Below are 72,089 nucleotides of genomic sequence, written 5' to 3'. Positions count from 1 at the left end.
CAAAATACAATAACATCCACAAACACATAACACAAATATTTGTACGTGGAAACCCTATAAGGCGAAAAACCACAGTGGGAAACCTTACCCACAATCAGATGATACTACTATAGATAGTATGTGTGTACAATATGGAGTCTGCACATGCAGAAAGGCCAGCTACCTAGAGCTCACTGCTCAAACACAAAATGGGAGTCACACTGACTACAATTGGATGGTTAAATCCAATGATAGTGTACTGCTCAAAATAGCATCTTCATATGTTGGATTCAGTACCCGTTTAGCTCTTATTATCTTCCTCAAAACATTCCTTCAATCTTCAAATGATGTCTACGTGTATAGCTCTAATTATTTTTACATATTCTCACTTCCTTACATTACCATCTCAATCCTATATCAATCTCACAAATGAGATCTTATATTTATACCATAACCTAAAACCAATTGAGTAGGTCGGCTCACTAAAGATATTACAATAAAATCAATTACAAATAAATCAATATGCGATGCATCACATCGGCTCAATGCATTTACAATAATAATAAATCATCTCCATAACGTGTCATGCTGATCTGGAATAGATATGTTTGTCGATGCATAACTTGGACCTATTTGCCAATAACAACAAATATACAAACCCGAATAGATCAATAACCAAATCGCCAAAACCAAGTGATCAAATAATGTCTTTGACATAACCAAGTAGTCTCCAAGTCATTCCAAGTGCCGATGAACAATATAACCTGCCAGTTAACCAAATATCGGTGACTGTGCATAAATCACTGAACATGTCGGTGGACAAAACCAAAGATCTCCAAGTGCTGATAAGGTTGACAAGTGTTGACAAGTGTTGATAGGTGTTGACATCAATGACAAAACCATATCAACATATCCAAAATACCAACATTGCCTTGGGCTTCTTTCCCATAGACTTTGATCTCCCCTATGACTTGGGTTTGGACCTCTTGTCCTTTTGCTTACCTTTTTCCTTTGATCTACCCCTCACAGCTAGAGCTTCTTTGACCATCTTAGAAGATTTCCTTCGTGGTTCCTCTGACAACAATGAATAAACCACATCCTCCATTTCAAAATTGGTTGTTGTACTTCCAATGGCCATCACAAGTTGATCCCATGTGTCAAGCAAGGAATACAATAGAACCATACACCAGTCCTCATCCTCAATCTTATCTCCCATAGAAGTAAACTATGCAACAATTGTGTTGAAAGAATTTAAATTATCCTCCATAGATGTTCGTTCGCTCATCTTCAAGGAGTATAAATTCTTCCTCAGGGACAACTTATTTCTAGATACTTTCCTTGATAAATATCACCAAGTTTATTCCACAAAGAAGTTGTTGTCTTCTACTCCTGAACATTCAAGAGAACAAAATCCACAAGGCATAATCTAATTAGCCCTTTGGACTTCCTATTTGTGATATCCCAATCTTCCTATCTCATGCCTGATGGTTTTGATCCAGATAGTGCAACCCAGAGGTCTCTATCAACCAGCAGGCCTTCCATCTTGAGTTTCCACAACTCGTAGTTTCTACCATTGAAATTTTCAATAGCTACTCTTCCCAATGTGCTTGCCATCTCATCTACAATCAATAGTTTTCTACAAAACTCCCACAATAGAATCAACACAAACAACCCATTCTACCCACAAGGATAACACACAAGCCAAGCTCTGATACCAATTGTAAGGAAATCACAACGCGGAAATGCCTTCCGCCATGTTTAATTCAATGGGGAAAGTGGCAAAAGTGATTTTTTATTTCAAATTACTATCAGTAAGGTGCACATTAACAAGATAATAGAGCAAACAAAAGATTCACACAAGCACAAAGAGAACACACAATTTACGTGAGGAAACCCTTACGGGTAAAAAACCCACCACCAAATCCAATCTCTTGTATTATAGTAAAATGTATATTACATACAAGGTACAAATTTAGCTCTCAAGTATATATTACACAGTCTCTGTTCTGATAGAATTCAACCTACAAATAGAATTCAACCCACATACCATATAGGCAGCAAGCACAATGTTTTACAATTCGACATCCAACACAGACCAACCACTCATCAACCTCCAATTATTACCCTCAGTATCCAACTATCAAAATCAATCATTATTGACTTCTGGTCTGCAAGGTAAGTGTCTCTCTGACCTCAGTTATAGATGTTTCTACAACAAGTCTCCCAAACCTCTCACTTCAGGTCTCACTAACATGCAACTGTTTCTTTAGATAATTATATCTCTGCTCCAAGAAACCAGTTTGTTTCAGTTACATGGCTCCAACGGTCAAACTTCCTCAGACTGTCAATAACATGTCGTGTTATCTCCATCGCTCCTATGAGTCATTCCAGTTTCCACCAATCACCAATAAACAACTCAGCAAGTCAACATGAGTCCATCACGGTCCCACCATATTTCATGGTTTATTAGCAACTACTCCAACATGGATCAATCACCATCTTCCAACTTAGCATGTTAGCATGAATTAGTTGTGGTCCCCATCAATACCTTCTTACCATCTTATCGACATATTGACACCCAATGGAAGTGTAACTTCACTTGTTCTCATTTCTTCATTATGCTCGATCTTTGATCCCCGATAGTGGGTCACTCACAAGTCTTATTGTTTGATCGCCACCTGATGGAAGTGCAACTCATTGGTTCTTCATTCCTTGTTTTGTCTGATCTCTGATCCCAAGATAGTGGACCCCATAAGCCTCTTTATTGCCAAGACTTCACCAAAGCTATATCAAACTTAGGCTTTTCGGTGAAGCACATAACTTCAATTAAATTTTGTGAGAGACATAGAGAAACTACAAGTTACACCGAAACTGCTCCATGTCGGCAAGACTCTAGCAAGGTCTCAATGACAAATACTTATCACTCAGACAATGTGACTTCTAAAAAATGTTGGAGTATCTTACCGAAATCGGATGTTACATTGAAACTCCTCGACATCGCCGAGAGCCACCAATTGTCTCGTCGATATCGATAAGAGGAGCAAATCTACTAAACTGCTTGGAGAGTTATACTGAATCAAGATGTTGCATTAAAATCACTGCTCCTCCAGGCGAGTGCATAACATGGAGGTTATCAACTACTCTGTCAAAAACATGAACTTTATCTGATCTGAACTACTCACTATAGGAACAAAATGCCACCTGCCCAAGATTTAAACTAGTGAGTTTGAGGCACCTTTTTCTCAATAGTCCTAAGGGGTCATATGGTGTCCTAAGGGGTCATATGGTCTTCTAACACATGTGTGGCCCCTTAGAACCCCATATGACCCCTAAGGACACCATATGACCCCTCACAACACTATATGATGCCTTCTGACCATATGATGTTCATATGGTGTTCTAACACATGTGTGGCTCCTTAGGACCCCATATGACCCCTAATGACACCATATGACCCCTTAGGACGCCATATGACCCCTTAGGACACCATATGACCCCTTAGGACACCATAGACACCATATGACCCCTATTAAAATCCTAGTACACCACATGACCCCTTATGATACCATATGATCCCTTAGGACAATTTGATGATCTAATGGGTCATATGATGTTCTAACACATGTGTGGCCCCTTATGACCCCATATGACCCCTAAAGACACCATATGAACTCTTAGGACACCATATGACCCCTCATGACATCATATGAACGATTAGGACAATATGATGTCCATATGGTGTCCTAAGGGATCATATGGTGTTCTAACACGTGTGGCCCCTTAGGACCCCATATGACCCCTAATGACACCATATGACCCCTTAGGACACTATTTGACCCCTTGGGACACCATATGATCCCTTAGGACAATATGTTGCCCTAATGAGTCATATGGTGTTCTAACACATGTGTGGCCCCTTAGGACCCCATATGACCCCTAACAACACCATATGACCCCTTTTAACATCCCAGTACATGACATGACTCCTTATGACACCATATGACCCCTTAGGATAATGTGATGTCCTAATGGGTCATATGGTGTCGTAAGGGGTCATATGGTGTTCTAAAAGGTCATATGGTGTTCTAAAAGGTCATATGGTCTTTTAACACATGTGTGGCACCTTAAGACCCCATATGACCCCTAATGACACCATATGGCCCCTTAGGCAACATATGACCCCTCACAACACCATATGACCCCTTAGGACCATATGATGTCCATATGGTCCTAAGGGGTCATATGGTGTTCTAACACATACATGGCCTCTTAGGACCCCATATGACCCATTAGGACACCATATGACCCCTTAGGACAATATGATGTCCCAATGGACCATATGGTGTCCTAACACATGTGTGGTTTGTTAGTGTCCGTTACAACCCCATATGATCCTAAATGACACCATATGGCCGTCCCACAGACACTGAGAGGGGGGGGGGGTGAATCAATGTCTAACCAGTTAGTTGAATATTTGAACTTATTTATAACTTTGAAACCCAAAACAGTGTACCGGTGAACAAGAATTAATGCAGTAAACAAAAATAATAGAGACAACATAGAAACACACCATAACACAAGATATTTTATGAGGAAACCCAGTGTGGGAAAAACCTCGGTGGGATTTGTGACCCACAATATTTACTCACTGGCCAATGAATAAATACTACTTACAATAGGGGCCTGCACATGCAGGGAGGCCAACAGCCTAGAGCTCACTTCTCAAAGAAGAGTCTCGTTGACTACAAAAATGGATAATTAAATCCAATACAATGTACTGCTTATAACAACATCTCTAATGCTAGGTTCAGTACCAATTTAAACTTAGTTAGATACCTTAACCAAAAACCTTTGTTGTCCACTATATCACCTCATACAATAATTATATTCTTTCATTCTACATTACCTCTTCAAAATGACCTATGAGATCTCATACATATATGAGTCTATACAATATACCAAGTCAGCTTACAAAAGATAATTATATTACAATAAACAAAAGTTTATCCCGTGTCGGCTTGAGTGTCGGTATGCTTTGTTGTCGATGTAATTTGAATGTTGGTGTAGCACCTACTGGTGTTGGTGTTTGTCGGTGCATGAAGAAACCTATCGCCAGTTGGTGCCAGTTAGTTGCCATCAATGACAACATCAACTATTCTCATATAAGTGTAGAATGCCAACAATCTCCCCCTTTGGCATTGATGGCAACACTCATGAGAAAAATTCAAAACTGTTATCCCAAAACTGAAATCCAAAAAGATGTGCTCCCCCTGAGCAAGTGATCTCCTCTGTACATGCATTTTTCTCTCCACTACTCCCCCTTTGACATCAATGACAAAGGATGTCATAAATAATCAAAAGAGTACAAAAATGCTACCTCAAGATCTGTAACCGGTAGGTTACTATCTGAAAAATGTCTGCCAAAACTAGATTCAAGCTCTGCATAAACTTGTTGTTGTTAGTTAGAGTTGTCTCAGTCTATTGGATCATACCAGTGAGATAGTGCATTTGTTGCTCCGGTGACCATTCTCTAGGAATTGTTGCCTTAGTCAGTTCATCTCTCTGAGTAATTAGACTATCCAACCTCGGACCAAGTTTATTCTTTAGTTCCCGAGCCTTTATCCTTATTCTTGCCTTCTCTTTCTCAAGTTTCTCCAACTTCTCCTCAAAAACTGCCATTTCTTGCTCAAAAACTAATATAAGTCCAGATGAACCTATTATATTATCCACAATGTCATCAATTTCTTTTTGTGTCTTCTTGATCTCCTCATCAATGTCCTCTATCAAATGGTGAGGTTTGCAAGCTTCTCTATATAACTCCTTATACTCCAAAATTGTAGAATTAAGTACTGGTAAAAGTGTGTCCAAGTGATCGATACATTTCTTTATAGTGTTCTCAAATAATCTATTTTTCTCTTTGTCAACTCTCTCCTTAATAGTATCTTCATAAACCTTATCTATGGTTATTACATTATCAACAATGAATTTGGACAATGTGTCCAATTTACCTAAAGAATCATTAATGTGCTCTATCTTACAATTAGGTGCAATCATTTTCAAGATAGATAAGGTGTTATCAATTGCCTTAAATGTTAAGGCATTGCAATTAGTTATCCTCTTGATAGAATCCAAAAGAACCTCGGTTATGTTCATAGGTCTGAATTCTCTTACTGATGTGCTAGATTCTGCTATGGGTTTCTTCTCAACAAATGTTTGTCCAATTACCTTTACTATGTCTTCTTTATTTCCATCAGATGCTTCCACTTTACTTACATTTTCTTCCGGTGGATATGTTTGTGTATGTGCCTCTACCTTTGATGGTTTCTCAGTTTGATTAAGCACTTCTGCAACTGTCGGTTTCCCAGACTCAACATGAACCTCTATCTCAAATTGTTTCTCAATTTGTACAACTATCAGTTCCTCTAATTCTGGTTGCCTTGTGTTAGTTGTCTTAACCTCTGTTGTTTTCTCAGTCTCTGGTTGCTCTGCTTGAGCCGGTATCCCAGTTTCCTGAGAGTCAACAGTTTGTGCTGATATCTCAGAGATCTTGTTTTCCTTAACATTATCTGCCTTAACCTCAACAGTCTCTTTGTCCACCACAATGTTTATATTTTGTGTATCCACATTCAAGGTAAAAAGTATCTTAGACTCTGGGTTAGTATCATCATGAGTTATACCTTCAGTAGCCATAACCAGTGGATTAGCTGTATGTACCAGTGATGTTGAAGTTAATGGAGGGTTGTCCTGAGCCAATGGAGGGATTTTATCTATTACTTTTATAGCAGGTAAACCACTTACTTTACCTTTTCCCTTATCTTTCTGATATACCTTGAATGTCTTTTTAACTTTAGGTATGTTTCTTTCCTCTTGCTTTTCCTTCTCAATAAAAAATATGTCCCATTTATCTGTAGTCTCATCTGCAATTTCCTTAACCCTTCCAGCCATTAGGCTTACTTGTCAGTGTTCACTAACAAATACTAACTGGTTTGCTTCAGATATAAGCTCATCTATGTCTTCCTTAGATTTTACCGGATGTACAGCCAAAAGTGCTTCAACTTTCAACTTCTTATCCAGTTCCATCACAAATAGCCTTTTGGCTTCCAATCTCATGTATAAATCATTGGGTAAATCATCAATTACTTCCATCAAAACTTTCTTGTAGATATCCAAATATAGAATAATGCTTTCTTCAATAGTTTGTTTGTCATAATCTTTAAAAGAATTATACCATTTATTTACATTTACCAAATTACCTTCATGTGTAATCTCATTTAGTAGATCATCCAATGTAGGGGTAACCGGTGTCTGTTTCTTCTTTGGTGTAAGTTTCTTCTATGGTTCCCTAACTGCCTGTTACATTTTCCTTAGTGTCCTAGTTTTATTAGGTGAAGGAGAGGGTATCGGTGAGGGTTTTCTCTTCCTTTCCAGTCTCTTAAACTCAGCAGCCTTGCCACTGTCAGTATCAGAAGATGTTACAACCAGTGAAACATGTGCTTCTGGTTGTAGTCCTTCAAGCTCACTAGCTAATATACCATTGATATTCATGACATTTTTCTTAATTTCCTTGACCTTCTTAGAGGCATCTCTAATAAAATTTTCTCTTCTTTTTCTCCTCTTCTGCATAGATACATTACTCTCAATGGTTTCTGCACTACCAAAGAATTTCTCAAATGGCTCCCTTGGTGCATCAAGTAGAGCTTTTGCATATGTCTCCAGAACAGATAGGTCTACCTCATAACCCATCTTAGTAACCCAAATAGTTTTAGGGCTTACTGCTTCCATCCAAGTTTCATCTCTTTTAATAACAAAATAGATTTGCTTATCATATTTATCAACTATGATCTTTGGTAACCTTTCCCTTTCTCTCATCTTAGTTTGAAATGTTTTGAAGTAATCTACAATGTTGTTATCACAATCAGTGCCCATACCGATGAAAGCTTCCTGAATCTCTTCGCCTACTGGGATGTCATAACCAAAATCCTTGTGACCTATGTCGGGTATCTCTTTGGTAAAGTATAGCATCAAGCATACTAGTAGGTTCCCAAAATGGAAAGTACCTTTCTTATCTCCCTTAATCTTCTTCAAATTGTCAATCAGTTCCTTTTTAAGCCATTCACAAATATCTATATTAGAATTATTGTTCACCATCTCATATGCAATGTGAATACAAAGGCTAGAAACAGAATTTAGTCTATTTTCATGTGTTGCTTTATATCCAAGTATCATACTAACATATCTCACATTTATATCCTTAACATCATTCACTCTAAGTGATCTACTATCAGATGTGGCTCCGGTTAACTCCATAACTCCCTTATTAGGTATTTTCTTATTTTTATCAGGTCTACTATTAGTTGAAGGTTAACCAGTAACTGCCTTAATTTCTTCCTTGGTTATCTTGCAAACTGACTCTAACCATATGAACTCTCCATGGACTCTGCTTAATACGAGTCTTACAACTTCCTTTGGAAATTCGGGAATGTTCAGTATTTCTACAAAACCTAAGTCTTCCACAATCTTATGTTCAAGTTTAATCACACCTTGTTCATCGGTAATAACCTCATTAAACATTTTCTTTAAATCTTCAGTCCCTAGGTTTTCTATGTTGCAATGTATGTAGATTCTAGGGTCTTCAACAAATGCTACACCCTTCAGAATTTTTCAAAAAGCTTCGACAAAATCATCTTGTTTTGCAATCTCAGGGATAATCTTAAACACAAGTCTAGGTCGTTTCACATTTTCAACAATGGTAGGGTTTGCAATAAACTTAGGAATAGAAGATGAAGTTTCCATTTTGATAAATACCTCTTAACCAAAATTCTCTAAATGCCTAAAAGTCACTTTGCAGCTTCGCCTTAGAATACCATTGCTCAATTTTGCACTCTCTGATTATTTGAATTCTCGGTGAGTAGATATGAGGGTTTTTTCAGTGCTTTATAGCCAAAAAGGTTCTTTAGAACCACATTAAATGCTCATAGGTTAAGTGAAAACTTAACATATCTGTCGGTGAAGAAGAAATGTATATTCTCACCATCAACTGAGGGTAGAATGCATGATTTTCAACTTGTTGCAATACGCCCTAAGGATTATTCCTCAGTTGGATGAAGAATCTCCTACCAGTGGAGGATTACTCTGTTCTACCGATGCAGAGATAGATTCATCAACTTTCTGATCTGTCTTCTTAATCCATTGTTTTGAAAAATCTTGCTTTATTTCATTTACCTTTTCTTTTCCCTTCACACTAGATCCTTTATTGTTCGTCGGTATAGTCTTGCTTCTACAAAATTTTGCAATATGCCCAATCTTTTTACATGCATAAAAAGTTACATTATTCCTCTGAATAGCCTTTCCATATCCTTGACCGGTTTGTGATCTGCATTGATTAGATAAATGCCCAAATCTACCACAAACATAGCATTTTACATTCATTCTGCAATTTTTTGAATTATGACCAACTTTGTTGCATTTGAAACATTGACCAGTGGGTGAGTTTGTATTATGATTATTTCTAAATCTACACTGATTTGATCTATGACCATATTTATTGCAATTGAAACATTTCCCATTAAATTTATAAGCATTAGGTTGTCTTACTAGTTTGTTCTGATCTTGATTATTTGCAGTACCAAAACTTTCTCCAAGTTCAAATCCAAGTCCAATTGTATCTCCATCAATTTTCTATCTTTTCAGCATGTCATCAAGCCTTTCTGAACTTTTCTTGAATTTGTCTTTGTATTCATTTGCAGTGATCAACTTACTTTCTAGAATTACAACTTGTCTTGTAATCTCCTCCTTATCATGTTGCATGTGAATCGGATCTGTCTTTAGCATATCATTTTCATGACAAAGTCTCAAATTTTCATTTCTTGTATCATTAAGTGTCCTAGTCAAGTCTTCTTCATTCTTCTTCCTATCTTCAATATCCTTACATAACCTCATAGTCATATCTTACATTTGATTCTTCATATTGGTGTTCTCTTGTCTCAACTTATTTGCAATGTCTCTAAGAGTTTTCTTTTCATCATCATCATTTTGCATTTTCTCATGAAGTTCCTTTCTCTTATTTTGTGCTATAACCAGGTTCTCCTGAAGTCCTTTAATGAATTCCTTAGCAGTCCTTAGATCATCTTCAAGTTTGATATTCTTCAATTTTTCTACATCAAAATCTTCAAGAGCTCCTTCCAACCGTTTTCTTAATTTCTCCATCTATACCGGTTTCAAAATCTTCCCCAAGCTGTTAGGCTTTTACAAATAGAGGACCAAGCTCTGATACCAATTTTTAGATTCAATGACACTCCCACCTACACTGAGAAGGGGGGGTGAATCAGTGTCTAACCGATTAGTTGAATATTTGAACTTATTTATAACTTTACGACCCAAAACAATGTACCGATAAACAAGAATTAATGCAATAAACAAAAATAATAGAGACAACATAGAAATGCACCATAACACAAGATATTAACAAGGAAACCCGGTGTGGGAAAAACCTCAGTGGGATTTGTGACCCACAATATTTACTCACTGGCCAATGAATAAATACTACTTACAATAGGGGCTTGCACATGGAGGGAGGCCAACAACCTAGAGCTCACTGCTCAAAGAAGAGTCTCACTGACTACAAAAATAGATAATTAAATCCAATACAATGTACTTCTCATAACAAAATCTCTAATGCCAGGTTCAATACCGGTTTAAGCTCAATTAGATACCTTAACCAAAAACCTTCGTTGTCCACTATATCACCTCATACAATAATTATATTCTTTCATTCTACATTACCTCTTCAAAATGACCTATGAGATCTCATACATATATGAGTCTATATAATATACCAAGTCGTCTTACAAAAGATAATTATATTACAATAAACAACAGTTCATCCCATGTTGGCTTGAGTGTCGGTATGCTTTGTTGCCGATGTAATCTAAATGCCGGTGTAAGTGCCTATTGGTGTCGGTGTTTGTCGATGCATGAAGAAACCTATTGCCGGTCGGTGCCAGTTGGTTGCCATCAATGACAACATCAACTATTCTCATATGAGTGTAGAATGCCAACAATAATTAGGGGGAGGAGGAGAGGCGAAAGATGTGTAAGAGAGAGATGGTAATTAGGGGGAAAGAGAATAAGAGAGAGAGAGAGAGAGAGAGAGAGAGAGAGAGAGAGAGAGAGAGAGAGAGATGGAGGTAGAGAGAGTAATTAGGGGGAGGGGTAGAGAGGGGTGAGGAAAGTATCAATAAAGGGAGAGGGGGAGAGATGTTAAAGAGAGAAAGGGTAGTTGGGGGGAGGAGAGAATGAGAGAGAAAGTTGCAAAAATAAGGGGGTAAGAGGAGAGAGAGAGAGAGAGAGGATATTTAAGGGGGAGGGGGAGAGGGGGAGAATGGGAGAGGGAAGTATCAACCAAGGGGTCAAGGGGGAGAGAGTTGTGAGAGCGAGGGTAATTGGGGGAAGAGAGAATGAGAGAGATTTTGGGTAAAGTTAGAGGGGGAGATAGGTGTGACAGAGAGATCATAATTGGGGAAGAGAGAATTAGAGAGAGATTTGGGGGTAATTAGGGGGTAGGAGGAGAGGGGGGATGGGAAAGTATCAACAAAGGGGGAGAGGGAGATATTGGGAGAGAGGTTCAAAGAGAGAGGTCCAGAGAGAAGGTGATTAGGGGGAGGGGAGAGGGGGGAGATGGAAGTATCAACAAAGGGGGAGAGAGAGGGGGCGGGAAGTATCAACAAAGGAAGAGGGGAGATAGATGGGGAGAGAGCCCTCTAATTACCATCTCCCTCTATCTCTTTGCTAATACTTCCTTCTCCCCCCCTCCCCCAATTATCCTCTCTTTGTTGCTATCTTCATCTCTCTCCACATCTCTCCATCTCTCCTTTTTTTGATACTTACCCCTCTCTCTCTCTTACTATCCACTAATTACACCCAACTCTCTCTCTCATTATTTCTTCCCCTCAATTAACCTCTCTCTCTCACCTCTCTCCTCTTATGCCTTTATAGATACTTCCCTCTTCCCCTCTCCCCACCCCCTAATTACTCTCTCTATCTCTCTCTTCACCTCTTTCCCACCTCTCTTCTCTTTTTTTTTATACTTTTCCCTCTTCCCCTCTCCTCCTACCCCCTAATAATCCCAAACTCTCCCTCTCATTCTCTCTTCACCCAAATCACCCCCCTCTCTCTCTCTTCCTTCTCCTACCACCTAATTACCTCTATCTCTCTCACACACACATAGTCTCTTCCCCTCAATCACCCTATCTGTCTCACCTCTTTACCGCTCTCCTTTTTTTTGATACTTCCCTCTACGTCTCTCCTCGTCCCCTCTAAATTTTGTTGCTATAGATGGGAAGGAAATACAGAGAGACTAGTCTAGATCTTATGGAAGAGAGAGTGAGATAGAGGAGGAAGTGATGAAGAGGTAGATATATAAGTGTAGATCTTGAGAGAAGGAATAAGGCATTCAATGAGTTAGAGAGATAGATCTAGAGAGAGATGTATAAATATGGACAAAAGGGAGGGAGGAAGAAACAAACAAGTGCAGTGATAGGTTTACATCTTAGGAGAGAGAGGTAGAGAAAGAAACACAAAGAGATAACATGGTTTACCAAAATTTATTAAACTCAGTAAAATTCCTAAATTTTCTATTATTATTTACTTATTTAGTGTTTCAAGTATTTTGAGATGATTATTACAAAAAATTCATGAAAGAGGGAATTCATATGAAAAATTCATGAGCTTTTGATGTTTTAAAAATGAAGGATGAAATTTAAAAATATAGAAACACTACCTATTCCATATCATAGAGATCTGAATCATCTTTCCAGTGCCTATTAAAAATCAAAATTTCGATATGAAACGCAAAAGTTATGCCCATTTTACTACAATGTGTTTTTTTAATTTTTTTTCATCACGAATATCCAATTTGAATGGATATCCGATTTAAATGGATATCTAATTTTTAAAAAACATAATTTTTTCCCTCCATTTTTCACCCAGGATTGCTTTGGGATTTGGCTAGGACATGCCAAGCCTCAAAAGTCAACACAAAAAATGTGTTTTTCCAAACTTTGCCTTGGTGGTTGATGACTTTATATAGCCGAAATTGATAAAATAAAAAGGGTTTTTTAATGGCATTCTTAGCTTTCCAAAAATATAAATTTTGCCATATTTTACTTTAATAAATTATTATTATTCATTTTCTAGTTCAATTCTAACTAAAGTCCTAATTGATATGTTGATTGAAAAACACCTATAACTTTCAAACGATATCACTTTTTTTCAATTTTAAATATGTGTCACATTCTATGTTTCACATACTATAGGATCAACAAAAAAAATCAATTTCATAAAGTTTTGACCAAGTTAAGGTGGTTAGACACACAAGTTTTTATATTTCCAAAAAAAATTATAGTGAAAAATTCATAATTAATTATTTACTTAAAAAAAATTATAAAAAAATATGTGTCACATCCAAACATTATTCTACTAATTATATTTAAAATATTATAAAAATATATTATGATTTGTTTGTGGTTAGGGTGGTCAGACATACACCTACTTCTTATCTTTTTCCTGAAAAATTAGTACTACTACATTGAAATTTCAAATTTTTAACAAAGAGATTTTTTTTCTAGAAAACAACTAGTAGCTTAGAACTACATTCAATTTTCTACAAATTATATTATATATTTTTGAAATAATGTTCATAAGATATTCAAATTTTCATGTCAAGTTGCATAAATTTGTTTTTATGAGATTTCATTGCCACTTAAGGGCCTATTTTGGCCCACCGTGATCCTTAAAAATACCCTCATATGGATGAGAATGTGTGGTCAAAAAGACCCAGCACTACATGAGTGGGAATTTCTCTCCAAGAAAAGTCTTAACACTCCATGAGTGGTCATGCCTTCCCAAGAAATCCTTGACCTATACGAGTGCTCAAGGCATGCAAGGGACACCAATTATCTTACTAATATTTTACCTTAAGTTTTAGTTAACTTATCACTTGATTACGAGACTCCCCAAATTATGATTGCTAGTGTGCCACTTATAGGCTAGGGACATGATTGGGAGCCACTCCCTAGATCCACTCTATCACCTAATTCTAGGATCATTCTATTCTACACGAACGAGGGATCAAAAGAAAAATTAATGCAATGCAACATAGTGTCACTATTCATATTTTATGCACAAATGCTCAATTGACCAAATCTACTTGAAATCGTATCTAAATGAATCCAATTTCTAAATCTCATATATATATATATATATATATATATATATATATATATATATATATATATATATATATATATATATATATATATATATATATATATATATATATATATATATATATATATATCTGTGTGTGTGTGTGTGTGTGTGTGTGTGTGTGTGTGTGAGTGATTCCCTATCATAATATCATATCAAAAATTTTAAAAAAATCACTTTTAAATCATATCATAAAAATCCCCAAAATCTAGGGAATTGTTCATTCCACCATGGATGGACTTTGAAGAACACCTAAAAATAGAAGTGCAAAACTATAAAATCCAAGGATACCCTTTTGGTTCCTACTAACCTAGCAACCCATTTCCATGTTCAATTTAACATTTGAGCCATACAATAAAAAAATGGGTATTAAAACATTTCTTGAGACAAGGTTTTCAAACTTGTTCAAATCTATTATTTGAATCAATGATATGGTTTTATTTAAACTAAAAAAGTGTTTGAATTCATCATATAAATAAAATTCAAATAATTTAAATAAAAAATAATGGAAAATAATGAAGGATTCAAGGTCCTACCTCAAAATTGCATCAAATCTTCAAATTCAAACTATTTTGCACACACCAAATGAGAGGATGAATCATTTGAGCAGTATGAAAATTCCCCCAATACAAATCCAATGAGCTAACACCCATAAATTCATTCCTCTTATTTCTTCTCAAGCCAACAAATCAAATTTCTATTGTAGGAGGGTTTTTGGAGCAAGAAAATGTGATATATTCTAAGTGTTGAAAATGATTCTAATTTCATATTATAAAAGTCAATTATTGTTCACTTTTTAAAATATAATAAAATATCAATTGATATTTATTATTTATAATTTTCCAAATAACCAAATAAGCTAATTATGCAATTTCCAACACAACGAATACACATAAGACATATTTTAATTCTTTTAACTATTAAATTATAATAAAATCATCAAAACTCATGTTCATTTTTAAAAACAATAAGAAAATGCAAATAAGAAAATGTGCACAAACAATCTTTACTAGCTGACCACAAGGAAGTAATAGTGTATATTAGATGTTACTAGTGTGGAAACTAGGGTGTAAACTCACTGTAGCGTCCTAAAATTGCGACACTTGCAATTTCGACCGCATTTGGGTCTTCATGATGGTGATGCAACACAGAACCTGAATGGAGACCCCGAAACTTGTTCATGACACCAAAAACTGCATTTTTCAGCACCCTGGCCTGATCCTCCTTGCACCCTGCTGCCCCTGGAGGTGGGACCATGGTGCCCAGTGCCCTGGTCCTTCAGGACTAGGGCACCCAGTGCCCTGGTCCCCCAGGACCATGGCGCCCAGCGCCCTGGTCCCTGGCCCTATTTTGGGCCCGGTCTCTTATGGGGCTTCGGGTCTTTATGTTTGCAAATTGGAAAATAATATTTCCTGGTCGGCCTAAGGTTGGGAAAATCAGTCTTTCAACCCTAATTGACAAGTATATAAACTACATTTCCTCTCCCATTTTGGGGAGGAAGGACATATGTGTACAAGACGTGGAAACGATATTCAAGCATTCAAGCATTCCTTCAAGCAATTAATCATTCTAAGTCTCCATTCAAGGCTAAGTGTTGCATTCAAGACAAGGATTCAACCATTGAAGAGGAGATCACATACAACATACTACATACATTACACCTTCGCATGTAAGAATACAAACATTCTTACAACAAGGTATCAGTACTTGTTTACATTACAAACATTTACATTTACAGCATTCTCATTTCTTGGTTAATTCCAAAACCGGGGTTTGACCTAAAGGCAAACCCCTCATCCCTAACCCCCCAATCGTCCTCTCTTTTCTGTGTGTAGGTTGCAGGTACGCAGCTGTAATTGAAGATTTGGAATCCTTGTGCAGAGACGAACAGATCCCCCTTCGTTTCGCGGATTTTTCAGAGGACCGTGTGCACGTCAGGTGCCATCGTCCCGTCAACTTTCGCTCAAATTTATAGGACAACACCGTCTCGAAATTTTACTACTAATTCCAGGTCCACAGCTCCATCCCATATCCCTATCTCTATTTATAAGTGAATCTTTCCTACTTTACATGCATTCCTAGTTCAATCTTTCTATCTACATTTCTTTACAAAAGAGGGTATCCTTGATGTCTTAACCCTTGAAACTCATATAGAATCCAATCTTGCATTGCATGGGATTGGATCTTGTGGGTTTCAACCCCTCTTTTGAATGTAAAGTCTCTCCTAAGTGAAAACCATCAACCCTAGTGACTCTCCCTTCTCTCTCTTTGGAGTTGGGGAGGGGAGAACGACTAGGGTTCGATTTTTCCACTTTACACTCACAAACACATGAGAATCATCCTCAATATGGTAGAATTAGTAGGGCTTGGTGAAAAAATGGTTAGTCCTCTATCTCCTATTAAACATCAGCGAAGAAGGGTATGCTCAAACTTGTGGAGCCAAGTGGAGTAGATGCCTAATACATACATCATTGAACAAACATTGAGGGAACTTGTGCATATACATCATAGTCAAAGCATATATAAATTCCACAATCGAGGTCAACATCATAAACACGATGAGTACATGATAACATCATCATATCATCATCAGAATAATAAATCATTGAGTCTAACATGTATAATCTTGTAAAATGATAAGTATATCATATCTATATGATCAAAATGCTATAACTATACCAAAGGATGCACCACAGATGCCAATACAAAAAATGAAAATACACACAATCCAATATATCATAGACAATATCAATAATGGATCAAAAATGATGATGATAGAATGCAAATGTGTGAGGCATTGCATCCCTCAAAACCTTGTGGACACATTATAGTTTTATCCATATATTAATCTAGAAATACAATTTTATTTCTTAAAATTTTCATTTAAGTATTACATTATATAATGTAAAAAATAGCATAGAGTCTATTAATTTTATGAAAAGATAAAAATAAATAAATTCATTTTTCTATTGTATTTCTTTAAAAGTAAGTTATAGATTTCAACTAATATTATCATCCAAATACTTGATAAATATTTAAAATAAAAAAATAAAATGGGAAGGTTTTTTTTTTTTTTTTAAAGGTGGCAGTGCCACTTAATATATTTTATTTATATATTTCTTTAAGCTGATTCAAAGAGCTCCTGGAGAAAAGAACCAGAAAGAAAAACTCCGATCCTTGCTCGATATTACATAGAAAGGTTGAAAAACTTAAATCCCTAATATGCCACAAAAGTACAATATATCTCGTACTATCCAAAATACCAAATGTCGCAAATCATCTTCAAGTGTTGAATGCTTCCTGAAGTATGTTGACCAAGATGATGTCCAAACCAAAACATCATGAAAGCTATACGCATTTACATAGCAGTCCACAGTTTGCCTTGCTTCATATATAAAATGGGAAGGTTATCAAGTAGTCCATCTTATTATATGTAATACATGTTCTTAAATACATATGAAATAAAATAAAGACTTTTTTTTTTTTTTGCAAAATACTTAAAATCTGCTAATTTAAAAATAGAGATATTTTATAGCCAAGGTGAGTCATGGAGGGGGCAGATAACACATTTTACTTGTAAATAATTTTGAAGATCTTGGAGACAATTCTCTCTTCCGATTCCACTCATTTTGTAACCACCAAAAGGAGCATCTTTATCAACCACCAAAAAGCAATTGATCCAAATCACTCCTGCACGAAGAGATCTAGAAATTCGATTGGCCACATCTATATTTTTTGTCAAAACTCCAGCTGCTAAGCCATACATAGTTTTGTTCCCCCTTTCTATCACCTCCTCCACAGTTCTAAGCCACATAAAATATGTTGCATGTCATTATAGGTGTCTATAATAAACCATATAATAATTTTTAATATAAGATTAAAATTATTCAGGATTATAGATATCTTACTTGAACTTAAGTATAGACATGACTGGTCCAAATATTTCCTCTTGAGCAATTCTCATAGAATCCTGTTAGATATAAATATATCCAAAAATGAATTAATAAACTATATGTAAGAAAATAACATAATATGTAATTAAAGTAGATGAACTTTTTAATTATACCTCAACATCGCAAAATATGGTAGGTTCTATGTAAAATCCTTTCTCCCCCCAAACTTGACCTCCAGTAAGTAGTTTAGCTTTCTCTTTCTTTCCAAACTCAATATATTCTAATATTTTATCAAATCGTGCTTTATCAATCTGCAATAAATATTATATCAAATCACTACATAAGATAAAATATTAAGTATTTAGAATCATATTATAAATAATAAATATTATAGAATCTATATATACTTTTAGACTTATTTTATTATTATTAAATTATTTATTTATTTTTATTAAATATAAAAAAAATTCAATAAAAATGACAAAGCTATTAAAAAATTTATATTAATAAAATAAAAAAATTACAACAAAGTCCAAAAAAAACTCAAGTACCAAGTGTATGTACTCAACCTTACTCGACTCACATTTATTTTACTCCTACTTGATTCCACATTTAGAACCTTTTGAAAAAATACTAGGAACTTGATGTTTTTAAAACTATAATAAATGTCAATGTTTTTAAAACTATAATAAATGTCATGGTTTTTTGTTTTTTTTACAATACCCCAATCTTGATCCTTTCAAAGGTTACATTGGTCATGTAAGAATTCGTGAGCTACTGAATTTGATAATAATTAATCACCTTTTATATAATTTAAATCTATATTTATCTCATGAAAGCAACTAGTTGCTGTAAAAGGCCTATATTCTCTCTATTCTATATATCACAAATTTTGTCACTTAAGAAATCTTTGTAGAGAATAGGTATGTTAACTTATAATTAAATAAGGGCTCCCTTTAAATCTTTAAAAATGATAATGAGTTGGCTTGTGGGGATTTAGAAAGGGGTGCTTATAGCAAATAGGCCTCATAGGATTTTATTATCTCCAAAATAATTATCAATGATTTTTGAGTTGTTATTGTTCTATTAACTCATTTTTGGGGGGATAGATCATTATTCAATTATACACGACATATAGGAATATAGGGCCACAAATAAGCGCCCTTTCAAATTTGAAGCTATGTGGTTTAGGGATCAAAATTTTATTCCTCTTTATCAAAGTTAGTGGAGTACCTCACAAATTGAAGGTTGCAACCATGCTCCAAGATTAAATTAATTAGCCTTAAAATTATATTAGAGTAAATAATGTTTCTATAATATATTAAAGATAAACTAACGATTAGACAATAATTTAATTAATTGAATGAATTTACTATAAAAATAAAATGAATTGGAAAAAAAATTAGTTAGAAAATAGCTTCAAAAGTGAGCTTCATATATACATTCTATGATAAAATATATTGAAGGGGAAATTATGAAACAGAGAAAAAAAAATTATAAGAAAAATAAATAACATATCATCCATAAATAAATAAATAGTTGGTAGGCACTTAATTCATCCAAAAGCTATTAAAAAAAAACAATACTAGAATTTTTTAAAACTTCTAGATAAATCAGGACAAGGACAAGACAAATCATTTACATCTATTAAATCTTGTTCCAATGTTAATAATTAAATAACACGATAAGATGTTAGAAGCATTGTTTTTCCTCTGATCTAGATGGCTCTTTTAGCTTGGGAAAAGATCTATAAGATAAAATTATTGGATAGGAGTAGAGTGCATTGTATTTTAGCATTTATGAAGGAGATTAAAAGATCAAGCAAGGCAAGATACAAATCTGCACAAGCTGCCAAAAGGACACATTGTCTTTCGATAGGCACAAGGAAATGATGAATTGGAGTGAACAAGCTCTATTAACAATGAAACTACCCTTGAACCACTATGTCAAGAAAATAATTGTTAGACACAATGCACCACTGAGAGGGGGAGGAGGTGAATCAGTGATTCTCAAATCTTTTCCCTTTAACTATCATATGTGAGCAAACCGGTTATTAGATCTAACTATGAACAAACTTACCAGTTAGAGAGGAGACTAACTCAAATGCAAACACTCTCAAGGGGATATCACATAACACCAGCATATATGAGGAAAACCCAAGATGGGAAAAAACCTCGGTGAGCAATACTGCTGGAGTCTACTACTCCAATCCAGCCTCACAATGAAAACCGTTACAATGTTTAGGGCACCAACCAATGATTTAGGGAACCAACCCAAGGAGCACCAACCCCTAACTTGTTTATGGGATACAACCCAAAGGATCTACAACCCCTAACATTAGGGCATCTACCCAGGAGCATCAACCCCTACACCAAGCTACAACTCAGTGTTCACAATATAAACATCAAATACATAAGTAGCTATCTTGTTACAAGTGAATCTTGCAACCTTATCATATATCTTACTCTATCAGTGAGATACCTTCTTTGCTACATCAAATCACTCTTCTACTGCTCTCTTCACTTGCTTCTTCTCTGTTGGTAAGCCCCATCGGCACACCTCTCCTCTTCTTCTACTCTAACGGATCTCCTCCTCACTCTCTACACTTTATCGATACTATACTATGTCGGTTCTCTATCTGTCATCTCTGCAACTCTCTTGTCTTCTTCTCTGTCGGTATAACCACTATTGGTTCTACTCTGCTACCAGTTGAACACCTCAACTTGGTTCATCCTCATTGTCACACTCTTCTCAGATGCTCATTGAGCACTTGGCTGATTTACTCTTACCTGTAGAAGTAACACACTTCACAGTAGCACAATATTCTTTTATTCAGTAGTAGCAAACAATCTCTTTGGCCATCATACTTATAGCTAGGGTTTCCCGCCAAAGTCCAATTCAAAATCCAAGCGGTTAGGGTTTCCTCACCATCCTCGAGGAAAATCAAATCCAATCAGATCATGCTCGATCTGATCTCCCTGACATCTATATGTTCATCTCCGCCATTGATGTGCCTTCTAATACATGTTTTCCAAATATAGGAAACGTGATCCTCTACCTCAACCTGTATCTATCAAACCACCATTAATGCATCTCTTGTTTCCTTCTCGAGGTCATCTTACAATCTGATCCTCTTGCTTCAATCCAGGTGCTAAATACTCCCTGATTCTTCTCTGTTGTTCATTCTTTCTTGAGCCACACACTTCTAATCTGATCCACAAATCACAAGATCCATATTCAATGCACACCTATAGAGATACCTAACTCTACACAACATGACACCAACCTTTGAAAGCTTGCCACCTTGACCCCATGTGGCATCCACATCAACCAACTGTTGACTTGGCTCTTTAAGTTGGTCCAGATAGGATCACCGACCAACCACTTTACTAGTTCCTCTTTCTTTCCAGTTTAGTAACCCTGCAGGTATCACACACTGTACCAGTTACCTCATCATGTCTGCACTTCTTGAACTGCCAATGGAACACCTTGACCGGTCACCAGACATGACATACCTAAGCATGCACATTCCCATCCAATGGGAAGTCTTCTGCATCTGCACCTTGTCCATATTACCGGTAGACTTACATACTGGTTACCACTCTTGATGACATTGGTCATCAACCTTCACTAGACTCCTTTAGTCATGCCATTCTCCTCTAACTGCATCTACTCAACCTTGCCTTCTCCTTGATCAACTTGGACCATATCTCAGCCGGTTTTTCAAGTTGACAAACACAACACTTCTTTTGTGTCGACATCTCAACATGCCTTCTTTGTCAGTCCAGTGCATAACCCTGATCTCATGCACTTAAGGAATTCCCTCTAATCACTGGTGGATCTGATGCGAGCCTTCAAGTACTTGCCTTTACCTTTTCACACTTATGCACACAGTGCATAATAAGAGATAATCTCCACTTACAGGTAGAGTGACACCTTGCCTTCCTAGTTTGTCGGTTTTCTGCAACACAAGGTGATATCAAAGATATCACATCATGTACTCCTTCATAGCAGTGTTGCACATCCATCTCTACTACTAGTGGTCATTTCATACCGGTTGACATCAATGATGACACAATGCCAACAATCTCCCCCTTTGGCATTAATGTTAACACATGTAGTATCTAGCATACTACATAGTCTTTCTTCCCCTTTACTGTGATCCATGGATTCACTCACATGTAGTATGCAGTATACTACATAATCCTTCTCCCCCTTTGACAACAATGACAAAGGGTACTATCAGGATATCATTCCTTCCTGTGTTTACTGGTCACTGACAGAATTCTTTCCCCCCCTTTGTCTTCATTGGATGTAACACTTCCATTGATACCACTTATTATCTTTGTCACTGATTGTTACATTTTCTCAAGTCACAACACTTGAGATGGGGAACTTAACCATTAGCTAACACCAATTGAGCATGCAAGTCTGAAGCAATTTGAACTCAAGTTGCAGAAAGATTGTAACCAATTTAGTGAATACTACTCATTTGTCACTCAACCTCGAACACCTCTGCAATTTCCATCTCCCGCAGTTTGGCAGTCAATATCCCTACAAGTTCAAGCAAGCTAGCTCTGCATCATGAGCACTTGAACTCCCCCTGAGTCATACACCTCAATTTCTTATCTCTAGTTAGGTACACTACCGAGACTCTAATCTCCTCCATATACTAGTTTAGCTGTGCATATGAGATCATTTGATGATCTTTCAGCTCCATTATTTCACCACAACCTATGGCATGATCCTGAATTTTCCCAATGACATGATCATGCCAAGAGACAAACCAGTTAGCCCAAAAACATGCAAGCCTCCATGATCAAGAACTAGGGCCAACATATGTCTTTCAGGTCTTCATCAACACCACTTGAGACATAACTTCACTCCATGCTACCGGGGCTAATGCAATGATCTCCAACCTCATTGTCTTACATAACCTGCAAGTACCTGTTGGAATTCATGCCGATAACATCATGCACGTACCGGTTAACACCTGATTCTAACTATTAACCTTTACTAATTGAAATAGGCAGTTGTGATCCAACATTGATTTGTAGGTGTATAGTTAATGTAGCCTCTACACATACTTATCACTTTCTTTTTTAATACCAGCAACAACATGTTCTTCCATGTTGCCTTCTTTATTGAGGGAGTGAATGATAAATTCAATGTACTACTCCTCTTGAGGTTCTACATCTCCTTTAGGCCTTAGGAGATATCACATGTGCAGTGAGTGCACAATGTCGGTCCATGGTCTTCTTCATCCATACCTGCTTGGTCTCATTCTTCTTCCCATTTTCAGCCTTGGGAGCAAGTCTTTCCTTCTTCTGTTGATGGGTCTTTCCATTTCCTGATTTTCCATCATAGCCAGAAGTAGTACTATAGTAGCACACAACATCCATCCCCACTTCATGATTGGGGAATCTCTTAGCATACCAGTTTGACCATCTTCTCCTGGTCATGTTGTTGTGACTGGCAACCGAAACCAGTGGACCTCTTGCTCCTACAGGGATATTTCTCCTTTGGTTCCAATAAGGTCTCTAACTTTCATATGCTCTGAATCTATTTTTTTGCAGAGCATAGTTGTTATACCAACCTCCATGTGACCGCAAGTTCCTCTTCCTACATTCATACATTCTATGGCCAAGACCATTGCAGTTATGACAAACAACATTTGTATAACCGAGAGAGAGAACATGCATGTATCTATTCTTGGATACATTTTTCTCATATGCATGTTGTCTGTGAGATCCTATACTATTCTTTTTAGATCTCATTCTACATTCCTCTGCCCTATGGCCATAAGCATTGCATGCAAGGCAGTAACAGGTAAATGATGGCATATGACTTACAAATTTATTTTGCCATGCATGGGGAGTTCTTACCGGTTTAGCATCTCCATTTCTTCTTCTTTGGGAATGGATCCTCGATTGTCCATTCTATGCAACTCTTCCATCTGGTCTCTTCTTCTCCCACACTTGCTTTGCCCTGTGGGTGGTAGCATTTCTTTGTCCTCTACCAGTAGGAGGTCTTCTTTGCTTCTTCCTCATTTTCTTGCTTCCGGTGAAGCTATCTTCTCTCATATTCCCCTTTCCTTTGGGATCTGCATTATTCCTTCTTCTTGCAGCACCGGTCTTCTTTCTTGTCTACAAGTCCTCACCGGTTGTATCTAGATCAACCTTCTTTTGGGGATCATTTCTCACTAAGAAGGTTTGGCCTTTGTTTTCTCCATTGGAGGAGACAAACATAATGTCATTGTAGGGGAAATTCTTGTTGGTGGAGCATTCACCGGCATCACTTCCTAATCCTTCAATGTCCTTGGCATGCTTTTGCTTCTTCAACATCTTGTCCAAGGCATCACTATTTTCATCAAACCATATTCTTACCTTGAGCTCATCTTGGCATTTCTCAAGGTTACTTCGGAGAGCCTCCATTTCTCCAACCAACTACAGACATTCTTCATTTTTCACTTCTATCCTAGATGCTAGATCTTCACACCAGCATCCCTTGGTGTTCTCTGCCCGAGTCTTCATTTCTGAGATGCTTTTCTCAGATTCTTCAAGGCTTTTAGTCAGCCAGTTTTGCTTTACTATAGCAGCATTCTTGAATAGCTTGTATTCCCTTCTAAGTCTGCTGAGTTCTTCAAGTGCATTTACAAGCTCTCCTTCAAGATCAACTTCTACTTCATCCTCTTCTTCTCCTTCACTATCAAATATATCACGATGACTAGATTTGTTTGCCTTGTCTTCTTCTTCTTCTTCATCATCACTATCAAACACCTCATATTGGTGGAATCCCTTTGTCTTATCACCATCAAATGTGTGTACCTCATCTTCAAAACCTTGTGCCATGAAGAGATGAGTTTCTTCTTCATCATTGCAACTGCAACAATCTGATCTACCTCTATCATCTGTGCATGTGTTTGTTGCACTGATCTTCTCACACTCACAAACTAATTTGGTGGTGCAGGGTTCATTTCCATACAATTTCTTCAGTGTATCCCATAGACTCTTTATTGATTTACACTTATCCACCTGTGAGGAGACATCACCGGTGAGCCCACTGAATATGGCCTTCATGGCTTCTTCATTACATATGCATCATATTTCATCTCCAGATCTGGTGGGAGGACTGACATTTCTAGGGAGACCATTGATAACCAACATCCATACATCAAACCCTAGAGAGGATAGGAAGACTTCCATTCTACAACTCCAAATAGCATAGTTAGATCCATTAAATATTGGAGTAGGGATTGACACTAAATAGACCATTGTGTCCTTAGGCCAAAATCTACCCAAGATGGAGAAAGCTCGTCTAGATGGGAACCTATGCTCTAATACCAATTATTAGACACAATGCACCACTGAGAGGGGGAGGGGGTGAATTAGTGGTTCTCAAATATTTTCCCTTTAACTATCCAATGTGAGCATATCGATTATTAGATCTAACTATGAATAGACTTATCGGTTAGAGAGGAGACTAACTCAAATGCAAACACTCACAAGGGGACATCACATAACACCAGCATATATGAGGAAACCCCAAGATGGGAAAAAACCTTGGTGAGCAATGTTGTTGGAGTCTATTGCTCCAATCCAGCCTCACAATGAAAAATGTTACAATATTTAGGGCACCAACCCAAGGAGAACCAACCCCTAACTTGTTTATGGGCTACAACCCAAAGGAGCTACAACCCCTGACTTTAGGGCATGTACCCAAGGAGCACCAACCCCTACACTGAGATAAAACTCAAGTGTTCATAATATAAACATCAAATACATAAGTAGCTATCTTGTTACAAGTGAATCTTGCAACCTTATCATATATCTTACTCTGTCGATGAGATACCTTCTCTACTACATTGACTCACTATTCTTATGCTCTCTTCACTTGTTGCTTCTCTGCTAGTAAGCCCCACTGGCACACCTCTCCTCTTCTTCTTCTCTAATGGATCTCCTCTTCACTCTTTTCACTTTACCAGTACTATACTCTGTCAATTCTCTATCTGCCTTCTCTGCAACTCTCTTGTCTTCTTATCTATCTATATAACCACTACCAATTCTTCTCTACTACCAGTTGAACACTTCAACCTGGTTCACCCTCACTTTCATACTCTTCTTAGATGCTCGTTGAGAACTTGGTGGATTTACTCTTACCTGCAAAAGTAACACACTTTGCACTAGCACAATATTCTTCTATTCAGCAGTACCAAACAATCTCTTTGGCCATCATACTTATAGCCAGGGTTTCTCACCAAAGCCCAATTCAAAATCCAAGCAGTTAGGGTTTCCTCACCATCCTCGAGGCAAACCAAATCCAATCAAATTGTGCTCGATCTGATCTCCCTAACATCTATATGTTCATCTCCGCCATTGATGCACCTTCTAATACATGTTTTCCAAATATAGGAAACACGATCCTCTACCTCAACCTGCATCTGTCAAACCACCATTAATGCATCTGTTGTTTCCTTCTTGAGGTCATCTTACAATCAGATCTTCTTGCTTTGATCTAGGTGCCAACTACTCCCTGATTCTTCTCTGTTGTTCATTCTTCCTCGAGCCGCACGCTTCTGATCTTATCCACAAATCACGAGATCCATATTCAATGCACACTTGTAGAGATACCTAACTCTATAGGACACTTCACCAACCTCTGTGAACTTTCCACCTTGACCCCATGTGGCATCCACATCAACCAACTATTGAATTGGCTCTTTAAGTCAATCCAGATAGGATCACTGACCAACCACTCTATCGGTTCCTCTTTCTTGTCGGTTTACTAACCCTTTCGGTATAACACACTGTACCGGTTACCTCATCATGTATTCACTTGTTGAACTACCAGTGGAACACCTTGACCGGTCACCATACATGACATACCTAAGCATGCACATTCCCATCAGTGGGAAGTCTTCTGCATCTGCACCTTGTCCATATTACCAGTGGACTTACATATCGATTACCACTCTTGATGACACCAATCATCAACCTTCACTAGAATCCTTCTTCAGTCAAACCATTCTCCTCTGACTGCATCTGCTCAACCTTGCCTTCACCTTGATCAGCTCAGACCATATCTCAATCGTTTTGTCAAGTTGACAAACACAAAACTTCTTCTGTGCTAACATCTCAACATGTCTTCTCTGTCAGTCCAGTGCATAACCATGATCTCATGCACTTAAGGCATTCCCTCTAATCACCGGTGGATCCGATGTGAGCCTTCAAGAACTTGCCTTTACCTTTTCACACTTATGCACATAGTGCATAATAAGAGATAATCTCCACTTACAGGTGGAGTGACACCTTGCCTTACCAGTTTTCTGCAACACAAGGTGATATCAAACATATCACATCATGTACTCCTTCGTAGCAATGTTGCACATCCATCTCTACCACTAGTGGTCATTTCATACCAGTTGACATCAATGACAACACAATGCCAACAACAATATCATGGAAAACACAACTCACACATTTACTATCTCAAAACTATGTCAAACTAAAGGATATTATCATCAAATCTCATCACAAACTCAAATTCACACTCCTTCTTTCGACATATTCTTGCACACTATTTTAAAATCAACCCACATCAATCCATCTCACAATTCACACTAGCTACAAGCTTGTGTGTTATTCATCTCACCCATTCTCCTCCTTGTTGCCTACAAAAAAAAAACACCTAATCTAAAACTATTTACAGAGCCTACCCAAGCCATCCACTAGGTTGCAACTTGTTATATTCGTGGATGCTCAAGTAAAATGCATTTTTACAATCAAAACCCCAAGTTTCAAGGGTTTGTGAGCAACTTTTACAAAAATAGTGATAACTTTTGATCCAAGGCACTTCAAACCTTCATATTATACTTGTGGGAAAGATAAAAAAAATTCCTAACTTCCTCTTCTATTATGAGCATTGTACCAGACTGTACAGGTTGTACAAAAGCAGAAAATCAAAGCAAAAACAGTCCAAACGTGAGGAAAAGCATAGGAAACCCTTGACAAATGAATTGAATGCAAACCAAAAATTGATTAGCCTGTTATTTGATATTCTTATAAGGTTTTATACACCATTTTAATTTAGTTCCAACCAACTTCCAATGCCATTTCCTTCATGGACAACTATTTCCTAAAAATGCAAAAGTTGTCATGACCAATTTTTGACAACTTCTACCTATGAGTGCAAAAACACACTCCAAGGCTCTCAAGACCTGAAACATCACTCAAATGGCATCCCACAATGGATTTAAACCATTTCCAAACATTCTAGCAAGTTTCCATGCATCCACTTGGTAGAAACCAAAAATTGACATTTTGACAACATTTCAAGATAATGACAATTTTGGATCTTGAGCACAACAAAAGTGTGGACAACCAAACTATGGCTTCAAAAAACATCATAGGATTTATTACACCTTATTACAACATAAAATAACTTGAAATCACACAAAAACTCTAAAATGCAATAAAAGACAACTTTGAGCTAGGTGCTATGCACCATACTCCCTTGGGGCATGGAACTTGAGTCCCTTGAGTTATCAGGTCTGCTAGTTGCACTCCATGATGAATTATGTCAACTTCTGACATCCACATAGCTTCTGAATCAGGTAGACCTTATCACTTCACAAGATAATGTTTGCAAATGCCCTTTCTTGTCTTCTTGATCACCTTGGTATCCAAGATGCTTTCCAACTGAACCGGTTGACTAACTGCTAAATCCTTCACCCAATCCTCTTCAGATTGCAATGTGTTATCCATCTAAGAGGTCTGAGATTCTCCTCTATAGGGATACAAGTCACAAATATTAAAAATAGGAGAAATGGCCAAAGAAGGAGGTAGTTCAACCTCATAGGCATTTTGGCCAAACTTATGCACAATCTTGAGTGGCCCAGTATTCTTCATCATCAACTTGGTTGGATGTCCTTTTGGAAATCTTTCCTTTCTAAGATAAGACAAAACTAAGTCTCCAACCTTAAATTGCAAGTTCCTTCTTGATTGATCAACTTGTTCCTTATATTTTTCTAATTTTTGTTGCAAGGACTATCGTACTTTGTCATGAATTTTCTTAATACCATCAGCAAAAATCTCTCCTTTAGAACTCTTGTGGGTCATTGTACTAATATCACTAATTTTTAAGGCACCTCTAGGATGCATTCCATAAACAATTTCTAATGGACTTTTACATGTGCTCTGGTTGAGTGAATCATTGTATGCATATTCTGCTTGGTTGATCACCAAGTCCCAAGTCTAACCATGCTGGTTAGTGAGACATCTTAGGAGATTACCCAAGGACCTATTGACCATCTCAGTCTGACCATCTGATTGTGGATGGTAGGCAAATGAAAATGAGAGTCTAGTACCCAACTTCTTCCATAATGTTCTCCAGAAGTGAGTCAAAAAATTAACATCCCTATCACTCACAATGCTAACTGTGAGTCCATGGATTCTTACTATTTCTTTGAAGAAAAGACCTGCAATATAGGTGGCATCATTGGTACTCTTACAAGGGATGAAGTGAGCCATTTTGGTAAACCTATCTACCACCACATAAACACTATCAAATCCTCTTGGTGTTCTTGGTAAACCCAACACAAACTCCATGCTCAAACATTCCCAAGGCCTTTGGGGTATGACTAAGGGCTGATATAAACCTGCATTACTTGCTGATCCTTTTGATCTCTGACATATGGCACATTTTTCAACAAATCTCCTTACTTCTGATTGCAACTTGGGCTAATAGTAGAACCGACTAACCTGCTCCATTGTTTTATCATTGCCAAAATGACCTCCTAGACCCCCTTGATGTTTCTCTTGAATGATGTTTTATCTCATAGAGAATTGGGGTATACAAAGGAGATGTCCTTTAAACAAAAAACATTCCTATATCATATACTTTGACTAGGAAACATGAGAAGTGTTAGAAAAATTAGAACATGTAGCATATATATCAGCAAAATATGTGTCTTCTTTGTAGAGGTCTCTCAACTCCTCCAACCCCACATTGTGCAATTTAACCTCTTGTATGGTCATGAATCTCCTACTGAGTTCTTTAGCAACTTTATTTGAGGTGCCCTTATTATGCTTGATAGTGAAGGTATAAGATTGTAGGTATTCTACCCACTTGAGGTGCTTCTGATTCAACTTCTCTTGTCCATTGAGAAAACTAAGGGCATGGTTGTCAGTATAAACCACAAACTCTTTGGGCAGCAAGTACTGATGCCACTTCTTCAAGGCTTGCACCATGGCATACAACTCCAATTCATACACAGATTACTTTTATTTTTCTTCATTCAACTTTTCAGGGAAAAAGGCTATGGGAAGACCCTCTTGACTCAAAAAAGCCCTTATTGCTCTTTGACTAACATCACTCTCAGCTGTAAATAACTGATTGAAATCAGGTAACCTAAGGGTAGGTAACTCAACTATCTTCTTTTTCAACAACTCAAATCCCTTTTGGGCCTCCTCTGACCACCTAAACTGACACTTGACTCCCCCTTTGATAGTATTGAGCATAGGAGCACACACATGACTAAAGTTTCTTACAAACTTCCTATAAAAGGATGCTAACCCATGAAAGCTCCTAGCATCACTGATATTTTTAAGGGTAGGACAACTAAGGATTGCCTCAACCTTACTAGGATCCATTTTTAGACAACCTTGTGAAATGACAAAACCAAGATATACAAGTTCAGTCTTGAGAAACTCACACTTTTCAAGGTCGATTTTGAGTTGTGCCTTTTTTAGATTCTTCAAGACCATCTCTTCTCCATTGAGGTTTCATCCATATGTGGGTAATCCATCCAAATTGTCCTTAGAAATGGATTTGACTGCATCTAGGAATAACTTTTGGTCTTGAGGCATAGCTACAGTTGTTGGTTCCTCTCTATCTTCCACTTCTTCATCAGTCTCATCACCCCATTCTGTCTTAACCTTTCCCTTCTCCTTCTTTGCCTCTTTGGTTCCTCTGCTTCCTTCTGTATCCTTCAATCCTTCTATCATCTCTACCACCATCTGTCGGATGGCTTCTAGAGTCATTGCCTTTGGAGACATTGAAATTGCTTATGATTCTTCATAATCTAACATACACCAAATCTTTCAAAGAATGGCTCTAGTACCATTGTAATGCAGAGATCTTGTGCTTAGCTCTCCAATTCACCCTTACTCACCCCAACTCTTCAACTCACCCTTCTACTCAAGTTTCTCCAAGGTAACTTGTTAGGGTACACTCCTTAGACCTCCAAGGCCTAAACTCTATTGGCTTTCCTCCTGGTGTAAAGCGGAAAATCGCGATCGAACCCTAGTTGCTCTCCCCTCTTCCAACTCCAAGGAGAGAGAAGGGAGATTCACTAGGGTTGATGGTTTTCACTTAGGGGAGAGACTTTACATTCAAAAGAGGGGTTGAAACCCACAAGATCCAATCCCACACAATGCAAGATTGGATGCTAAATGTGTTTCAAGGGTTAAGAAAGCAAGGCTACCCTCTTTTGTAAAGAATGTTGATGGAAAAATTAAGCTAGGAATGCATAGAAAGTGACAAAGATTCGCTTATAAACTGAGATAGGGATATAGGATGAAGCTGCGGACCTGGAATTAGCAATAAAATGTCGATACGGCGCTGTCCTGCAAATTTGAGCAAAAGTTGTCGGGACGATGGCGCCTGGCGCCACGGTCCTCCAAAAAATCCGCAAAACGAAGGCGGATCTATTCGTCTCTGCACAAGGATTCCAAATCTTCAATTTCAGTCGCGTACCTGCAACCTACACACAGAAAAGCGAAGACGATTGGGGGGTTAGGGATTAGGGGTTTGCCTTTAGGTCAAACCCCGGTTTTGGAATTAACCAAGAAATGAGCAATGCTGTAAATGTAAATGTTTGTAATGTAAAACAAGTACTAATACCTTGTTGTAAGGATGTTTGTATCCTTATGTGCGAAGGTATAGATGTTGTATGTTGTATGTTGTAGTAGTATGTAGTAAGTGATCTCCTCTTCAATGGTTGAATCCTTGTCTTGAATGCAACACTTAGCCTTGAATGGAGACTTGAAATGATCAATTGCTTGAAGGAATGCTTGAATGCTTGAATGCTTGAGTATAATATCCACGCTTTTTCCATCATGTCGAATGAAAGAGGAAAATGTAGTTTATATACTTGTCAATTAGGGCTGATAGACTGATTTTCCTGACCTTAGGCCGACCAGGAAAGAAAATTTTCCAATTTGCAAACATAAAGACCCGAAGTCCAAAAGAGACCGGGCCCAAAATAGGACCCAGGGACCAGGGCGCTGGGCGCCATGGTCCTGGGGGACCAGGGCGCTGGGCACCCTGGTCCTGAAGGACCAGGGCGCTGGGCACTCTGGTCCCACCTCCCGAGACAGCAGGGTGCAAAGGAGGTTCAGGCCAAGGTGCTTGAAAATGCAGTTTTTGGTGTCGTGGACAAGTTTCGGGGTCTCCATTCAGGTTCAGTGTTGCGTCGCCATCGTGCAGACCCAAATGCGGTCGAAATTGCAAGTGTCACAATTTTAGGACGCTACACCTGGGTATAGCCTCTTGAGGTTTCTTGTTGGTTCTAACCCAAATCTCTTATTTTGAGATGGTCTCCTACTAGGTTCCCAAAGCTCCAACTAGACTCCAAAGACCTCCACCAAGGATCTTCACTCTAACATCATGTTTAAAGACTGTGGTTATGTTGTGAAGGTATGTTCAAGGTCATTTTATGTGTTTACAAGGTCTACACCTTCCTCCCAAGCCATAGGCTTTCAACTTGCTTCTATCGGCTGCTATTAGGCCTAATTGACTAGCCCTTCTTTGATTGTTTTTTGGTCTTTTACCCAAATTTTCCTAACAACCCCTAGATATTTTTACATATTCAAATACCCATTTGGAAGTTAACGAAGATCACTCAATTTCCCATCTAAGTTTGTTGTACAACTAGGGTTACTGAAAAAGAGCTATTTTTAAGGGGTTTAGGGCTTCCAGGTAGTTTTGGAAGATGTGCTCCAAACTCTTCACCCGTAACAATCGCCAACCCAAAAAAAATTGGATTATTTTAGAACACTCATAGACCTTTCCAAAACACTATGGGTTGCTGGGGTGTCACTTCTCCATGGCACTGAAAATGAGAAATTTTTGCTGCCCCCACACACTAGCTACAAGCTTGTGTGTTATTCATCTCACCCATTCTCCTCCTTGTGGCCTGCAAAAACACAAAAAACCTACTCTAAAAATATTTACAGAGCCTACCCAAGCCATCCACTAGATTTCAACTTGTTCCATTCATGGATGCTCAGGTAAAATGCATTTTTTCAATCAAAACCCCAAGTTTCAAGGGTTTGTGAGCAACTTTTACAAAAACAGTGATAACTTTTTATCCAAGGCACTTCAAACCTTCATATTATACTTGCTGGAAAGATAAAACAAAATCCTAACTTTCTCTTCTATTATGGGCACCATACTAGACCATACAAGTTATACAAAATTAGAAAATCAAAGCAAAAACAATCCAAACGTGAGGAAAAGCATAGGAAACCCTTAACAAATGAATTGAATGCAAACCAAAAGTTGATTAACCTGTTATTGGATATGCTTAGAAGGTTTTATACACCATTTTAAGTTGGTTCCAATAAACATCCAACGATATTTCCATCATGGACAACTTTTGCCTAAAACTCTAGGTTATCAGGTTCGCCTCTGGGCCCCCCTGGTACTGGTACGGGTCCTGGTCGACCGGGTCCATGGTACAGGTCCAGTTCGATCGGGTCTGATTCGAACTCGGTTCGACCAGGGTTCGAAAAAGCCATATGTGGTTCAACTCGGGTCAAACCTAGTCGAACCCGGGTCAAACCTGGGCAGACCCAGGTCGAACCTGGGCAGTTGGGTGACCCATAAAGTCCAAAAATATGGCAAATTTAATTTTTTTTTGAATTCCACCTTCTAAAAAGTGAAATTTATAACCTAAAAGTAACTTCTAAAATATTTTATTTACTCATTTCACCTCATTTGTGTTGGAAACAAAATTTTTATGAGAGCAGGTTGAAGAAAGGGTGAACAAAATTTGGCTTCCAAGATCAAAGAGGAGGAGTTGAAGATTGATTTTTGAAGCTTCAACAAGTGTTGCAACATCATTTCCATACATTGTCAAGCTTCCATTGGTTGCAAGAGGTAGGTTTTTAAACATTTTTTTCCAACTATTTTTGTTTCACAAATTGTCAAACATGAAACTTGAATTTTTTTTCATTATTTAGTTTTTGTTTTTGAATATATATTATTTCTTGCCATAGGAACTAGAATGACATCTACATCTTCCTCCATTGGCAATGAACAAATAATTGCAAAACAAGAAATGATCCAAATTCTCCCTTATGGAAATATGTGGACATTATAAAACAACTTCTAGGAGGTGGGGGATTCCGTTGGAAATGTCATGGATATGATATTGAACATAATAGTTCATATTATCCGGTGGTAGGCCATTTCTGTGGAATAAAAGGAAGAGGCATCAAAAAATGCCCTGGAAAAAATGGTAAACCTATACCAGATGAGACAGTGATGAAATATATTATGGAGCATGAGGCTGTAGAAGAGAGGGAAGCCCATAGATTGAACCAAACCGCATCAAAGAAAACAAAGGGAATGCAAGGCCCTTATAATCCTAGTATTGTAGTAGAAGACCACCCCTTCTTTGCCACAAATGAACCTCAAAATGAACCACCCTTGACATGTAAAAGAACAAAGGGGCCTTTAGAAACCGCATTCCAAAATGAGAGTAGAGACAATGCTGACGAAGATATAGTAAGGTGCATTTATGCAAATGGGTTGTCATTCAATGTTGTTCGCTCCCCATATTGAAAGCAAATGATAAAAAGTGTTAATGAGGCTCCAAGAGGGTATAAGGACCCCAGTTATGAGAAGTTACATGGAACATTATTGGAGAAAGAGGTGAAGAGGGTTGAAGATGCATTGAAACCCATAAGGGATTCATGGGTTGAGACAGGTGTAACAATTGTTTCAAATGGGTGGAAAGATGCTAAAAATCATCCCTTCATCAATGTCATAGTGGTGTCCCCTAAACGGGCAATTTTTTTGAGAGCTTTGGATTGTGAGGGCCAAATAAAAGATGGCCAATTTACTGCAGAAATTCTCATCTCTACCATTGAGTCTGTGGGACCCCGCAATGTTGTCCAAGTCATAACGGACAATACAAAAAATTGTAGAGCTGTTGGTTGAGAAATGCTATGATCACATCTTTTGGACACCTTGTGCAGTACATTGACTCAATCTTATGCTACAAAGGATTGGGCAAAAAATAAAATGGATCAAAGATGTGTATGCAGAGGCTGAGGACATCTAGATTTTCATCACAAACCACCACATGTCTCAAGGGATTTTTAGAACCTATTCGAATTTGGAGCTATTGAAGGTAAGTGAAATAGTAATTTAATTTTACATTTTCTTATTTTTTTAATTTTCAATGTTCATAATATCATTGTGTAAGCTATATTGTGTATTCTTCTTTAAAGTTTGGCTTTATTTTTTAATCATTTGGCATTAAATTGTGTTATAGGTTGCTGAGACTTGTTTTGCATCAAACACAATCATCTTAAGACGACTTGTGAAAGTTAGAGTGGCACTATGCAATATGGTGATCAACACCAATTGGACTGTATGGAAGCAGTGTAGCACTGAGAGGGCAGAAAAAATTAGGGATAGAATATTGAATGAGAAATGGTGGGATCTTGTTACATATCTCCTAAGTATCATGGAGCCCATCATGAGCATGATTCGCTATATAGACATGGATAGGCCTTGTATAGGTGAGATTTATGATGGCATTGACTCAATGCTTGAAAAAATAAAGGTTGCTATAAATGAAAAAGAGAATCATCCCCAGGAGAAATTCTTCAAAGAACTAGAAGTAATTATTGTAGAAAGGGTGGAATAAGATGACCACTCCTTTGCACCTTCTTTCCTATGCCTTGACACCTAAGTACTATAGCAATCAGTTTCTTGATAAACCAGGAAGGATTCCACCATGGAGAGATCTAGAAGTATCTGATGGGTACAAGGCAATGTTTCTTAGACTATATCCCGATGATGATTTGCAAGATGTTGTTACAAATGAGTTCATAGAATTCGCAAATGGGAATGGTCTAAGTGTTGATGCACTTCGTCATAGATCCAAGAAGGATGCTCATAGCTGGTGGTACTTCCATGGCACATGCTTCCAACACCTACAACCCCTTGCTATAAAAGTTTTATCACAAGTAAGTTTAATTAATTAAAATTTTTAATTTACGAATTTTAGTTTATTTATAGTTTACTTTGTCTTCATAGGTTGCTAGTAATTTTATTTTTATTATTGTATAACTTTAATTGTTTACTTTGTCTTCATAGGTTGCTAGTTCATCTGCTTCAGAAAGAAATTGGAGCACATACTCTTTCATCCACTCAGTAAAGCGCAATAGGGTGCTATCAAAAAGAGAGGAGAATTTAGTATATGTGCATTCCAACCTACATCTTCTTTCACACAAACAATGTGACTACACACAAGGGGAAACAAAGATGTGAGATATAGAGCCAGAGCATACTGATTTGGATGCTCCTGCTTCTCAGCTTCTTGCATTGACACTTGATGAATCAGAAATTGAGCCAACTTATAGTGCAAGTGCAAGTGGCATTGGCTCATCTAATGTCAATGTCAATGAGGAGGAGGAGGAGGAGGAGGAGGATGAATTAGATGATCCATTTTATGATTAAACTTTAAGTTTATATTGTTGAAAGTTGAAACAATGATACTTGAATATTTTGTCATTTTGATATTAAACTTGATGTATATTATGCTATTATGGTACGATCATGATGCTATTATTACAAGTTTATGTTTGTTTTATTTTTTATATGATGCTATGTGACATGCAAATTTTAATTCATGCTTATAGGCTTCACAAATATATATATATATATATATATATATATATATATATATATATATATATATATATATATATATATATATATATATATATATATAATTTAAATGTTTTTGTACTAACAAACCCAAACCCCTTTTCAAAATTTTGTCGTACCAGCATACCGGGTTCTTCGAACCCAAACCGGTGCCCGAACCCGAACCAGTAACTTGCTAATGCAAAAGTTGTCATGACCAATTTTTGACAACTTTTACCTATGAGTGCAAAAACACACTCCAAGGCTCTCAAGGCCTGAAACATCACTCAAATGGAATCCCACAATGGATTTAAACCATTTCCAAACATTCTAGAAAGTTTCTAGGTATCCACTTGGTACAAACCAAAAATTGGCATTTTGACAACATTTCAAGATAATGACAATTTTGGATCCTGAGCAGAACAAAAGTGTGGACAACCAAACTATGGCTTAAAAAAGGATCATAGGATTTATTCCACCTTATTACAGCATAAAATAACTTGAAATCACACAAAAACTCTAAAATGCAAGAAAAGACAACTTTGAGCTAGGTGCTCTGCCACACCACTCCCCAAATTTCATTAATGAACTTGGGATTGGAAACAAGGATCATGTATGCATGATCTACCTTGTAAGTGGTTTGGAAAAGAGTTTACAATTACACAGTCGCATAGTTCCTAAGGTCTCACACATGTGTGAGCACTTGTGGGAGAAAATGTTGGTTTTGAATTTCTATATACCTCATGGTGAAGGAGGATTTTGGCATTGCCTACTTCTCCTTTTGTAGAAATTGTGAGGTGAAGAAAAGTGGAGGAGATAGTTTGGAGAGAAGGAAGGATATCATCATATGGAGCTATAGAGAGATAAGTTTTTTTATATATATACATAGTTTTCATGAAGTTGCTTGTTCTATCTTATTGTGTCACTAGAGAAATGGGTTAGAAAAAGTGCTAGAGTGATGTGTTTTTATAATGAGTAAATTTGGTTCATGAATAAGCTATCACCATTGATCTTAATGGTGACATAATGTTCTTCTTGCTCAGGGGTTTGGCTAGAGCTCATGAGGCTTCATGATGCCAATATAGCGTGGAAAGCAAGCCTTTTGTTGATGTTTCCCTTTTTTTGGGGCAAAACTCTATTAAGGATCACTTGGTTATTTTGATATGTTACCATAAGAGTCATTTGACTACATATTTATTGAAACTTCTATTGTATGCTAGAGAAAGACTTTGTTATCTTTTTTCCATTATAATACTTCTAGTAAGAAACACATGATTGTCTAGATATAATAGTTCAAGAAATACTATATTATGTTTTGGTTGAGAAGTTTTGTTGTGTATTAGAAGAGAAATTTTGTTTAAGATATTTTTCATCAGCAAGTCTTATAATGGAAAAGCATGACTTGAGAATAACCAATATGAGTTTTAAAAAAAAAATTCCTTGGGTTGTTTCTTTGGAAGCGATGATTGGTGTTAAACTATAATAAAAGTGAATAATATGTGTTTCTCTATTATTGAAAGAGATTTTAATGGCATTCATTCGTGAAATAAAGTGTATGTGTGAGTTGTTGCCTATTTCCTTTATTTATTGGGTTGTAACTTACTTGCAATCCAAGTTTAAATGCAAGATGTAGAGTAAGTATGTTAATAGCATTGGGGCTACTTCATTATCAACTACATGAGATGTTAAGACTTTTAATGGGTATAAGGTGCAATATACATGTTCACCAATGTTGCAGGAGCATCGTTCCATGTTTTGATTTTCTTGTTTTACATATGTTAATTTCTTGCCTTCAAATAAACATATTGACAGTTGCTCTGCAAGTTTCTGAAGTTCCCGAACTGCACCTAGATGTTCATGTCCTCAGCCTATGTTCCTCTCACTATTGTAGGCAAAGATATTTTGTGTTGTTTTGGTATCAAATCTTGAAGTCATCATTTTAGTATCAGATCTTGTTGTCATCACACAAGAACAAGGCTTGTATTTATTGTGATAGTCCATACTTGGACTTAATCTTTAATATATATAAGTCAATAATTTTCTAGCTGTCATAGTAAAAATCTTAAGTCGTGACCTTTTTCAAAGACCCCTAACCAATAGATCAATTAGTGGTTTCCTAGAATAAACTAGGAAGACCCTTGAAGAGATGGATTAACTCTCCAAATTCTATTAGAAAATAAAAATTTGATTGATTCTCTGATGGAAATCAAAGGCTCTTATTCGTTTATGTGTTAAGAGACAATTTGATGACATAGAATTAATAGTTATATTTATAAAATTATTGATGAGAATAAATAATGAAGTTTCAATCCAAGATCTCATTATTAAGAATAGTGTTTCAATAGACCTCCTAGATAAATATTTATGGGATTCAAAAGCTAGGCTTTCTACATAAGAAATGAAAAAATATGTTAGACACATAAAAGAGTTGGAAGTGGGAGCTACACTTGTTGACCAACTTATGATATGTGTAATGAAATATCATAAGACATCTTTGATTGGAGAGAATGGAATAAAAAATAGAATGCACAATATGGTGAGTATATTACAACAATTTTGTGACAAATGAAAGGAATATGTTATTTTAGCATGTGGACTCATATTGAGATTTAGGTGTTAGATTTCTAAGCTAAAAATTTAGGCACAACATTTTGGGTGGTTTTAATCCATTGTTTTCAAATTACCATTTTATGGTTCCATGTATTGTATATCCTATATATTAGGTGCTTGAGATAGAGTTTGTATAAGACATTTTGAGATGGAGTTTGTAAGAGAGTTTTTTGTATTAGTATATATTTGAGAGGGAGCTTACATAGAGAATGTTTTGATCATTTTGTAGGAAGATGTGGAAAGCACATCAAGGATAGAGATGGAGAACCCCTTAGGAAAAGAGTTTGAGTTATGAAAGCCTAATATTGAGGATGTTCTTTTATTTTGAGATCTATGGGTTGTAGTATCTAGATCCAAACTCAAAACTACATCTCAAGCAAACTAGGATAAGATGGATAGAAAAACAAAGAGTCTTATCTACTCAATTTGGTTGATTAATGTTGCTAAATGTGCCTAAAGAGACTACCATATCAATCCTTTAGAATAATCTTGGAGAAATCTATCATGTTAAAGTCATGTCAAATAATATTCCTAAGAAATAAGCCATTTATTGTTAGGATGCAGGATGATGGGTTCATAACCAAACATCGAAATATATTCAATATGGTAGTTATCTACTAGCACTTTGTGGGAGTTAAAGTGGAGGAGCATAATTACAGTATGACTTTACCATGTTCTTTGCCAAATTCATGGGACCTCTTGGTTATGGCCATTAGGAGAACTACCACCAAGTTTCAAATGCAAGAAGTGGTTGCATCATTGAGTTTTGAAGAAATGATAAGGAAGACATCTTATTCAACTAATGAGGCCTCATAAATTCACTAAAGATATAAACAAAAATTAAAGAAGAAATACCAAAAGCAAGATAAGTCTAGATCCAAATATTGTTGGAGATCCAAATCTCTTGGTAAGTTCAAGGTGAAATGTTGGAACTATGACAAATTTGTCCACATAAGAAGAGATTGTGAGGAGATGAAGAATAAAAAAAGGTAGATTCTAATGATGGGTCTAAGAAATCCTCCCTAGATGAAGGTGATTTTTTTCTTACTATCTTGGCTACTCACAATGTATGTGATTGATAGACTCTAGTGCCTCTTTCCACATGAACTCACATTGAGATTGATTTTTAAAAAGGAAGAGAATGATGGTGAGAAGGTGTACCTTGGAGATGATTCTCATATAAATATTAATGTTTATTGTAGAGTCTCAATTTGGTTCCTCAAAACATGATTGAATGGGATTACGGTACATTCCTTATTTGGCATAGGACCTAGTTTTTGTATGTAAACTAAAATAATATACCTGTAAAAGTTATTTTTAGCAACTAGAATGTTGAATCTTGTTAGAGGAGCTATGGTTCTTGCTAAGGATGTTTATATTTTTAATTTATTTTATATAGATGCATGCACAATTTAGTTCAATAGCTATTCAATTCCTACAATGAAGAGATTTACAAATTCTTTACCTTCACCATTGGGACTAACAAAAGAGTGGTGTGTTGTGTCCACTTTGGATGGTCGTACTTTCTAGGTCTTAAGGACACTCATGCTTTGGAAACTAAGTTATTAGAAAATAAAATAATATTATGGAACCAAAGGATGGGTCACAAAGGTGAGAAGGGTTTAACAAAATAAAAATATAAAAACCTTGTTAAGGTATTAAATGATTGTAATCTTTAATTTGATTTCTATGAATATTGTGTATATGATAAAACAAAACTATGATTCATCATATTCTAGTTCTCATAAATATTTTAGGTTATTGGATTTAATCTATTATGATATATGTGGTCCTATTATTGCTCCTTCATTTTTGAAATCCATATATAATATGTATTTTTTATGATTATAATAGTACATATATTTCCTCAAAAGTAAATCTAAAGTATTTTATCATTTTAAAGATTTAAAGACTCTTATAGAGAATTATGTTAGTGGGAAAGTTAAGATTTTGAGAACTAATAATGGGGGTGAGTTTTTAGCAAATTTTTTATACATTTTGTAAGGATGATAGAATATTAAGACATAAGAAAACTTTGTATGCCCCTTAAAAATGGAGTTGTAGAAATAACGAATATGATATCAATGGAGAGAAGTATGAGTATGCTCACCAAGTCTAGCCTAGAATTTTTTGGGGGGTAAAAGTGGTTGTCATAACTTATTCTTGGGATAACTTGTATCCTACATAAACTCTTGTTGGTAAAACACCTATGAAGGTGTGGTTGGGTACAACACCCTCATTAATACATCTTTGAGTCTTTAGTTGTGAGATAAACAGACATGTGCCTAGGGAGAAGTGGCCAAAGTTGGAGAACAAAGATATAATGTATATTCATCGGCTATGGTGTTGTTGTGATGGATACGATCTTTGGGACCCTGTAGTTGAGAGCATTTGTATGGTAATTTTTTAGATTTAAATAAGTTGAGTCTTCTTCAATAGTATTGCAGCTATAGATGGATGGAAATAAAGATGTGGTCCAACCAACCCCAAAGAACAAGATGGTTGAAGTGGAAGCCTATGAAGGATGTAAATATGACAAGAGCCAAAATAGTATAGAGAGTTTTGAAGAAGCAGTAGAAGATACACCTTGTCATTGAAGGGGTCCACTAAGCAAAGCAAACAACTAGAAATGTAGAATCCCTCTATTTGGAGATATATTTTTGTTTCAATTACTAATGTTGATGAGCCTAAGACTATAAAGGAGGTTATGGATATGATTTATTTAGAATCTTGGATGGTGGACATGGATAAGCAAATGGTTTCTTTAAAGAAAAACAACAAATGGGAAAATCTAGTACCTATTCCTAATGAATTAAATCCCAATAAATGTAAATTGGTATTAAAATAAATAGGGTCCTTGATACATGTACATATGATCAACAAACACCGGTACAATCTTATGCGAAGTTGGGATCATTCGTTAGCCTTTATGTATCCTTATACATACATATCCCTACATACTTAGCACTCACATTATCCTTATACACACATGTACTTTGGTATGTTTAATTTATTGAAGTATTTATTACACTTATCTATATACCTAGTTAGATATATTCATTATTCACCTAGATATTAGCATTTTCCTACATAAGGATATTTATATAATGGTAGGGTCAACCTTGTAGTCACAAACTTGATCCTTATCTTTATATACATTTAAATTCAAATTTTAGCCAACTATCACACTTTTTTTTATTGTCCTCAACTTAGTAAGTACAACTTCATAAAATTTGGTGTTGTATAAGTGTAATATTTGGATTTAGTACAATAAAATGAGTAATCAATCCACATACATCATTCTAGAGTGTGTGTCTTTTATCTTTGATCTTGCACCTAAGTTTTTGGGCTTCACCTAGGAGAATGTACCCCTTTAGGTACTAATGGAAATCATCCATGAATATTTCTAAATACCACTAGTCATCAAATATTATAATAGAGTAGAGTATATGAATCTCAGTTAGAAAAATTTAAAAAGTAAAGTTATGCAATAAATAGGATCAAATCTAGGAATAGAGAATGAATTTATACCTATGGATTAGACTTAGACTTGTAGAATTGATTCTCATTAAAGAAAAAATTGGTTACAAGGTTCAAGGTATTTTATTGATAGAAATATCACATTTTCAAAGTAAAAGCTTGATTAATGTTTAGAATATTCATTACAAATGATCAAATTTTAGTCATATAGGTAAGTGGGAAAACAAATGCAATTATCTAATTTATCAATCTCCATTGTCATTTATATAAATTAATTACTACTTATTCATATGAATATTATTATATTGGCTTAGACTAAATTTAAATAATAATAATTTTATTTTACACTATTATCACATAGTTTTTGGTTTAATGACTTATTAAAAAACTATTTTACTCAAATTCTAATTTTAAATGTATTTAATAATAGAAATGAGGAAAAAATTCCTCCAATTTGTAAATAGTATGACAAATATTTGATGTTGATGAAACTATAGATCAGTGAATTACAAGTCAAATTTAAGATAGTTGAGTAGCACATATAAATTAGTCTCTACAAGGTAAGTATAGAAGAATCACCTAAGGCCCATGTTGAACTCCTGGAAGAAAAGGATCCCCTACCACTTGTCGCTTTGCTCTTTCCACCACTTTTTTCACAAATTCATCATAAATACCCTCTTGAACGAATAACCTTGATCCTGCCGTACATACTTGCCCCTACCATTTCAAACCAATTGTGTATCAATATGGGGGAAAAAATCTCAAGGTATATTAGACTCATAGTGCAAAGATAAGCAGGGCAAACTGCATTAGTGTAGACAGCAGTGTGAGCAATTTTGATAGCCTCTTCAATATTAGCATCATCCATGATGATGAGAGGTGATTTCCCACCAAGTTCCAATATCACAGGTTTCAAGTTGCTCTTTGCAGCAGCCTCCATTATCAATTTCCCTACCTTTGTTGACCCCGCAAATGAAATCTAGTATTATTCAACACAAAACACACATAAAAAATTTGTGTGAGTTCACGAGTTTCTAACAATTATGTGCCATTAAAATATTAAATAGCTTGATTGATTTTTCAAAAGGAGTTAAACCACAAGAAGGTTTTGGTCAATGTGTGGACTATTTAGATCATGATATAAAAATAATTAGTATTTTATAAAATTAATTTACTAAAAAGTTTAAAATCCATTATTTATATTCATTAGAATTTTAGATAATCAAACCTTATCAATATCCATATGGCTACTCATGGCTGCACCAGCTGTTTCTCCAAAACCAGACAATACATTCAAAACACCTGGAGGTATCCCTGCCTGTTACATTAAGAAACCATGGAGAAGGGGTTATTGTAAATGTTTGAAATTAAATAGTTGATTATTGTTTGTTATTTAGAAGTAAGTAAATAAACTATTGGATAAATACTTTATTCTTTCCAATTAATGAGCTCTTAATGGGAAAAAAAAATGACTAGAAAGTTACCTCCTTCGCTAATTGGGCAGCATAAAGGGCAGTTAAAGGAGTTTGTTCTGCAGATTTTATAACAATGGTGCATCCGCATGCCAAAGCAGGGCTTATTTTACTTAGGAACATCATTAATGCAGCATTATATGTTATTATTTGACCAACCACTCCAATCGGCTCTTGCAACGTATAACCTTGATATGCTCCACTCATCTTCAATGTTAATCCATGAATTTTATCTGCCCAACCTGTTTAACAAACATTCACACAATAATATAGTCTATCCAATGTGCTTTGTATTTTGATTGAGTTCTCCTGAATATTGTGTTTAAATTTTATTAGTAAAATCAGTTACCAGCATAGTAACGTAAGCCCTTTATCCCTTGTGCAATGTCGATGTATTTACAACGTCCCAATAGCTTCCCCCAACTAAATCTGCATACTTGTTCAGAATACGACCTCTTTCCTGCACACCTCAAAACAAAGTCTTCCTGTCAATTGCTATGCTTAAGCTGTGTTTTTAAACTCCCTGCTGCAAAGATAAACAGTTTCCCAATCCACATATACAGTAATTAGCATCCCTGCTGCAACAAATGAGAGAAATGGGGATAAAATTACATAGCCAGACATGCGAGGCCAGGGGCCATGATCAAATGCATTCCGAGCAGCTTTCACAGCCACATCAACATCTTCCTTACCGGCCTCTGCTACACTGGTTATGGAATCCCCTGTTCGAGGATCAAATGTTTCAAAACTTCTCCCTGCAATAAAAATCACAACTTTTAGCCTCCAACCAGGAGAAAAGTTAAACTAACAGCAATCTGTAGATACCTGAAACTGAATCCACAAACTCGCCATTGATGAAGAGCTTTGTGTATTTCACTGTGACAGAGGGAGAAGTCGTTTTAGCCATACCTTATGTCGTCATTCATTGTCATTGTGTTCCCAGATAAATAGATGTAAAGCAGTACTATTGGAACAACTCTTCTCTTCAAATTTACTATTATAGCAACTCTTCTGTGATGCACTATAACTAGTCTTTTCTTCAAGTTTATTGTTATAAAAACTCTTTTATCTTCCTGTTTATTATTCTGACAATTCTTTTCTTCGGACGATCGCCTACCATTCTATAGGGGGGAGAGGAATGAAGGGTTTTCGAGTGGGGGTTTGGAATATCCGAGGAATCCGAGGGCTAGGTTCACCAACATCTATCTAAATATCCGCTGCTCGAATGCAAACGCCGCTATGGAAGGAGGGAAGGTCCGTTGACCCATACTTTTTATTGAGAGAAGGGCCCCATCATTGATCGAGATGCACGCCTCCTAGCCGACACATTCCGTTTTCAATCCCGCCAAGCTATGGCCCCAACCGGGGGTGTAGGCGGGTAACTACTATAATTGGGGATCTTAACTAAAACGAGTTTACAAATTAGCCTAACCAGGCCATCCTTCTCCCCCAGGTAGGAGGGTAGTTTCTCGTTTGCTCACCTCGCTGTTTGTCAGCATTACTCCTAGGATGGATACTTTCGTCGAACTCCCTTCCGAACCAACATCCAACTTTTCTGATTTATTATTATAACAATTCTTCTTTTCAAATTTACTATTATAACAATTTTTTTGATTTATTATTATAACAGCTCTTCTTTTCAAATTTACTATTATAACAACTTTTCTTATTTATAATTATAATAATTCTTCTTTTCAAATTTACTATTATAACAACTTTTCTAATTTATTATTATAACAATTCTTTTTTTCAAATTTACTATTATAACAACTTTTCTAATAATACAGGTCTTTTTTTCAAATTTACTTTTATTATAACAGCTCTTCTTTTCAAATTTACTATTATAACAACTTTTCTAATTTATTATTATAATAGCTCTTCTATTCAATAATAATAATTTTTCTGATTTATAATTATAACAACTCTTCTCTTCAAATTTACTATTATAACAACTTTTCTCTTTAAGTTTACTATTGTAATGAAATCTTTTCTGATTTGCTCTAATTATAACAACTCTTATTAATTAATACTTTGGTTGTTTGAATATGAGAAAGATCATTTTAAATATAATGGGTGTTTGGATAGTAATTTCAAAGGTGTTTTTTTTATAAATGTGATTAAAATATATTATTAAATTTATTGAAGTTTTTTGTTTTGTTATGTCTCATAATAAAAATTTGATAATATAAAATAATGTTACTTTTTAAGAAAACAATAATGTAGTGGTTTATTGTTTGGATGTCATCTTGAAAGAAAAAAAATCATTTTAAATATGACAAGATGCATTAAATAATTAATTTGATGTTATGTTAAATTTATTAAAAAAATTAATCATTAATACAGGATAACATTATTTTCATAGAAGAATAATTTAATGGTTTGTTGTTTGATTTGAATATCATGAGGTGTATAAAATAGTTGATGCTCTTGAGTTCTTTTAAAAAAAAAATTAGTGCCACTTATATTACATTTATAAAGCTTTTCAAAATATACTATATCACAAAAAAATACTAGTGGAAAAGTTCACACCATAGTTTATGCAAGGTGTGGCCTTAAGCAACATATCAAAACAGAAAAACAATGAATTGCTAAGCAAAAAATATTTATTGATCTATTAGCAAAGGCAGCTCATGATCTTTAATGAAAATTAATGTAGTGGTTCACTATTCAAATAATCCATAGGCTATGGTCTCATGGAAGACTAGTTAAAAAAATTTACCCCAAATTTGTGTAATATACCATCTATTGTTTAACAAAATATAAAACTATTTATTTGTTTATTATTTTTGCCAAGTTATTAAGTGTTCAATCATTTATATAATCAAATGCGTCTATCCATATACAATAAGCATCCATCCATCAAGGACATGTATGATCCAATCATATGAGATACACACCATCCATAAAGAAAAAGCACTTGTATATCCATTTAAGATAGGCATCTACGTAAATGGGTCTGACGTCTATCCATAAAAGATAGTCATATGATCTAGCCAGAGACTTATACTAATTCCAACCATTCAAGTCTTATTCACTCTCTAAAGACTACACTCCCCTTTTAGGAGTGCATCAAGGATGTCATTTTTAAGAACTTATATAATATAAAATAGAGGCTAGATTCCTACCTTGAAATTTGGTTTAAAGCCTCAAGAAGTCAATCAATACATCCACTAATGTTTTTTTATTATATTGAAAGAAAACTCCATATATTGCATTATCTATGTTAGAGATTTTACCACCTCTGCTCAAATCAAATGTTTATCTTAAGTGATTAATTGTGCATTATCAATTAAGTTGACATAACACTTTTTCAACACTCCATAGCCTCGCACATGATCTCTACATATTAGGAACCTCATTCATTCACCAAACTACCTGCATACACCACTTCCAAAATGAGATCAAAGAATATATATCTGTAATTCTAGTTTCTAATCTATGTTTCATTTGAATTTGGTTGTATTTCCAAATAGCTTTTCATCATTTGCCACCCACTCAAGTGAAAAAGGTATGAAAATCTAGTTAAGAATCTACTATACAAATACACTTTGATGCATAAGCATCTAATGCTGATCCACATCACCCAAAAACATAAATTATATTGTAATTAATATTATATTATGATATTGTAGTTAATATTAAAGTATTATTAAGGTATGACTATATCTATAAAAAAAAAAATGATCAGTTAGGGGTCGAAGCCAAATTACTTTTGATTGGAGCTATGAACCAATGAGACCACATTGTTGAGGGGCCTCATCCTCAAAATTGTTTAGCATTACACTCTTATATCTCCTTGTGACATCCTAACTATTCCTCACTTTCATCCCTCTGAAGATCTTTTGACCATCCATTTCAAATCCTTATCTCTCCAAACTCCTTATAACTCCATGCTCTCCTTGTCTCTCCAACTTTTCATCTCTCCAAACTCCTTATCACTCCAAACAAACTTGTAGTACCCCTACTAGTTTGAACTCATTACACTCATATTTTATTATTGGTTGTTTTTCAATGGATACATTACCATAACATATTATTCAGACTTTTATGACATTATGCTTTATTTGGAGATGAGATGTATAATTTATTTGCAGTATTTCAATACTTGTGATTTATGGTATTTTATGTATTATTGCTATGTACTGACATTTTACTTTATTTATGCAATGTGGAATTATATGTTGTGTGTTTGCGAGTGTATTGGATGCAAGGGGACAATTTTCCTTCACTCATTTCAATGAGACAGGGAACGTCGCAATTCTCCTTCATCGGTGCGTATGTCGTGTTTTCTATATATATATATATATATATATATGCATGTGTGGTTCGGTGATGCAGGATATTGCAGGTACAAGTACCGGGTAGGTACGGGGTATCGTCTCCACCTGGCTTCATAGGTCTGAGTGTGCCTTATATTTTCCGATGGAAGTGGAGGAGATAAGAGTTGACCCTATTTTTACTCAGTTACACTCATATGAGTGTCGTCAGTTAGTCGTTTTGTCAGTTAGTTCGGTCTTCATATTTTCTCATTTTATCTTTTATGGGTAATTGCTTGAGATTTGTTTAATTTGAGTGTTTTAGTGGATTTAATTAATTAATTAATTAAGTTTGTGAAATTATCTCATTATTATATTGTTTATGCATTGAGATTATAAATTTAGTTAATTAAAGGAATTATTAAATTAAGTTGCATGGTATTAAAAATATATTTTTATTTTAAAAATAAATTAGATTAATTGTATTCTAAAGTTATAATTAAATAAATGAATAAAAGGATTAATTGGAATTAAAGTATTGTTTTAATTCTTTATTTAGAAAATTAATTAATTGGAATTAAAATATTGTATTAATTCTTTATTTAGAAAATCAATTAATGTGCATGAGAAAAGTAATGAAAGAATAATGTTTTAAATTATTGCATGTGATAAATTTAGAAAATAAAATAAATAAATTACTATTATTCTAAATTTAGGTTTTTTGTGAAAAAGCTATTGAACCTAGAATTTTAGTTTAAATAAGGGTTAGGTCTTTACTTTAAAAACATAGACAGGAATACACAAGAACGGGACAAGAATTTAGGTGAAGAAAATTTATTGGAAGATATTGAAGAGATTAGGGCTCTTCTACAAAATTCTTCCAGGAAAGCTATACCAGGTTGGATGAATTCTTAGTTTTGTGTTTTATTAAAAATGTTTCTATTTTTCTCTGCTTGATGTGTGTGTAAAATAATTGCCAAATCCAAAACTCTCTTCTAGTGAATTCGAGTTTTGTTTGAAAACTCATGCCTGATGTGTATTTCTTGTTTGTGGAAAGAACGTAATTTTGTGAAAATTAGGAAAATTATTATAGAAAGTTTGTCAAGTTTTTATGGTGCATGGAAATTGCACGATTTAGGAGAAAGGGTATTTACCTGAGAAATGGTTTTAATTACCTTAAGAAAATAAATTTAATTACACATTAAATTTATTTGGGTTAATTAAATTTGAAAAAAAAAAAAGAATTGAAATTTTGTTAAAATGGAATTATTGGAAAAATATTGTTTTTTGTTATTATTGTTAAAATTTTATTAAAATGAAATTATTAAAAAAAAAATATCGTTTAATTATTTTCTTGTTTATATATATATATATATATATATATATATATATATTATAAAAAAAAAAACTGCACGGTAGCATCCGCTACCGGCGGTAGCCGCTACCTACGGTAGTAGTGCTACCAGACGGTAGCAGTGCTACCGGACGATAGTACTAGCTACCGACGGTAGCATAGGCTACCGTGACATGGCTTTTCGGTAATTGTAAAAGTGTTTTTTTGTTAGTCTTTTTAAATTAAATTCTAAACCCTATTCACTGTTTCGGGTTTCGGACCCAAGGGATTAAATAAATTTAAAATTATTATTATATGTATGTATATAAATAAATATATGTATATTCATATATGAGTTTATATATATATATATATATATATATATATATATATATATATATATATATATATATATATATATATATATATATATATATATATGTTTCTTTTGGTAGTTATTATAATATTTTAAATGTTATTTTAAATATTATTTAATTACAGTTTGGAATGTTAATTTAAATAAATATGTTGAAAATACATTAGGAGAATTATTTGTATTTTAAATCTTTTTGGACAAATGACAAAGTGAATGTTTTTTTTTTTTAAGTTGTAAATTCTTGTTGTCTGGAAATTTGTAAATTGCATGTCATTTATGCTTTGACTGTTTTTTTTAAGGAAAGATTGCCTGTAATAGGATCTTGCGTATAATGTGTTCTCAGTCAAGTTTTATTGCAATTTTGATTAAATTGTCATTGTGTCCTATGATATTATTTCTCCTAGACCAAGTGTTGTTGTATAACCTATTTGACATGAGCCATTGTGTGTCTTTGTCCAAATGGTCATTCTTGAGTTGGTATTTGTGTATCCATCACCTGTGTTTGTCAGGATGGTTTATGGTTGCCTGTTTCGCCATAGAGTTCTCGTAGAGAGAAACATTTCTTGTTAGTGTCCTAAGAGAGAGAGTGGCTTTCGAGCGGAAGTCGTGCCCAAAGTGGATGACAAGATAACCCATCGAAAGTTAGTTAAAAAGTGATAACCGAATAATTGATTAGGAGGTGGGTAGATTTAAATATTAATTAAGATAAATGTGCCTCGTGCATAGATGAGTGCTTGTACAGAGCTCATGATGTTACGAGAAGGCCTGGAATGGCAAACTTACCACCTTGTCTTCACGAAAGGATTGGTAGGGTCCGCATGAGACTTAGTTGGAACCGAAGGCTCAGGAGAGGTTACCAGGAGAAACCCGAGTATGGGGGTCGGGACCTATGGAGGTTGTACCATGGTAACCATCAAGCTATGCGATGACACTCTCTTCTTAGAGTCACTAGTGTTTTGTGAGTTGTGTTTAACATGGATGGTTGCAGAGTCTTGTAGTCCTTTTGTACTTGTCTTTCTTTGCTTGCTTGAGGGTTTTCTACTATCTCCTAGCACGGTGGGGTGTTTCCATTTCGGGATCACATGGTCGGGTGGTAGTGCCACTTCCCATCGGATGTTCTGGATTGTATCTTCAAGCGAGGAAAGGCTTAGCCGGTGTTCTTGGATCGTGGTTTATGTACCAACTCTTGTTCAAGATCATTGTTCAGTTAAGACCTTGTGGTCATTGTATCAGACTTTTATGTAACCTTGATATTGGATCCTTGTAACCAGTGATATTATTGGAAGCCATGTATTTATGGATATTGTAATATTATTATGTCAGTGAAATGAATGTTATTGTTTTGATCTTATGTTTAAATGGTTTATGGAAATTGGATGCATTGGAATACTTTTATTTCTTTATTATGAAATCTGGATGTATGTGTAGTTTTAAACGTAAGTGTTCAATTTATCTTATTAAATGGATTAACTGTGGTGTTAATATAATCTATGAAATTAATCTTCGTCGGTTACCCTTAGGGAAAACTTATGATAGACTTCCGTTGTGTTGTTAAACGTGCAATGATTATAGTTAGTACATTTAGTCTTTAACAAAAAAAAAATTATTACACTCTTTAGTTGCCTAGTTGTGTTGTTTTCCTTTAGGGTTCTTGGCGGGGCATTACAAAACTCCTTATCACTCCAACCATCCATGCCAGCAAATCCTCCTCCTTATCACTAAACTATGTTGGCCATGATTTTTGGTCAAATGATCTTCAAGAATCTACACAAAGGGTTCTCCATACTCCTCCATGTCACTGCAAACTGCAGTGTTGGTGCCACTATTTGTCCAACTCTACCGTCCCAACCTCTATGCATTGTTTGACACCATTGCATCCTCTATACACTGTCGCTGACAATGACCTAGGACAAGGAAAAGCCTGTCTGATGCAACATGTCTACATGTTGCGAATCAAACACAACCTCCCCTCAAGCGAGCGTGCAACCTAATCATTGTGTTGTGGGGTCATCCCCATATTTATATTTTTTTATGTTTTAATATATTCTTATTTTATGTAGAGACATTTTCAATCCATCATAATTAATAATATTAGATTGAGATGAGTGAGTGGTAGTTGAGAGGTGGAAGTGAAGATATAACTAGAATTAAATAATTAAAAATAATATAAAATTAAAAAAATAATAATAAAATATTTTTCTGGTTTTCATGCATGTAAGTATCACAAACACGCCAAATTAAATATAAACATAACACCTTTCCATTCATTTGCTAGTATATAAATAAGATTTACTTAACCTACAACTCTAAATCCATTAGTTTAAAAGGTAAGATGGGTAGAACAAAGTGTGATAAGTTGTAGGACGATTTCATATTTCTGCTTGTTATAGACACTGACTGAGGCTTTCTTGATGCTAGTGAGATGCCCCCTATTAGGGCAGAGAACGGGTTTGCAAGCACAGGTAAGTCGGATGGGATGGCAAGTTACTGCTACGTTGGCTGCACACTAGTTTATTATTTCCTGATGTTTGCTTTCAAGAATGCAAGGTCTGAGTTTATGCCATTACCTCTGTGTTTGTACTCTCCTCTTTACAAGAAGGAGAGGCAACAATAATAATAAAAAACAAGACTATGTGAGTGTGAGAGATGGTCCATACTAGTTTTAGTATCTCTTTATTTTTCCTTGATGTAAATCAAGATATATACTTGCTTATAGTTCTTATCTTAACTGAGGCGATAGAAGATTCAGCCTAATATTTTCTGTTATTACTTTTATCATCTCTTCCAAATTTTATTTTTTCTTTAGATCCTATTACACTCTGCAAGACATATTTCAAGGATCAATATTGCAGTAGAAATTGTGTCAATTATCTAGCAAATTACTCTGTGTGAGGAATTCATTTATGTATCTGTTGGGTACTTTTATGATTTAATGTATTTAGATATGGTGCAATATTGCAGGCAAAGATGTAAATATCTTAATCGGCAACAAATCTTTTGGCCGAATTTTTTTAAAAAAATAAAGAATTGGCAAAAAATCAGGAAAAAGTCGGCAATAAATCGGCAAAATTATCGAACATTTGAAATATATAATTTCTTAAAATATTCTGAAAAAACACATGTATACACTAAATTTATAGAACACAATAGCATATTACTGGTTTTCATATTATAAATCATAGTTTGAGTCAAATACATATTGTAGATTCTAGACCACAAAACAAATCAATCTCTGAAGTCTGAATACATATTAAGTTCATGGTTTCATATCATTGGAAACTGGAAATCATAGATTGCATCTACGATTAAAGCTCAAAAAACTTTGTTGTCGTTGAGTGGGTGTTGAAGTAGATGGTGTTGCAGCAACTGCTGCTGCTACTGCAATATCCTCAACAGGTGAGGAATCTGCCTCTTCTGGATCCGCAAATTCATCTCCTGCCTCCTCACGTTCTGCACACCTCTATCACCCATTTAGCTGGCTCCCTCTCCATCTCATCTAACTGATCGTCAATGAGAAATGCATCCACATCAACATCACCAATAGCACCATCAGGTTCAACAAACCAATCTGTTGTGTATGGATCAATCTCATCTATGTCAAGTGTGTCATATGAATTATTCCCTTGTACCCTCTTTTCATGCAATCGAAGTTTGTATCGCACATATACAAGGTCATTCAAGCGCTTTTGAGTCAACCTATTGCACTTTTTTGTGTGAATGGTCTCAAAGACACTCTAGTTGCTCTCACAATCAAAAGCTCTACAAGGCTGAGATAATATGCGGATTGCAAGCTTTTGAATATTGGGGGTTGTGGCACCATAATTTTCCCACCACAAATCTGCAAGCATACAAATTGGCATTTATAACTTGGTGAAGATTTTTAATAAACTTAAAGATTGAAATAAACGGTAAAATGGATTTAAGAGCACTTTTTTTTCACCTGGCAGCAGGGTGTCTCTCTTTCGAATACCATTAGGTGGAGAAAACAATGGCCCATCTTCCTTCTTGTACCTCTACAACTCATCAACAATGAGATCTTGAATATTTTCACTAGGAACCAACCTCTGAATGCATGTGTCAAGGCCAAGTTGAACCTCCTCATCTATTTTGAAAGTATGGGAGTAAAAGAACTTGGGGTTCAAATAGTAGGCAGCAACATGGATATGTTGGTGGAGTTGTCGGTTCCACCTTCGATCAATTATGCACCATATGGGTTCATATTTGGTTCTGTCTGACCCATACAAGTGTTGAATTGTCTCTTTGGCCTTATCCATGGCCTCATATAGATACCCTATGGGGTTTTTATCCCCATCCACCATCCATAGAACCCTCACCAACGACTCTAACAACTAGAAATGACAAATTTAACAAAAATCAGCAATGTGTAACATTAAAAAATTAAAAAATAAACCATCAATTGAAATTTGAACTTTGAACACTTACATTGATGATCTCCTTCATTAGTTTGGCAAATCTCATCAAAAACGAACTTCACAACCTTCTCTGCTTCAAGCTTCCTACAATAAGGGCTCTCCAACCATCTTTCATATTTGGTTCTGTGTGGCCCATACAAGTGTTGAATTGCCTCTTTGGCCTTATCCATGGCCTCATATAGATACCCTATGGGGTTTTTATCCCCATCCGCCATCTGTAGAACCCTCACCAACGACTCTGACAACTAGAAATGACAAAAATTTAACAAAAATCAGCAATGTGTAATATTAAAAAATTAAAAAATAAATCATCAATTGAAATTTGAACTTTGAGCACTTACATTGATGATCTCCTCCATTAGTTTGGCAAATCTATCATCAAAAACGGTCTTCACGACCTTCTCTGCTTCAAGCTTCCTACAATAAGGGCTCTCCAACCATCTTTCACTCACAAACATCCTCTTCATGTTGGGAAATGCATGTAATATTCTCTGTAAGTTGATGAAATTCGTGGCAAAACGTGTGACTCCTGAATGCACAAGATCCTTACCATCAGTGTGTTGTCTCATAAGCTCCAAGGCCCATGTGTGGTTGTAGATGTACTTTGTGATTTCCCTTCTATCTTCAACCACATTCCTCACCCAACTAAGTTTCCCTATGTCCTCGAGGAGTAAATCAAGGCAATGAACAACACAAGGGTTCCAAAATAATGTCGGATACCTAGCCTGTAGAAGTTTATCGGCTACCACATATGCACCTACATTATAGGTCACAACCTAAATAACATTTTGCACTCCCACTTCGATTACCACCTCATCCAACATGTTGTACAAGGTTTCTGCATTCTTCACTTTATTTGAGGCATCAATCGATTTTAAAAATATCACATGTCCCCCTAAAGCAACTAGTAAGTTTAAGGGTGTCTTATTCCTACTATCCATCCACCCATCAGATAAAATGGTGCAGCCATTCCTTTCCCAATTCCTCCTTTGTTGTTCCACCAGCTGATGTGTGTTTTGGAACTCATGCTACAATAATGGGCCACTCAACTCATAACGACTTGGGGACTTGAACCCCTTACCTGAAATGGTCAATCCACTGACCATTTGCTCCCAATATGGACTCTCAACAATAGTAAAACCAAAATCTGGCCACTGTCGCTTTTGTCTGCGGATGCACTTCCTTATGCCATGAAGTACTTAACAATCTGGGTTGCGCATCGGGAGTGTTACAAGGAATGAAAAAACTAGATGTATTGTTGCCCACTCCAATATTTTCGAACCCTGTAGAACTAATATCTCTCATTGGAGTTGTCATCCTCTGTTGTCCTCTTTTTTTCTACCTTCTTTTTCTCATATTCTAAAAGTCTTTCTTTTGCCTCCCTCTGAACCTCTTCAAGAACATTCTCACATATCGTAATATTTTGTCCGGTGATATTTACAAAGTGATATTTGAGTCTGTGTATGCCACCGGTCATAGTTTTTGTGCAATGATTACAAATAACCTCTCCTGACACTGCACTTGGTATGCCATGTTTCCACAAAGGATCCCTCTTTCTACCACCACGAATAGATGAAGAAGCCATTGTCTTTTATAAATATTTGAAAGAAACCTAGCAAAACAGACCAAACATGAATCAATTTATATAAATTGAAGTTGAAGACAAACTAGAATTTGAACACAAAATGGTTACAGCCAAAGCACTGAATCAAAAAAGGTAATAATAAATTGATAATAATGCAAGTTCTATATTTGGAGAGATGTGTTGTTATATAACAGACCACGGTAACCAAAGATGAAAAAATCTAGCAGCTTCTAATTGAGAAGAAAACATGCCATATTTTTTAGTTGTAAGATAATGGTAATGAGTGGTTGAATACTCATTCGGCCTATTGAATCGAAACATGATTGTCTTGAATCTTGATAACAATTTTAATGTGTCGAGAGAGATTTATTATTAAAAACTTGATTAATGCTATAAGCCTATAAGGATTTTTATGGTGTTTTCTACAAATTTCTTTATCTTCATTAAAATTTAGAACTAAGATACAACTACTGATATGCTACACAATAATATAAGTTTCTATATTAATAGTGTATTACTGCAGAAGATTAATACTGTATTATTGAGAATCAAGATTAATACGATTAAAATTTAAAGTATTACTACAGAAGATTAATACTGTAATCGTATTAATCTCTGCAATAAACATTTCAAGTTCAGTCACTGCAATGCCTTGCAACTTAAGCCACACTTCCAGATTTGCACACATTTTGGTTCGTGTAATGCAATATAAGCCTACCCTAACTTATAATTATTATTGATGTATTCAAATTAATATAAAAACTTGGGATAGTATTCAAATATGAAAAGTCTAATGTCAGGAACCTGGAACAAATGACCGTAAATTCCAATAGCTAAAACAAAACCCTGAGTAAAGACCAGCATGAGATACTTTCAAATTTTTAATTAGAAACGGAATAATATTTACTATTTAGAACACTGTTGAATACAAAAAATTCACGAAATGCTCAACAACCCTGAATGCAAAAAGATTAAATCGCAGAGGGAAAAAAGAGACAAACCTTGAGGCTGGAGCGATATGAATGTGGTCGAGCGTCAGTGATGGAGGAAGTCGTCGCGCGCTTTGACAAACTGAGCCGAAAGCCTATGTTTAATTTTCACACGACCTTTTTATCCGATATGTTGCCGAAGTCGCATTTAGGGTTGCGACTTTTTATTCCGCCTGTCCATGACAACAAACCACTAATGTTTTTATCCATAAATTTAACAGAGCATCGAATCTTCGTCAGTGAGCCTGATTATTTAATACACATTATAATATTTAAAATGAACTTTGGTATCTCAACAACAAACCAGTAACTTATCTTGCATTACTAAATGAATGTAAACTTGAAGAAAAGAGTTGTCAGAGCAGTAAATCACAGAGACTTATCAACACTACTTTAAATCTCCATAGTTTTTCCAGACCAGAGCATCATAGTTTCTCCATCAACTACCACAAGAGTTTTATGGCTAAAATGCCTTCTCCCTCTGTCACAGTGAAATACACAAAGCTCTTCATCAATGGAGAGTTTGTGGATTCAGTTTCAGGTATCTACATATTTATTTAGATTGCTGTTAGTTCAACTTTACTTCTGGTTGGAAACTAAAAGTTGTGATCTTAATTGCAGGGAGAACTTTTGAAACATTTGATCCTCGAACAGGGGATTCCATAACCAGTGTAGCAGAGGCCAGTAAGGAAGATGTTGATGTGGCTGTGAAAGCTGCTAGGAATGCCTTTGATCATGGCCCCTGGCCTCGCATGTCTGGCTATGTAATTTTATCCCCATTCCTCTGTTTTGTTCAATGCTTACTATATATATGGATTGGGAAGCTGTTTATCTTTAGAGCAGGGAGAAAAAAAAGCAGTTTAAGCATGGCAATCGACAGGAAAATATTGTTTTGAATTGTGCAGGATAGAGGTCGAATTATGAACAAGTATGCAGATCTGGTCGAGCAACACTTGGAGGAGCTGGCTGTGCTTGAAACCTTGGAATCTGGGAAGCCATTAGGTTGTCAATACTATGAGATTCCCGAAGGGATAAAGGGCTTATGCTACTATGCTGGTAAGCGACTACTCTCCTTAGATTCAATGAACTAGCAGAAAAAACACGTTTACATTTTCTTTCTTTTTTAAATGGGTAAAATGCTTCAATCTGAAATTATGAATTGGTGCGATCACAAATGAGGATAAGAAACATTAAGAATAACATTTCAGTGAAGTTCGAATTTTAGTAACAAGAATAGCATCACAATTAAACCATCATATTATACTTACCAATGACCACATACATTTACATTTCTTAAGAATGAACAGATCTAAGAAGGTCAATGGATGGACTTACATTTTATAATCTCAGGTTTCGCACTTTCAAAACAATTTGATAATTACATATATTTGAACGCAATCTGTAGTAGGGGAAAGGACTCAGTTGTTGAACACTCTAATTTGGACGAAATCTGTAGCAGGGGAGAGGGCCCAGTAGTTGAGTACTCTACTTTGTGCTTCTCAAAATCCTATGAAGAAATTTCAAATCACTCCCAATTTTTTCAAGCATCTGATTTGGCAAGGCCCCTGCTTATAACTAAGGTTTCAGCCACATCATCAAATATGATGCCACATCAACATGCTTTTTGTTGAGTTGTGCATTGATGTGGCATCACATGATCTGTTGCATTCCAGATTTAAGGAATACATTTCATTCTATTATGGATACTCATCGTCAACACTAACAACTTTAAAGTGACAACTATTAGTGCAATGTTGTAAAGATATTAGACATTAAATCAGCAAATACTATAACAAGTATTAGAAGATTCTCAACTATGAGATCATTTCCTTAAATGAATAACCATGATAGTGCTACACCAAGTCAAAAATCTAAATCTAGTAAGAACAACTGAAGAAAAGAGGGATGCCTCTGTTTCGGGTCTTTTTGCATTTTCTTTAGCTTGTTTTGCCTAATTTTGTTTGTGAGTTTGTCCATTTGCATCTATGTTCAAATCACAATGTGCTTTTGTGATGTTCTTGAAAAAATTTAGTTTAATCTTCTTATTTACTTGCTTATGAATCTCTGCAACAGCAAGTAAGTTTTTTGAGTTTTCAATGTCTAATTTTTAGAGATTTGTTTGTTTTTGTTTTTTTGCATTATAGAAGATTTGAACTCAGCAGCATTTAAGTGTTTACAATATGAACTTTGCCATTATACCAAGTGTCCTTTGACCATCTTTAGATACTGTTGTCTTCTTGAGCAAAAGGTTTGCCTCTTTCACTAGCCGTTTGTTCTGCTTCCTTAATCTACACCTGCATTTCCTCTGCAATGGCTTCCGTGGACACAAATGTCAAATGATTTTCAAGTTCCTTTGGAATTTTTTTTATCATCCCATTTAACAGTTAGAATTAATTGTGTGGATGTTTGTTATATTGGAATGAGGTACAATAAATCTTAGAAAACCTTAGCTAACATATTTATTGTGTGGATGTTTGTTATATAGGATGGGCAGATAAGATTCATGGATTAACTCTGAAGATGAGTGGACCATATCAGGGTTACACCTTGCAGGAGCCCATTGGAGTTGTGGGTCAAATAATACCATGGAATGCTCCACTGCTGATGATTTTCAATAAAATAAGCCCTGCATTAGCATGTGGAAGCACCATTGTCATAAAATATGTAGAACAAACTCCTTTAACTGTGTTCTATGCTGCTCAATTGGGCAAGGAGGTAACTTTTTAGAATTGCTTGAAAATTCAATTTCAACTTTTTACAACCACCCTTCCCATCTCTTTGTTTATCACAGTCAAACTAAGTGCATGCAAATGGATACATAATGTAACAGGCAGGAATACCACCAGGTGTTCTTAATGTGTTGTCTGGTTTTGGAGAAATAGCTGGTGCAGCCATGAGCAAACATATGGATATTGATAAGGTATTCTTATCTAAGATGTTAGTGAATTTAAATAGCTTATCAAAAGAACTCATTAACTCATATGATACATTGGTATGCTGTGGTGTGTGGGCAATGGTATCAGATCTCATTCACTGGATCAACTGAGGTAGGGAGACTAATAATGGAGGCATTTGCAAAGAGTAACTTGAAGCCTGTGACATTGGAACTTGGTGGGAAATCACCTCTGGTTATTATGGATGATGCTGATGTTGAAGAGGCCATAAAAATTGCTCATATGGCTGTCTATGCTAACATGGTTGGCTCTACTTGTCTCTGCACTATGAGTTTGATAATGCCTTCTGAATTTTTGTACTCTCTGTTGATACAATCAATTTGAAATGGCAGGGGCAAGTATGTTGTGCTGGATCCAGGGTATTTGTTCAAGAGGGCATCTATGATGAATTTGTGAAAAAGGCAGTGGAAAGAGCAAAGAAGCAAATGATAGGGGACCCTTTTCTGCCAGGAGTTTGATAATGCCTTCTGAATTTTTGTACTCTTTGTTGATACAATCAATTTGAAATGGCAGGGGCAAGTATGTTGTGCTGGATCCAGGGTATTTGTTCAAGAGGGCATCTATGATGAATTTGTGAAAAAGGCAGTGGAAAGAGCAAAGAAGCAAATGATAGGGGACCCTTTTCTGCCAGGAGTTGAACATGGGCCTCAGGTAACTAACTCTTCCATGAATCACCTTGTACAAACTACTTTATATTTCCTAGTCAACTATATTGTCTTCAATTTGCAAGTTTAATTGTTGAGGATGGTTAAATGTTTGTGGTTATTTAGAAGTTAAAAAATATTTATTATATACTTAGACAAAAATAATAGTTGGTATAGATAAATTAAATAATTGTATATGTTTTTTTTCAAAATGTAAGCAAGATGAAGGATGATATGATCAAATAATGCTTAACTTTGATTGCTTTTGTTGTCCTTAAAAATGATCAATCTATTAGTTAAATACCTTGAATTTTATGTTGGATCTAGATTTTTATGGTATCAAACGTGTAGGTTTAGGTCCAATCTACAAGTAGATTTGTCCTCAATGTTTTTGTTTGACCTTGCTCAATGAACAACTCTATTTTGCTATTCACTTAATCAATCTTCATCTACTCTACTCTATTATTTCTTGATATTTGATTTCTGAATATATTTAATAATGTCTTTAGAAGATTGTTGTTAGTGTCCAAGGGGACATGTTCTTTTAGGTTAACTCTAAAAAAATGTAGGCATGAGATCAAAGACAATAGAGAAGTACCCAAAATGATGTATGCAAATCCATTAGTTGTTTTGGTGAACTAAATCTAAATATTTTCTTATTCATTGTTCCTTTAAAGCTTTAAGATGAAACATGATGTATGTGAAATGAGAGCTATTTAGACACTTAAAAGGGGTCAAAATTTATTCAAACACAAAAGAAATACAAAGCATGGGCATTAAACAACCCTGTTAGCCTCAACTAATTGGTCCAACTTTTGAGACAGTTCTGAGGGTAATTGAACCCTATCCACAATATTCCAATTGTACATTTGATTAGAGGTCCATTTGGCCAAACAATCTACAACTCCATTCCATTCTCTCGGGATATGACAAAATGTCACAGGTTCCAAGGAAATGCACAAATGAAGAATGTGTTTAATAACCAAAGCTAGATGCTAGCAAAAATCATCTAACCTCTGCCTATTCAACAAAGTCACCGCCATCTGAGAATCAGATTCATAGATGATCTTTCTCCACCCAAGATCACAACTACGCTCCACAACATATAAAGTGGCAAGAGCCTCCATCAAATTGTTAGAATGCAGGTCCTTGTAGACAGAAAAGATAAACTGAACAATACCAGAACTATCTCGCCCAACTCCACCAACACCATCTTGACCAGGATTTCCACGAGATGATCCATCCGTGTTGATTTTCAGAACTCCTTGAGGAGGAGGGCAACAACGCCCCTCCCTCCTTATCTTCCGAAGAGGATGTCAACATCTATTTTGCATGACTTGTCTAACAACCCTCGAAACATTTCCCCAAAGAGGAAGACTAAGGTGATTGCAAAAAAAAATATCTCTCGGATCCACATGTTCATCTAAATCACACTTTGCTGAGACAATTTCACCAAGAGAATGGAGAATTTTCTACCACAAATGTTGGACAGCCATCTTAACATCTTGAAAAATCTTGTGATTTTTCTCCAACCAAATATGTCAGATAATGAAGGTAGGTCCAAGAGCCCAAACAACTTGAAGAAAAGAAGTCTTAACTGGGGTCTTTCCCTAGCAAACAAAAAACTCAGCCAAAGAGAACACATGCTAGCAAGCCTGATTCCAAACACCCCACCAGAAGTGCTAGATCTCCCTAGAGAAGGAACATTGGAAGAAGAGATGAGAGACACTCTCCTCACTATTACAACACAAAACACACATTGAGGGACCCTAGAACTCGTGCTTACACAAATTATCCCAAGTAAGAGACCAATTTTGGACCACCAACCACATGAAAAAGTTGCACTTGGGCCAAGAGAATTTGTTCCAGACCTGTTTCCACCAAGGAACTTCCATGCCACCAAACATTTGTCTATCAAGCTCCACATACCCCGTGGAAACAAAGAACTTTCCAGACAAATCACTACCCCAAGCTAAGACATCATGCCCAACCAAGGCATTGTATTCACGAGAAGCAATAATCTGAGCCAACAATGTCCTATCCTCCTCTAATCCACCTAGCGGCCATTCACCAAAGTGCTTCCATCTAAAAACAATAGCCTGACCTAAATCATGATCCACCTTGTAATGCACAACGTTATCCCAACCAGCCTCAGTAAAAATATCACAAGGCACTGGAGGTGCAAATACATAGTTAGGATAGGAGGATTACCATCCCAATAATCCAACCAAAAAAGGGCCTCGAAACCTGAATTACAGATTCAAAAAATACCATTCTTAACCAACTGAGCCCCCATCTTCAAAGTATGCTAGATCATAGAGCCCCTTCCCTCGAAAGGGTATTGAGGAATACGAGAGCTCTTTAGATGATAAATGAATGTCAATGAATTCCTTTAAGCACTAGCACATACCTTCAAATTTTGTAAAACATGTACCTAGTCATCCCAATGCAAGAAAATAAAAGGTGAGTAAGCTAGAATTTAAATTTAAATTTTTGGAAAGAACTAGATTAAGTCTATAACCATAAGGTTGACCCTAGGCACAACCATGGAAATCACCCTTGGTGATCAACTTATTATATATCTAGGTAGATAATAGCTATATTTAGGTAGGTTATAGATCAATCTAAGAAATTCTTAGATAATATGAGTGTATATTATTCTATGTGTGTGTAAGGATAAGGTGGGTGCTTTGAATATGTGGTAATATATATGTATAGGGATAGGTAAAGGATATGGTAATAAGCCCAACTTTGCACATATTGTTTCATTTGTTGATATCACATGTATCAAGATATTCCCTTAAAATGGGTATAGAAATAAATGAGAAATGGAATGTTGTGCAAATTTTCCTAGTATATAATGCCCTCACTTCAAGGTGCATGTGAATCCTAAAATGATCATGCACCTCAAAGTGTGTAACATTCACAAACATCGATGTAATTGAACATTTCTCAAAAAAGATATGAAAGAGGGTCTATGCAAAGTAATGGATCATGCATGACACAATCACATAGGTTTGCCCTATTCCATGTACTCTCCTTGAGAAATTTAAAACTAGGGGAAAAATATGTCATGGACAATTTCTTTCTCATAAGTGAAATTTAGATTAAAAATATTGCTTTATTAGCTATTCAAAAAATATAAAGAAATTAGTAAGGCTGTGAAATTTCACCTATTCACTTGATATGATAATTTTGTGTTTGTCTTGGTGGCGATGGGATCATAAGGTGCTAGGTATGTCATGTGATAATGCTCTATTTGGTCACAATGATGAGTGTTTATAGAACCTCTTTCTTCTTGAAATCCCAACACAAGAATGTTAGTGACAATATATGCCCCTTCAATTGGTTGTATCCATACGATGTAAGGAATTGAAGTAGAGGGGAACCCATGAATGTAAACAATATATTGTGTGATAAATATGTGTAACATCTAGAGTAATAAGGCATAATAAACATACATGGGATAGATATAAGATCTAGAAAGTAATGTAGCTTCTAGCATGGGAAAATAGGAAAATGGTGATGTGGTTATTGATAGCTAGAAACAACAAAGCAGGAAAATTGAACACTAGGATATACATACATATGTCCACAATCTAGAATCTACGGTAAGCTAATAAATCAGTATTCATGAACATTGGTATACAAGAGGTAATGTGGGGGAAATGACATGATACACTCAATTTGTAAGGAACATATGGTTGAACATGTCAAGGGAGAATGTGCACAATTCTCTAAATGTGAAATATATTGCTATGAAGCCTAGGATGTAATGGATTCACATTATGCCCTTGAATGTAAGGATTTGACTATGAAGATTCAAAGTATACAGAGATAAGGCATGGTTTCCATAATGTAAGGGTACATAATGACAATATCAAGTGTGATGAGGGGAAGGTATAATGCTCCTAATATAGAGATAACCATTAAAGAAATAAAAAGAGAAGTACAATTGTTGTAGAGAGTATGTCATATAATTATTATGTAGTGCTAGCACATTCTTAGTTCACTCGAAAAGTGTGATATATTAGTGTTGGCATAATACTTAAGCTCTACAATAATGTTATGATGATAAAAAGAAAAGAAAATAACATAAAACTGTAGGGTGTAGGCCTCATAGAGAAAATAGAGAATATCCAATAGGGAATGGGTGATATCTAAGATATAGGTACAAGTAGATATTGTAGTGTATCAAAATTAATTCTTACAAAAAAAATTCCATCTCCCTTGAGAAACAATCTTATAAATTGCACTAGGATGAATTGACAGTTCTAAAAAATGTTTAGGCTTATTCTTTTATAATTATTTATAACTGGAAATTATGAATGGAAATGCAAACTATTCAATTACAATTTAAAATACCTAGTTATAATGAACTAGTGAAATTATATATCTACACAACAAAAATTACATGTTGATTTATATAGAAACACACAAACTATCCATTGTTAGATGTGTGACTTAATAATAAACAGTCAAAATGTATAATGATAAATTATGCATAAAATGTGACATTTATCCACAATAACCTTTATTATTGTAAGGTTGAGACACCATTTTTCTAACAAATGACCTACTTTTAGTAAAAATAAAATAATTAAATTATTAAAATATATATTTGAAAACTACATTTATAGATCTAAAAAGGATATTTTATGTTTTTTTTAAATGTTTTTTATATTAAAAGAAACAAAACAAGGGTATTGTCCCTATAACATCCATAGCCCAAAGGCATCCAAAAACATCAACAAAACCACAATAGAAATACCAATATAGCTAACTATGGTTGGGAAATTGGAAGGCCTCCATCAGGAAGGGATGATGATTGATGTGGAGTCTATTGAGAAAAAATAGGACGAAAATAGCAGTCCTTCCAAAAGGACTAGAGCCAACTTGAAGAAGAAAGCTCCTAAGCAAGATATACAAGAATTGAAAAAGATTGCCCTCAACATGACATAGCTAGAAGCTGAAGCCAAGAAAGCTCTAAAAAATCTGAATTAGGATCTCCTTTTTTGCTATCATGTTCCTAGTTTTTGGTTGTTGGTTGTCCCATGGCTATTATTTTTAAGTTGGCTATATCTTTAAGAAGCTTTTTGTAATTGCTCTATGTCAAAGGGTTTCAGGTCCCTTCAAAACTGTAGCGTCCTAAAATTGCGACACTTGCAATTTCGACTGCATTTGGGTCTTCACGATGGCGGCGCAACGTTGAACCTGAATGGAGACCCCAAAACCTGTTTACGACACCAAAAACTGCATTTTTCTGCACCCTGGCCTGATCCCTCCTTGCACCCTGCTGTCCCGGGAGGTGGGACCATGGCGCCCAGCGCCCTGGTCCTTCAGGACTAGGGCACCCAGCGCCCTGGTCCCCCAGGACCATGGCGCCCAACGCCTTGGTCCCTGGCCCTATTTTGGGCCCGGTCTCTTTTGGGCATCGGGTCTTTAAGTTTGCAATTCGGGAAATAATGTTTCCTGGTCGGCCTAAGGTCGGGAAAATCAGCCTATCAACCCTAATTGACAAGTATATAAACTACATTTCCTCTTCCAAAAAAAGGGAGGAAGACATATGTGTGCAAAAGGCGGAAGCGATATTCGAACATTCAAACATTCAAGCATTCAAGCATTCCTTCAAGCAATTAAGCATTCTAAGTCTCCATTCAAGGCTAGGTGTTGCATTCAAGACAAGGATTCAACCATTGAAGAGGAGATCACTTACAACATACAAAATACAACATTCATTACACCTTCGCATGTTGCAGGTACGCGGTTGTAATTGAGGATCTGGAATCCTTGTGCAGAGACGAACAGATCTCCCTTCGTTTCGCGGATTTTTCGAAGGACCATGTGCACGTCGGGCGCCATTGTCCCATCAACTTTCGCTCAAATTTGCAGAACAACATCATCTCAACATTTTACTGCTAATTCCAGGTCCGCAGCTTCATCCCATATCCTTATCTCTATTTATAAGTGAATCTTTCTTGCTTCTACATGCATTCCTAGTTCAATCTTTCTATCTACATTCTTTACAAAAGAGGGTATCCTTGCTATCACAACCCTTGAAACTCATTTAGAATCCAATCCTACATTGTGTGGGATTGGATCTTGTGGGTTTCAACCCCTCTTTTGAATGTAAAGTCTCTCCTAAGTGAAAACCATCAACCCTAGTGACTCTCCCTTCTCTCTCCTTGGAGTTGGGGAGGGGAGAACGACTAGGGTTCGATTTTTCCGCTTTACAAAAACCTGTTTGTTCCTTAATCAAAAATAGTTTGTAAGTAGGCAAAAAACACCAACCAGAGAGTAAAAACAGAGTCCAAAAACAAAACATCAACTAATAAAAAACATATTGTAACTACCTAAATTGTTTAATCATAAAAAGAAACCCTAACAACATTAACCATGACCAAGATTCTTAACAACACAACTGCTTGCAGTAGAACATTATTACAATCCTCGGTCAGGAACTTGAAGAGTTCCTTGTGGATGCCATCCTCCTCCACCATGTCACCCAGAACCTTATTCTACATATGACATAGGGAGGTCACCAAGCTATGCATAACCCAAAGACTGAATTTGGAGATGTTGTTCATCTCCTTCTCCAAGTCAAATATTTTGGCCTTCAACATTCTCAGTTCCTCCCCCATATCTTTCAGCATTCTATGTTTCTTTAAAATGTTATTTATAAGAGTGGGAGTTGATAAAACATCAAAATTTTCAAATAAAAAAATTGTTGATAAATTAGCTCCAAAATGGTGCAAAATTTTCAAATAAATTTTTAGTTGGCAAAGATTGTGGCATATATATACATATATGTGTACACACACACACACACACACACACACACACACACACACACACACACACATATGTATATATATATATATATGTGTGTGTGTGTGTGTGTGTGTGTGTGTGTGTGTGTGTGTGTGTGTGTGTGTGTGTGTTTGTGTGTGTGTGTGTGTGTGTGTGTGTGTGTGTGTCTATATATATATATAGACATATGTTTGACGAAATTAAATTTTTGTTTGGAAATTGTTAAATTTACTTGTGTTGATAAGTTGACCAAAAATATGGCATAGTTTTATACTTGTACCAATATTACATGTATGATTTTTTGTAAGCAAAACTATCTATTTTAACAATAAAACAATCTATATATATTATGTTTAATATTCTATATAATTTCTATATCAATGATATGAATATTCAATATTCAATATTTTTTTAATATAGTGATTTATTTATTGTAGATTGACAAAGCACAATTTGATAAAATATTAGAGTATATTGAGTTTGGAAAGAAAGAGAAAGCTACCTTACTTACTGGGGGTCAAATTTGGGGTGACAAAGGATTTTACATAGAACCTACCATATTTTGTGATGTTAAGGTATTAGTAACAATTTTTATCTACTTTTATTATATGTTAGATTATTTTCCTACATGTAGTTTATTAACTCACATATTGATATGTTTCTATCTCATAGGGTACTATGAAGATTGCCCAGGAAGAAATATTTGGGCCTGTCATGTCTATACTTAAATTCAAGTAAGTTATTTACAATCACAAGTAAAAAGTGTTTCAACAATATTTTTATATTATACTAGAAAATATAAATGATGTATTACAGAAATTTATAATCAAATGCATCATATTTTATGTGGCATAGATCTATCGAGGAGGTGATAGAAAGGGGGAACAAAACAATGTATGGCTTAGCAGCTGGAATCTTGACCAAAAATATAGATGTGGCCAATAGATTTTCAAGAGCACTTCATGTAGGAGTGATTTGGATTAATTGTTTTTTAGTGATTGACAAAGATTGTCCTTTTGGTGGCTTTAAAATGAGTGGAATCGGAAGAGAGAGTTGCATCCAAGGTCTTCAAAGTTACTTACAAGTAAAAAGTGTTATTTGCCCTCTCCAGGAATCGCCTTGGTTATAAAATTTCTCCAATTTCAAATCAATGACTTTTCAATTTTTGGTACAGAATAATATAAACCATATTTATATTTTTTCTTTTTATTTAGTTAATACTATTTATTACACATGAGAATATGGGCTACCTATCAAAGGGGTTTTGTTTAAATAACAAGGTCACAAAATTCTTAAGATGGAGACAAAGTTCAAATCCAATCTTTCCAATCAAAAATATATGGGCTACCTACTTATAATGTTCCAATTTTATTTATTTATATTATTTTTTATGTTAGAAAATAAGATTAGTTGAAACTTGTTACATTCTTTTTTCAAAATATGATATAACCCTTTTTTATAATATTTTAATATGTTTTTAGATAATTATAGATTTACCTAGTTAGATGCTATCTTACTCATTATTTAATTTCATTACTACTACAATAGTGCAATGTCCAATTGAATAATTTTTTTTAAAATCATGTTTAATCTATATAATAGTATAAATGAAAATATAATATGTGTTATCCAAGTTGGTGGTTTATGATTTAAATGAGAATTTAATGTAAGAGTTGACTATATAATTAATAATTTATATATTAAAATAATTTTATCTTATAAATAATGTGAATATTGAATGTGAGCATAATTGTAAATCCCTAACTAGCCCAACAATAAGCCTAAAAATTATGAAATCATTCAAGAACACCAATAGATCTCTAAATCAAATGTATGGAAACAAATAAGATAAGTTAAATTATACCTTCACAAACTTGATAAGCTTGATTCCATTGTTCTCCTATCCTTCACCATCTTGCAAATTTGGTATATTTTCTCTTATTATTAGCACGAGCACAAGATGACAATAAATAAATGGAGTATAGTTGATTGATAATAAAAGATATAAGCAATTGTGGATGAGAGAGAGAGAGAGAGAGGTGGGGGGGGGGGGGGGGCTCTTTCATAGAATCTCTTGAGAGAATGAATGATTGGTATTAAGAGGTAAGTAGATAAATGGATGGTTGAGATTAAGAGATGTGAGGAATTTGTTGGAGATTGTTGTCATTGATGTTAACCCTAAGTATAGTGTTGTCAATGATGTCACGTGGTTTAGTTGTGTGCAAAGCTATTATGGAGATCGCTATGATGGAAATTATTAGAATTGTTGAAACTTCTTTGTTAGACAATCTTTGAGGAAATGGTCTTAATATTTGATTCTGAGGTATTACATCATTAGGTTCAGAGGTTGGCTATTCTTCTAGTACTTCAGTAATAACTAGCTGAAAGGGACTGGGCAGGGTTGTTCCAGATCGGAGGTGAATATCTTCTAGTGATAAAGAATAGGCTGGGTATTGGTTAGCATCGGCTGAATAAGCTTGTTGTTGTTGCTGAGATTTGAGTAGGTAGTTGTGTTGGCTTTGGAGGTGGTGTTGTGGCTACAGGAGGTGGCATTAAAGTAGGAGGTTGTGGCTGCTGAGTAGGAGGCTGATATCCAGAAGATTGGGATGACCATGATGGGTTTCCCCTCCATTGAGAGTTAGGTTGCCAATTCCCTTGAAACTGGTTCCCTGCACCCTGAGGTGGATACCAGTTTCCTTGTGGCTGCTACCACTGGGGCATTTGATTAGCAAATTGTTGTCCTTGGCCTTGTGATCCATACCAATGTGGATAATTACCAAAATTTTGAGAATACTATGGTTGCCATTGGTTATTTGGTGCATAAGAACTACCACTATAACCAGAAAAGGAAAGTGGATCAGGTGGCATACCTTGTCTCAGAAAATTTGGTCTTCTCTGAGCAACATAGAAGACTTGTTCATCCTCCCCTTGAATTGGTTTGAAATCAGGTACTTCAACATTTGCAACCATCTTACATCTACAATCTTTCTTCCGCTGCTTACAATGAGGACAAAATTCTGCAAGGAATGCATCAACTTCCTCATGCTTCTTCTTAGTTGCCAATGTATCCAACTGAGTAGCCATATTATTTATAATGTCCTCTTTGAAATCTTTTAACAAATGACTAAGTTCCAACCTAGAAACTCCATTTCCAAATGATGATGATGGTGCTCCTGGCTTAAATCTCCTATTCTTCTTAGAAGTGGATCTGGAATATTTCTTGCAAATTTGTTCTATTTCAGCCCAATTAGATTGTGTAATGTCACCCCCCCCCATGAGATCTAAGGAATCAGTGCATTCATCACTGATACCCCTCAAGAATATCAATTTGAGGGAATCTTCGTTCAAGGTACTATGCTTGGACTTCTTGACACTAAACAAAAACCTTTCCAGATAATCCTCCAGGCTCTCATCTGCACTTTGTGTCATCCTAAAGATGTCATCCCCATGTCGATCAGTGCCTCTACAGTAATCTTTATATCTTGCAAGAAACAACCGTTTCATCTCATCCCATGTATTGATTGTACTACTACCCAAACTCATAAACCATCTCAAGGATGACTCCTTCAAAGTGGCTAGAAAAAATTTGAGTCTATGGTCATCTGTAGTATAGTCAAAACTCCTACATAGAACATCAAACTCAAACATAAATGTATCAGGGTCCTCTGTGACCAACCCATAGAACTTAGGTAGTGAAGATGCTAGAATGTTCTTGAGGTTAGCATTATCATGCTGGTCAGAGATGGGAAACTCAAATGTTGGACCAGGTGGTGGTGGTGGATTATTTCCACTAGGGGGTGGGTTCCCTTGCATTGGACTTGTGGTGGTTATTACAATATGCAACTCTTCTTCTTGAGGACCACAGAGGAGCTGAAGACTATCTCCTATAAATTCAAACTCAGGGTGATTCAAATTTTGTGGGACTTGATACAACTCAGAAAAAGGGTTTATATCTAAAGAACTATCCTCTACTTGGATAGTATGAGTGGGTAAAAATCTACCTCTGACATCTCTTCTTCGATTATACATGCAAATTCATGAAATCCAAATAATTAACTAAAAACT

The 72,089-nt window shown here is 35.6% G+C and overlaps 1 protein-coding gene and 1 pseudogene across 1 annotated transcript; one reads left to right on the top strand and one right to left on the bottom strand.

Annotated features, from left to right (window-relative positions):
• Positions 1 to 17,651: 17,651 nt before the first annotated feature.
• Positions 17,652 to 45,820, bottom strand: LOC131078947 (aldehyde dehydrogenase 1-like; annotated as a pseudogene).
• Positions 45,821 to 58,051: 12,231 nt separating this feature from the next.
• Positions 58,052 to 61,088, top strand: LOC131078963 (aldehyde dehydrogenase family 2 member B4, mitochondrial-like). Its single transcript, XM_059212442.1, has 7 exons — positions 58,052 to 58,157; positions 58,238 to 58,380; positions 58,522 to 58,672; positions 60,102 to 60,331; positions 60,447 to 60,536; positions 60,640 to 60,813; positions 60,903 to 61,088. Exons 1-7 carry the CDS (start codon positions 58,076 to 58,078, stop codon positions 61,026 to 61,028), a joined length of 996 nt encoding a protein of 331 aa, XP_059068425.1. The 5' UTR covers positions 58,052 to 58,075; the 3' UTR covers positions 61,029 to 61,088.
• The last annotated feature ends 11,001 nt before the right edge of the window (positions 61,089 to 72,089 follow it).

This window comes from Cryptomeria japonica, chromosome 10, assembly GCF_030272615.1.
Source record: "Cryptomeria japonica chromosome 10, Sugi_1.0, whole genome shotgun sequence".
Taxonomy (NCBI): domain Eukaryota; kingdom Viridiplantae; phylum Streptophyta; class Pinopsida; order Cupressales; family Cupressaceae; genus Cryptomeria; species Cryptomeria japonica.
This window is presented reverse-complemented; position numbering and strand designations above follow the sequence as displayed.

What these genes read in the sequence shown, in the direction of transcription:
- LOC131078963 (XM_059212442.1), top strand. Translation starts at nt 58,076, where the DNA reads ATGGCTAAAATGCCTTCTCCCTCTGTCACAGTGAAATACACAAAGCTC. An exon ending in GTTTGTGGATTCAGTTTCAG is followed by an intron (nt 58,158 to 58,237) that starts GTATCTACATAT and finishes TCTTAATTGCAG; the next exon opens with GGAGAACTTTTGAAACATTT. An exon ending in GGGCTTATGCTACTATGCTG is followed by an intron (nt 58,673 to 60,101) that starts GTAAGCGACTAC and finishes TTTGTTATATAG; the next exon opens with GATGGGCAGATAAGATTCAT.